A 71,881-nucleotide genomic window follows, 5' to 3' on the forward strand; every position below is an offset into this window, starting at 1 on the left:
TAGTCTAGCGATATTTCTAAGGTGAAAAAAACATGTTTTGATGATATGCTGCACATGTGGGTCGAATGTTAAGCCAGAATCGAATATCACTCCAAGGTTTTCCAATTTTGATTGAAGCTCGAGTACAGAGCCATCTACAGACAGGGTTACAGGACTGGCTTTACGAAGTTGATGGGGGGTGCCAATAAGCATGACTTCATGCTTCATTTACACTTTGTGTAAATATTTAGGTATTCAGGGACACTGATGTTCAACCTGATTCAGTGAGATTATGAATCGATCCTTTCAGGAGCTCAGCTACTGTTCAAGTCAGTCTTACAGGTCCTCATATCATATCACCATGATCCTCTGTAACAAATCTGGTTATTAATGAACAGATGAGAAGCTCTCTGGGTAAGATATGGTAACAAAAAGAGAACTGTCTTTCAGTAAAATTATTTCAGTACTAGAATGTCACAGAAAGCTCTCACTCAACAGACATTTAGGCACTGAACAGTTAATGAGTAACTGCAGATTTCTGCAACTATTGAGTTTTATTTTAACCTGAAATTGGTTTCATCTTTAAACTTTATTCTGACATTTGTTTTGCTGTTTGTGAAAAGTGATTCAGAGTTTGGCTGAGGAACTTCATGCTGTATTTTGAAGCTGTGGGTGTGTGTCCATATCCACAGGAAATCATGTTCTACATCAGGGGTTGAGTTCTGTAGGTACATTCTTATGTTTACTGTGCTGATAAATTCTTAAGCCCTCTGGTGTGTGATTAATGGAAATAGATTAAAATAGGAAAAAATGAGATACTGCAATAGAAACACAATACATTGAAATGGTAATTGAAAATTGGTGGCAACTGGTGATAAACCTTTCTTCTGTTCCTGTACTGACAAATGCGATAATTACTGCTTCTAACTAAAATATCTAATAAAGAAATCACAATCAAATGTGACAAACTGTATCTTTTTACAAGCATAAATAACATAGTGACATTTCACTTGTGTTGTTTTCTTCATTTGGAAATTGTTTGGTGTTTGACAAAATAATACATCACACCAGATTAATCTGCCAGTACAGCTCCCTCTTGTTTTACACTCAGCGATTCTGCAGTGTGAGAGAAGAAATTAAATACTTTCTTCACTTTCACTTAAACGACACTACAGGTCCAGACCAATGAAACCCACCACTGTATTCAGGATCCCAACTTAAAGACCTTAAAGTGTTCCAACAAAGCCTGAAATGAAATAAACAAACATGTACCACATAACGTTTGCACAATAACCATACCATACAACTTCAACACCTCAATGGTTCTGTTTTTATCAGCTGACACAGTAAAGAGCACAGAGCTTTAAACTAACTGCTCTACAGAGGACAGAAATACACACAATATTAAGTCTTGTTTTCAGCCTTTTATACCTGCTACCCCTTAGAGGCAGGGTAGTGCAGTGGTTAACATCACTGCCTGACTACAGTTCCTAGGGGACTGTATGTGTGGAGTTTGCATGTTTGTGTTCACTGGGGTTTCCTCCTATAGTCCCAGTCTCGTGCTGGTGAGTTCATTGGCTTATGGGAAAATTGGCCCTGGTGTGAGTGTGTGTGTGTGTTTGTGTGTGCCCTGCGGTAGACTGGCATCCCGTCCGGGTGTGTGAGTGTGTGTGTCTGTTTGTGTGTGCCCTGAGACAGTGTGGCGTCCCATCCAAGGTGTGTGTGTTTGTGTGTCGTCTTACACACATTGCTTGTCAGGACAGACTCTGGCTCCCCTGCAATCCTGGATTAGAAAAAGTAGTCAGAAAATGGACAATTTTATTGGTAAAACAGCCCCCCATACAAGAAATACCTACATTGTGCAGAGGAGTTTCTTGTTGTCTTGTACAGAGGGCATCTTGTTACTGACACACACACGGGTCAGGGAAATATCACCAGCGTGAGAATATGGAGACTGTGCCTCTTTCCCAGCTGCATCCCAAAAACCACAGACACCAGTGTCTGCAGGGGACTCGTGTCAAACTCAGAAACATAAACATAAAAAACATTTTACAATAATCACTTCCCATCATGTTTTCTGACACAGAGATCTGGAACATTAAATTCACTTGAAACTAATGATCAATAATAATTCTGTACAATAGGAACCTTCCCTGGTATATTAATATATATTCTAATTAAACTGTTACATTTCTTCTATCTGCTGCTCTACATCTGTTCTCACCCCCCCGTCTGGGCAGAGAGGGTGTGAGGTGCAGTAATCAGCCAGACCCCCTTTATGATTTAAAAGATTTATTCCATGCTGAAAAAAAGAAGAAAGAGAACACAACGTTTCGGCCGTGGAGCCTTCTTCAGGTGTGACACCTGAAGAAGGCTCCACGGCCGAAACGTGTTCTCTTTCTTCTTTTTTTCAGCATGGAATAAACCTATTACTTGTTCCTTTGCAGCCTACGCATGCTGACGCAGCTACCCACCTGATTTAAAAGATAATCATTATTAACAGAATAATAAAGTCAACCCACGCCGTACTGAAGCAGAGATATACAAACCAGCCCGTGAAGGAGTCGGCGTGTAATAATAATAATAATAATAATGTAATAATAATAACAATAACTCAAATGTGCAAACTTCAAATCGTCATTGATAGAAGCCGCCATCAGTTCCTGCTGAAATACTCTGTTGTGTACCGCTCTCGTTTTTGTACTGTTTAATAAAGAGACTCGGAGAAGGGACATGAATACTCTTGCGTCTTCACTTGATCGCCCTCACTTCCGGGTATTGTGGGTAATGTAGTACACAAGCATCTCGGCAGATACAGCAGGTATCCCGCCTGTCAGCTCCTCACAAGCAGAGAGCTCCGGTACATCAACACTCACGCCCAGCTAATCCCCAATAACAGCTCCTGGCATAGAAACACAATCTGGCGCTTTAATGTCAACTATTGTACACTTGTGTGCTTCTGCACCGAGAGCATTCTTCTGTTCTCTGGCAGAGAGAACTCGCCTCAGATCAAATCACAAACCGACACGAAATTTACATGTCAACTCTGCTATCTGGCTGTGGCGGGGTTTTATTGATGATAATAAACTGTGCGCGCTGCAGTTTTAAATGCTCAAGACGGAAAATCGCCGCGCCACACGAAATCCTGGTACTGGGAGGGGTTTCAAATCTACAATAGAGATCAATAATAATAATATATACAGGTACAATAGAGATCTAGGGAATATATCTACAGATACAGAGACAGTACAGATAGAGTACAGGAGACATATAGATACAGTACAGATCTTGAGACAGTACAGATACAGTCCTGCTACTGGGAGGGGTTTCAAATCTACAATAGAGATCAATAATAATAATAACAATAATAATAATAATATATACAGGTACAATAGAGATCTAGGGAATATATCTACAGATACAGAGACAGTACAGATAGAGTACAGGAGACATATAGATACAGTACAGATCTTGAGACAGTACAGATACAGTCCTGCTACTGGGAGGAGTTTCAAATCTACAACAGAGATCAATAATAATAATATATACAGGTACAAAAGAGATCTAGGGAATATATCTATAGATACAGATACAGTAGAGATATAGTACACTTTTTCACACAGGGCCATGTAGGTTTGGATTTTTTTTCCCTTAATAATAAAAACCTTCATTTAAAAACTGCATTTTGTGTTTACTTGTGTTATCTTTGTCTAATATTTCAATTTGTTTGATGATCTGAACCATTTCAGTGTGACAAACATGCAAAAAAAATAAGAAATCAGGAAGGGGGCAAACACTTTTTCACACCACTGTACACCCACTGATCCTCACCAGCTTCTACAGATGTACGGTGGAGAGCATACTGACCAGCTGCATCACAGTCTGGTACGGCAACTGCACCGCATCTGACCGCAAGGCACTACAGCGGGTGGTCAAAACTGCCCAACACATCATCGGCAGTGTCTTACCATCCATCCAGGAAATATACAACACCAGGAGTCTGAAAAAAGCCACCAAAATCATGTCTGACCCCACTCACCCCGGTCATAACTTGTTTATTCCCCTACCATCTGGCAGAAGGTTCCGGTCACTCCAGTCGCACACAACTAGACTCCAAAATAGCTTCTTCCCCAGAGCTGTCAAGTCGGTGACGCCCCCACTCCCTCCCATCATATTACCTCACAACTTCTAACTTCTTCACAAGGACTGTACTCCAACATCACTACACACACACATGTAAGCTGAAATTGTACTGTCCCCTCAATAGCTCAGTAAAACTGTACTGGTTGTAATATTTATTAATCACCATACTATTTTTGCACTGTTTTTGTCCTGTTATATTTTCTCTGTTTGTGGATTTTGCACAGTTTTGATTACATACTATGTTATTACTATTGTGTTACTGTCTATTGTCTTATCTTCTGTCCTATTTATATACTGCTCCTGAGTGACTCATGAGAAACACTGTTCATTATACTATGCACCTGTGTAAGTCTAATTATGATAAAGTTGAACTGAATTGAAAAATGACATTATAAAATGAATTTTTAACCTCACTTCCCACAATGACATTCAGTTATACAACAGGTTGATGGCCTCCTTAATTTACTCTTTTTGCCACTATAAAACAAGAATATCGATCCATTTTCGAAGTGCTTTTTCTAATCCACGGCCAGAGCCAGAACTGATCTCATTAAGCAACAGGTGCAAGGCAAGACAGAGCCTGGACAGGGTGCCAGTCACAAACACAGACATGTTCACTCCAGGGCCTGATTTCCCAAAAACCAATTAGCCTACCAGGTTGTTTATAGACTTCATGCAATCACAGGGAGCACATACAAACTCCACGCAAAAATGGCACCCAGGTCCAGAATTTAACACAGGGTCCCAGCACTGCAAGGCAACATTGCTGACCAATGAGCCACCTTGCAAAACAGTAGTAAAAGAGTATTTGTACACAACAACACTCCATATACTATCACACTATATACATTAGTTTTTTTCCATTAAAATTAATTCTATCTAATTAGCAATTATTAACAATTAAAATAGGTACATAAAATATAACTATAAATAGGTAGATACAGTATAAATGATATAAACACATTGGAAAGATGCAGGTTCTACATCACTGACACAGTTATTGAGTCTGAACAAAGTGTTTTCAGCCCTGTTGTTGTATTACAGATGTTTTCAGCACCATAACCAGTCAACAACAGTTCAGTTTCCAGTAAAAGAATCCCGTTGCCACATCCCACAACTCTTTCCCACTTCACTCGGCATCTCTCCACTATATTCTCACCAGTGAGGAAGTTAAAGACACTGTTTTTAAACACACAGATGCCGATTTCGTACAAGTCACCTGTAATGAAACACTAATGAGGTGGTATGGATCCTGTGCAGCCGCAGGAGTAGCCGGTAGTCACGGAAACAAACAATCCGAATCGAGAGGCGAGATCGTGGGCGAAGGGAGAAGGTAGGTAGACATCCAGGACGGACACAGGTGGCAAACAATCCGAATCGAGAGGCGAGGTACGACGTTGAAAGGCAAAAGGGGTTAATCCAAAATCCAGAGTGACACAAGGTTTAGGAATCACCAGGTGGAGCTCTCAGGGAGTTAACTCAATACCGAGCAGCGGGAAGCGGGTTAGGATGGTTTAAATAGCGCTGCTCCCCACACGGTGGAGCGTGTGCTGATGGATTAACACGTGCGGCGGCGCTTGTTATTATCAACCCGCTGCTGGTACTGGTGAGTTCTTTTACGAGATGATCTCCACTGGCTGGTGGTCGTGACAGTAATAATAGTGATAGAAACAGAGCACTCACAGGTCTCTGGACGTTGGTCTAGACTCTAGAAAGTGGTTCCATTCACAAGCGACTCTGGACCTCAACACCTGTTGATGGGTCACCTTTGTCAGACACAGCAGGGGAGCCCAAGCCCACCTACACACACATTCACACACACCGACAGATATACACTTACACACACTCCACATACACTCATAACTACAAATACACTATTACTAAGACAACAACAGCCAATAACACTACAACAGTAACACTAAGACTTACACTATCATCATCACCACTAAAACTGACACAAACTACTACTACACTACTAATACACCTTCACACACACTGACAGATATACACCAACATGCTCACACCCATTCACAAACACAGACACTACACATACTGACTGACACCACACACATTTATACACATACACTACACACACTCACAGACACCACACACATTTATACACACACTCACACACATTCACAGACTCACATAGACACTACAAATACTTACAGAAACACACCAACACACTCACAAACACCACACTCACAGACACACTCCACATATACTCATAACTACAAATACACTATAACTAACACTAACACAAATGCTACAAACATTACAAAAGTACCAATATCACTAAAACTTACACTATCATCATCACCACCACTAAACCTTACACAAACGACTACACTACGAATATTAATAATAACAGTAATGCTATCACTAAAACTGACATGACTACTAGTGTAAATACTCTGACAGGAACTCTATAATTATCACTAACATTAACATGAATACTAGTAAAATACTAATATTAGTATTAGTTCCTGTCCGTGACGTCAAACCGCTCTTTGTGACGAAGGCGAGACACCTAGCCGGACACGGTGACGTGGCGCCTGTCGCCGTGGTTACCACACTTATAATTTGTAAACAGTGGGAAAATGCATTTAAACTGTTACCTACACAAATTGATCAACTTGGAATATAGTTTTCTAGCTCTAGGATACAATTCCTAAATAACCATTTATATAATAATTATTTGATTTCGGATTGAACAGTGTAACCCTAAACGCACTATGGTAATAGATCGATACAGGCTGTATTGACTGTTTTCTAGATATTTAAAACAGGGTCAAGAACGGGAAAATAATCAGTACTCACCAATCGGTGCAGTAAATCGATTATTCTACACACAATTGGATTAATTGGTTGTCGATAGATAAGTGATCAATAACTCTCCTCCGTGCGCTCCGCGCGCCTCCCGCGGTCTCGCTCTCTGATCCCGGCGCTCTGGCTGGTGTCTGTGACGTCACAGCGCTCTTCCTGACAGAGCAGAGCTGGAGGAGACTCCTGTCCGGCGCTCTTACAGATATAGACATCTCCAATAATAAAACTTACTGGGCTGTGAGGAGAAGCGATTCGGAATAGTTGGAGAGGGAGAGCGACAAACCGAGAAATTAAACTCATTAAACGGGAAAAAAATAGTTTACTTCACAGACTAATATGTGTATAGCGTACTCCCGTAGAGCAGAGGAGAAATAGCACAAGTCCCTGTAATAATCCCTGTTTTACACGAATCTCCACAGAACAGAAGCCAGGAGGACCCGACTCCTGATCCTTGAGGTTAAAGTGCATCTCCTGGTTTTATTTCCACCGGAGCTCTCAGCTCCTCAGCCGGTTTGATGATTGAATTAACTGTATAGCTGTTATCAGACTCTGTTTAACTGTGTATTTATAAGACTCTCTGTGAGAGACGTGTGGGAGACGCTGTATCCCAGGGCTGGTGTGGAATCACACACAGACAGGTCTTCTGTGCGATCTGAGTCCCACTGCTCAGAGCTACAGACTGGTCAACTGGTCACTATTGTAGACACGACCATCGGTCTGCTGCTGCTGATAATCATAGTACACTGATAAGAATGGCAATACTGCTGTTCATTAAATCAGTAAAAATAATAATAAGAGATAATCACATATTGCTCAATTGTCAGTCAAACACTTCTGACAGAGGGATGGAGCCTGACTTACAGTAAAGACAATGAATCAGGACAGTAATACTGGAGGTCCTGGAAAGGGTTAATAGAACCTTCTTGCTTCTGCCCTGGAACAGAGCCCACAGCTGCCAGATCAGTGACCCCTGAGTCCAGTTCACAGAGAGGAGAACCAGGAGCTCTGCTCTGTCTCTAAGAGGCTGTGAGGAAGGAGAAAAGGGGGAGATGTGACCTGAGTCCAGACTGTTCTGTCTGATATTGTTCATGTAGCAGCACTGATTGTCTGAATGTCCTCTGGTTCTGGATTGTCAGGACAGAGAAGTATGAAGATGAGCTTCTGTCTGTTCAGGAGGTAGGAGTTTGGGTAAAGTACTGAGGGACCCAGAGCTCTGTGTGTGAGTCTGAGCTGTGAATCTGACTGATTTTTTTTTATTCTGCTTCTGAGAAGTCTTTTCCTTTGCCAAGTGATGTTCCATCCCCTTCAGATACTCTGCACAGACTGTCAGAGTGAGAGAAGAGGAGAGAGAGAGATGGACAGAGAAGAGCATGCACAGCGAGGGAGACAGTGCAGGTGTTCAACCACACTGTGAGCACAGGAGACAGGAGGCTTTTCTCAGCTGCTGGGGAGCTCAGGGCTCATGGCCACTCAGGCTCAGAGGCTCTGGCAGCAGTCAGGTCTGAGAGCGTCTCCTCATACTGACACTGGAGCTCTGAGAGTCAGCCTCCATTCTGACAGGAACAGCCCCTCCTTTTCAGCTCCGAGAGATACACTGACAGCACTGTTTGAGGAGAGGACCTGTCACTCTGTACAACACTGGAGCTCTGAACACTGGACTCCCTGTGTGTCTCCCTGTACAGCTCAGCTCTCAGCTGCCTCATCACACTGACACCCACAGCCTCACAGTACAGCCTGGTCTCCTGTGCTGGAGGAGCTCAGAGGAGCACAAACCACAGACTCACTGCAGAGCCTGACCTGCAGCTCCAGTGAAGCTCTGCTTTATATCACCACTTTTAGGCTGTATTAACAAGGTCTGATTTTTAAACGAAATCATCATATCATTGCTTTTTCAAACTGACTCCTGCTCTTCTGTTTCTGCTGTTGCAGTTATTATGGTGAGGCTGTAACACAGGAGCTCTGCTATATTGAACAGGAGAGTTTAAATACAGCACAACTACTAATACTACTGCTGCTACTACAACTACAGTACTTCTGCTACTGATACTACTGCTGCCTTTTATTACTATTAATACCTGCTGTTAATATTTTACTGCTCCTCCTACTGCTACTGCTACTTCTACTTATAAGAATAAGGAGGAGGAGGTGACCTGAGTCCTCACTCTGTTCAGCCTGGGGGTGTATCAGTGTATCAGTATCAGTTCAGCTCCACTGTGCTGTTAGAGAGTCTCAGTCTCACAGTCAGCTCCACACAGAGAGACACTGGGGCCACAGCTGGAGGGGCTGGAACATCTGTGTGGACTGAAGCTGCCCAGGGACAGACTCACAGTCTGAGGGACTCAGTACAAAGAGGACAGCCACTGCTGGGCTTTTCTTTCTTTTTCATTTAAATGCTTGATCTCTGATTACAGCTACAGGACAGCCAGTTCTTATTCAGTCCACCTTGCCTCTGTATTCCTGTGCTGACCTGAGTGACCTCACTGCCAGCTTGTGGACAGGCTTTTCTCACACTGTCCTTGACCAGGACCAGAAGACACTGGTCTGTGACTCACTGCAGGATACCAGTCACTGGACACTGCCTGACACAGAGAGCAAGGATCACAGGACCAAATATACATAATTGATTATCTTGATGCTGATTTACATTATTACTGATTTATATTACTTGTCTAGAACTGAAGAGATTTTTTTAGTGTTAATATCTGATCTCTCTTGCCCCTGCAGCACCTGCAGCCCTGCTGTCTGTATCTGTATCTGTAATTTTCCTCCAGTGAGACACAGAGCTGCTCCTGCCTCTCCTCTCTTCCGCACTGCTGGGAGTGTCTTCAGGGAGAGGAAACAGTGTAGTGACAGTTTTATGTTATTCACAACACGGATTTCCCTTCATGATTATTAAGATGTGTAATTTGTATGTTGGTTGTATGAGTACAGTTTCTTCAAAAGTCCTGTCAATTAACAGTGGATAGCTCGCCGACGTATGTCTTCATGATAACTCTTTAAGGTGATTACAAGTGTCTTGATCAAATCTGCGTCATATTTTTAAAATAGTTTATTTTATTTTTAGATGCAACGGGAGTATAAATGAATTCTCCCACCCTCCATTCCACGATAAAACTCCATGTGTGAATCTTATTTTACTTGAAGTTGATGCTGTTGGTCATTATTGGAAATTGCCCGGTGATATCGACTCAGGTACTTGGTTTTTACATGCTGTAATTCGATACATCCAAAGCATTTGTATTCAGTCCAATTATCAATAAGGTCAATTATGTATTAAACATTACATTCCACTTTTTCCCTAGATGATGTTCATGTTGGATCAGTGAGAAAGACATGCCTGGTTGTGCTTGACCAGCAAATTACTATCATTTTAGTTCCGACCTGACCACAATAAGCCATTGTACCACAGAGACTCCAACGGGTCGGTTTTCTCATTTACAGCTTTTCGGAAAAAATCATCAGCATTTTTAAGCAAGATTGTATTTTAAATTTCACAAATTGTAAGCATTTCTTTAAAAAAGCTGTTTCAGAAAGAAACTGAGCAGACGGGAATAGCCCAGTCAGTAGAACATCGAACTTTTCACCTCAGGGTCCCTATTCAGGCGGCTGATTTTCTTGCAACTACTTATTCCATGCTGAAACGAACAGGAAACAACGTTTCAGCAGTGGAGCCTTCTTTGGGTGTGATACAGAATAAACCTTTACTTGTTTCTTTCGAATTCATTTAAACCTCATCTCCAGCACCTAAACTCGTCACTTGCTTTCAGTAGTTAAAGACACAGACCACACTGCTCCAGGTGAGGTTCAGACTCACAACCTTGGCATGACTCCGCTGTGCACTGCTGTATGAGCACCGCACGCTGACTGATTGCGCCACTGGAGCTGTACGTCTCCTTCTCCTCATACAGACTTGAGCTGCAGAAACACAGGGTGAAAACGGTTTCGGTTGTGGATCCATCTCCACATGGGGGAAAGGGACAGTAAAATAGGAAAAGTAAATACAAGAGAAGAAACGGAAAGAATTGTGCTCACTGCAAAGTAGGAAGGAAAGAGGTGGCCGGATACATAAAACAGCTCGGCGAATAATTTGTAACGACATTCTTTGGTGACAATCAGCAGACAGATTTCTCTTCATGTTCCGCTGTGCAGTTTGAACATTCGTTCTCCCAGATCGGTTGGTTATATGAGATCAGCTGATAGAAATTAGGACTACTCAGAATCAATACAATTGATGTGTGGCGAAGGCAAATAACCTTTGAACATGATCCGGAATGTGACTGGTTAAATTTCAGCACAGTTGCAACCCCCTTTATAAAGGGTGTGCACACTTATACAACCAAGGCATTGAAAGTTTTTATTATTGTTCCAAAAATGTTCCATTTGTTTTCTTTCTTAAATGTTGTTGATTAAAAGATCCTATTACATGTGAAAAAAATCTGATTGTGAAAAGGTCAAAATGTTGATTAATTGTGGGAGCCCCTTGACTCCTCGTGTCGTTCTGTATTTCTCTCTCATTCTACTGGGAGTGGCGCCGTCGCTTCTGGATAAAGTCTGTCTGTGGTCATTCCAGACGGGTCAGGAATGACTGCGCTTCGGCACAAGAAGAGACATGTGACTTGTGAGGATCCCTACAGTGTTTTTCTGTTTCTCGAGCCCGGATAGCTCAATCGGTAGCGCATCAGACTTTTAATCTGAGGGTCCAGGGTTCAAGTCCCTGTGCAGGCGGTTGTACTGTCCTTAAGTCTATTGTGAATGTCACTAAATCGTCTTTTATCTTCACTCTTCTAGCTGTACTGTGGTTATTTTAAATGTCCATTACTTGTATTTTCTTTAGTGTTTCATTCCACAACCCGAAAATGTTCAAGTAGATCATGTTACTACGCTCCACATAGATAATCTAATTGAAATCACAGTAGAGTACAGGACAGGCAGTGAGGAGCTCACACAGTGAGGACTCTTGGATACAAGAGGAAAGGCACACTGCGCATCTGCAGAACATCACGTCCGAGTTTACAGTGACAGCAGAGGTTGGAAGCGAAGTCGTTTTTATTACTCGCTCGCTGAACGATCTCTCAAGAAACCTAAGTTGAGATTCAACGGGTGTCTAACAATCACGTTCAAAAGGGTGACGATAAGTTTTTTTTTAACTAGGTAGCCTTAATGGCAACACGGTGTGAGTAGATCTTAAAGCAGCTGCAGACAGAGAAGCCGTAATGGCAACACAGTGCTTTGAGTTCGGCTTTTCTTGTTTCTTCTGCAGAACCACCGCCATCGGAATATATTGATCCGCATAAGTAGCGCTTTCGGCTTTGATGGTTTTTATTGAGCGCTGCTCTAAACTTTACATTTGCTCAGGCTAGTTTTCCCCATGAAAAAAATACATTTCCCAAATTACATGATTTCACTTTTTTTCTTAACAACGAGGAGAAAGAAAGAAAATATACTGTATAATTCATTATTAGAACCACAGGCAAGATGGCTGGTGGTCTAAGGCGTTCAGGTCGCAGTTTCCTCTGGAGACGTTTGTTCAAATCTCACTTCTAATAAAGAGGTTTTTCTCGTTAGAGTAGAAACGATAGAAGCCTCAAGTGGGGAAAAAAATCCCGACATCTCGCATTTCACGTGTTCAACGTTAATTGTCTCAGTGGTTGATGGCTCTTCTCCCTTGCAGGGTGACGGCTACTTCTTGAGAGAGGGAGTCTCCCACGCACGGCTGCTCTTCATCAAGAGCGGAGACAACAGAAACAGACTTCCAACTGACATGAATTACTTCTTGAGCGTCTATGACCGTCTTTAAAAAGCTGAGAGAAAGCGAACACGTCTTTGGAAATGCGAGTGATCAGAGCTCACGCTCAGCTGCGGACAAGCGCTCCTGGTTAGTTTAGTGCTGAGTACCCCCGCTTGCTGCAGGGTACGTTTCTGTGACAGGGCGCTGGTTTTAATTTTTTTTATTGTTTGAATCCGATTCATATTGAAATCTGATTCATACTGAAATGTTTAACAACTGAGGTGCACTAAGTCTAACACCTCAACCCCTTGGCAGGATGGCCGAGTGGTTGAGCTGTTAGACTTCAAATCCACTGGGTAAATGTTCTCGTGGGCTCAAACCCCCCAGCTGGTAGACTCTTGTACGAATCGTGAAGTGACAGAACACTTTGAAGATTTACACTCTATTTAAATGTCAATTTACTCCATTTCAGTTCTCTTCACTCCCCGGGATAACTAAACTCTCACAATCACATACTGAAGGCTTTACATGCATTAGCTGTCCTTATAAAGACAGAATGAAACTGTTTGTTCTGTCTCTCATGGTGATCCTCTTCTCGATCCAAATGAAATGTTTAATATAAATGTTTAACATGATGCCTCGAGAAAGAAAAGGAGTGAATTTCCGCCTGGAATGATTGATGCCCCTTCAAACATTTTCTAATATCCCCGGAAGTGTATACAGTAGAATCCTCATTTGTGGCTTAAATTCAAGGTAACCATACTAAGAAAACGAGTTGGAAACTTGATGTCAAACTGGAATTTAATCACCAGGAGCATTACACTACACAGGTCAGTATGTGCCAGAGAGCAGCACCTGACGGGGGAATCCTTAGGTCGCTGGTTAGACTCCGGCTCGAAGGAAGGTGCTTTTGTGTACTTTAATCAAAGAGTTAAAATAGCGAATCTTTTTCACTCAGACGTTGATCAAAAACGATAAAGCAGAGGCTCTTGTTCCAAATTCGGCTCACGTCTGATTGTCTTGTTTTGGGCAAGATCTGATCTTTGAATGAAGGGACTGCTCTGTCTGCTTTGTAATTCAAAATTAGATACAAACGTCACTGTTTTCAAAGGATAGGTACTTAAATTGGCTTTATGATTTGGTTTTGATTTTGTATCGTTGTATTATTAAGTTTGTGCTTTCTGTATTTGTATCGTATTGTGAACTTATGTTTTAAACAAATGCATACACAGCACACATCTGTTTATACCATTTTTATTAAGTAGAAGCTACTGTGCACTTCTGGGAGTAAAACAGGTTCAATATAAAGTGGCAAAAATATAAAAGGGGAAAATACCCCAGACTGCGTGTAAAGCTCTTGTTGTGGCTGTTGTTTTATTGTTGAATACGGCATACTGGAGGAGGAGATCCAGACACGAGAGGAGAAGATCAGAGCGCTGGAGGAGCAGATAGCAGAGCTGGAGGAGAGGCTGAGGGAGGAGAGGGATGAGGGGAGGAGGAGAGAGCTGGAGGAGGAGCTGAGGAGAGAGAGGGGAGAGAGAGAGGCTGCAGAGAGAGATAGAGGAACTGAGAGAGGAGCAGGAGAGGGAGAGGAGAGAGAGAGAGGAGACACACAGAAGGGTGATGGAGGAGCTCAGGCAGCACTATGAGGAAAAGGCCAGAGATGAGGCAGAGAGACACAGAGAGACTCTCCAGCAGGTCAGTGTGTCAACAACACAGTTCACTCCAGCAGGACAGGAGCACAGGAGCTGCAGGAGGGAGATGGAGGGAGTGAGAGAGGATCAGGAGAGAGATACAGAGAGACAATAGAGAGACAAAACACAGTGATAGACAGACTCACTGTGTGGCATCAGAGACACACAGGAGATACAGGAGAGTGATTGAGTACCACAAGCAGCACATCGAGAAGAAGGTCACAGAAGATGACTGAGACAAGAGCACACACAGCCCGCAGACACACAAGAGCGCACACAGCCTGCAGACGCACAAGAGCGCACACAGCCCGCAGACACACAAGAGCACACACAGTAGTCACAACGTAGTCTCACACACAACCTGAAGGCACTCAAGAATACATAACCCTCAGACACAATGAGCAGACACACACAGCCCACAGACAGGAGATCGAGGAGCTGAGAGAGAGCTGAAGACACTGAGACAGGAGCAGGAGAGGGAGAGGAGGAGCTCAGGCAGTGTTATCGGAGTGACAGAGAGACACAGAGACACTGCCGCAGGTCAGTCACTGATCCACACAGTCTTTCCCAGCGGGAGAGGAAGACTGGATACTTCCTGGACACAGAGTGAGGACTCTCCACTGAAACGCTGATCTCTTCCTCGTAAGAGATCCGACTCACTGAAAACCAGCCCTTAGTGTCCCATGTGAAGAAAACTCATTTTAAATAATGTTCTATTTTGATCATGTTTGTATTTTGCTATTCTTTGTGTATATATATAAATGTCATGAATACTTTTGGATATAATTCTGATATTGTATATGTGTGTGTAACAGAATATATTGTAGCATTTACAGGTTCTTCTCAGGACAAAGGACCAGTGGAGCCCGATAAACGAACCAGGCTTTATTCTTTATCAACCACAGAATATACACACACATGACGGAACACGCACACATCTTTAGGGTGGTAATTACTTAACGACTTAACAACAAGCTATACAGTACACTTATAGGGGCGCTTCCTCCTCACAACCAGGCGTTACAGTGTGTATATGTGTATATATGTACTTTATTCTCCTGAGCCGATAATCAAAGAGCAGAACCGGCTCGTCCGGCAACTGGGACTTTATATCTCGCAACGGCGACTTACAATCTCAGAATCACGACTTTATTTCTGGTCATTGGGACTTTATATCTCGCAACTGCGACTTACAATCTCAGAATCGCGACTTTATTTCTGGTCATTGGGACTTTATATCTCGCAACGGCGACTTACAATCTCAGAATCACAACTTTATTTCTGGTCATTGGGACTTTATATCTCGCAACGGCGACTTACAATCTCAGAATCACGACTTTATTTCTGGTCATTGGGACTTTATATCTCGCAACTGCGACTTACAATCTCAGAATCACGACTTTATTTCTGGTCATTGGGACTTTATATCTCGCAACGGCGACTTACAATCTCAGAATCACGACTTTATTTCTGGTCATTGGGACTTTATATCTCGCAACGGCGACTTACAATCTCAGAATCACGACTTTATTTCTGGTCATTGGGACTTTATATCTCGTAATTTCGAGTCAGAAAAGTCATAATTTCGAGATCTAAAGTCGAAACGGCGAGAAACCGCGGCGCGTTTTTTTTTCTTTCCACTTCCTGGCGGACACGGCTTCCACAGAGGAGGGAGAGAAATGGACTTTTATGTTTTTCTATCGACTTTATTCTCCTGAGCCGATCATCAAAGAGCAGAACTGGCGCCAAAACCCGCTTCCGGCTCGTCCTCCGGATGCCGCTGCGGCGCCGGTTGCTAAGCGACGCTCCGAGCCCGAGCGCTCGAGCTCCTCTCGGGGCGGTTTTATTCCCAGCTGAGGAGCCGCTCCTGTCCTGGAAATCCCGGGAAGGACTGGGACTCCCCTCCTGTGGGCTGGGAGGCTCTTCCCGGGTGTCCTGGTGTCCTGGGAAAAGGCCCCCTGTGCTGCGGGCGTCTCCGAGAGAAACGGGCTGTTTGTGTGGGAAGATGCTCTTTCCTCAGGAGGGGAAGAGCCGAGCGGGAAGGAAAGTTCTGGAAGTGCGTCTCCTCTCCGGCTGCTCCAGTCCCAGTGACGGCGACACCGGGACAGGACAGGAGGGACGAGCGGGTCCTCTTTCCCACACGGGGTGTTAGTGGGGTTTGTTAGGACACAGGACAGAGAGAGAGAAAAGGACATCAGTGGGAGAGAGTCCTGAAGCTCTCAGGTCTGGTCTTGATCCGGGTTGGTCCCAGTCCCACTTTACACTGGTTTACAATGTGGGACTTCTGCCCTGACACGACCCCACAGGTGTGTCTCCACAGGAGACGGGAGTCCTGTAACGTGTAACCCTACAATATTTGATCTCCTGACTGTCTGTTATTCTCCCCAATATAATCCTCTCAGTCTGGTATGAAATACCAGCTCCTGTCAGTCAGCTCTGTTACAACAGACAGGATCCCTTTAGTCCTGCAGGGCTTGATTCCGATTTTTATTCAACCACTTCTCTCATAATCACCTTTGTTTTCCAGCAGCGTTTCTGTATCATTCTAAAGAAGCGAACAATAGGTTTCTACTGCTGTACTTCAACTGGAAGGAGGTAAAATCACACGTTCCCGTTTCTCTTCAATACCTGGTCCTCTAGGCTGGTCCTCTGTCACATCAGCTAAAAAGTCACTTTTTAGGTTGAGTCCTGAAACTGCTGGACAAATCTCTGTTCTCATCACATCGCAAACTGGAACCACAGCACCTCCAGCGAGCATGTCGAAACCAATACCGCCCTGCTCCTCAGAGAAAGAGTCTCTCTTTTCCCCAGTGACTCAGTCGGTGCTGCTCTTTCCCTGAATCTGTCCTCATTCGTCCCCTGAGGCGAGCGGTGAGGACAAGCGAGTGAAACTGTGTCACAAGAGTGAGTGTGGAGTCTGTGTGTTCCTGCTGTGGGTCGCTGGCGCTGGTGTCTGTGTGTGTGGCGTCTGCGTGTTCCTGCTGGGGGTCGTTGGCGCTGGTGTCTGTGTGTGTGGAGTCTGCGTGTTCCTGCTGGGGGGGTCGCTGGTGTCTGTGTGTGGAGTCTGCGTGTTCCTGCTGGGGGTCGCTGGTGTCTGTGTGTGTGGAGTCTGCATGTTCCTGCTGGGGGGGGGGGTCGCTGGTGTCTGTGTGTGGAGTCTGCGTGTTCCTGCTGGAGGTCGCTGGTGTCTGTGTGTTCCTGCTGTGGGTCACTGGTGCTGGTGTCTGTGTGTGTGGAGTCTGCGTGTTCCTGCTGGGGGGGGGTCGCTAGTGTCTGTGTGTGGAGTCTGCGTGTTCCTGCTGGAGGTCACTGGTGTCTGTGTGTTCCTGCTGTGGGTCACTGGTGCTGGTGTCTGTGTGTGTGGAGTCTGCGTGTTCCTGCTGGGGGTCGCTGGTGTCTGTGTGTTCCTGCTGGGGGTCTCTGGCGCTGGTGTCTGTGTGTGTGGAGTCTGTGTGTTACTGCTGGGGGTCGCTGGCGCTGGTGTCTGTGTGTGTGGAGTCTGCGTGTTCCTGCTGGGGGTCACTGGTGTCTGTGTGTGTGGAGTCTGCGTGTTCCTGCTGTAGGTCGCTGGTTCTGGTGTCTGTGTGTGTGGAGTCTGCGTGTTCCTGTTGGGGGTCAACAGCTCAGCCTGACGGTCCTGCTGTCTCAACCCGGTCCACTCTGTCGGTATCGAATCAGGGAGCCACGAGCTGTATCGGCCAGATTTAAACCGGGTCAGAACTGGGTCACTGTTTCTGAAAGCGCACACAGTAGGTGGCCAGAGACGGGGGGGTCAGGTGTCATTTTTCTGAGGGGGGATATGGGGTGCCGTCATCTGCAGCCCTTCAGCGCCCTCTGCTGGGCCATGCTGGGAATGACACCCCCAGGGTTCAACTCGCTCGTTAATTAGTCTGTCGTTAATTGATCCCGACTTCATCAGCAGTTTCCTGAGAGGAGCCAGGGTATCGGCTTGTTCCCCCCTCCCACCCCTCTCTGTGTACAGTAGAGCCTCCTGGGCAGCTTGTGAACCCTGGGTCAGTCACTCAGAGGGCTTATAACAACCCTGCCCGGGGAGGAGGGCTCTCGAGAGCGTCACTCGAGTGTCCCTTAAGCCCATTGGAGGAGAGGGCTGAGGCGGGACGTCACTCCACCGTGGTGGAAGCCCATTGGCTGAGAGGGGGACAGGGGGGCGGTCCCTGCGAGAACTCGGGGCAGGTGCGCGTCTCGTTTGAAGTTTGAATTCCTAACGGTCGCGCTTCCCGCCGTGAGGGCTCCTGCCCCGCCGCGGTTTCCCGAGTTTGACCTTATTTTATCATTAATAATTGGTTTTAGTCAGCTTTTTATTGGAATACACAAGCTTTCTGCTTTCCCGCCCTCATGGACGCTGTGTCTCTGCGTCGCCGAGCTGAAGCCACAGGTCAACCGCGGTTTGAACACGTTTCAATCACTCAATTCTTTTGTTTTTTTTAAAATATAATGTCGTCTAGAGCAGAAATTTGTTCTTCACGAACGTAGATATCGGTGGAAAAGTGTGCGTTTGCGTCAGTGTCATCAATATCATATGCTATCAGTGTTGTAACGCTAATATAATAAAATACTGCGTCAGTATAATCGGTCTGACAGAGTTTTCGCCAGGCTGGGGCTCTTCAGCACGTTTATACACCTGTTAAACTTGACTGAGTCCAAAGTCAACGCGTTTCTGGACGTTTCTGCGCACCGAGAGGACGTTTGCTGTTCGTGTTGGAGACGGAAGATGTTTCCCGGGCTGTGGCGGTGAGTGGCGACTTGTCCCTCCGTTTCTTCATTGAAATCGTTCAGTCCTCAGGCTGATGAGAAAACAGTCATAGGAGTGAGAAAATGTCTGTGGTGAAATTGTGTAAAAGTGTGTCTGTATCATTGAGCTCGAGGGGTTTGAGGTAAAATTGTGTCAAAAGTGTATTTTTATCATTGTGCTCGATGGGTTTGAGGTAAAATTGTGTCAAAAGTGTCTGTTTATCATTGAGCTCGTCGGGTTTGAGGTAAAATTGTGTAGAATGTCGGTTTATCATTGTAAAATTGTGTAAACGTGTCTTTATCGTTGAGCTCAGGGGGTTTGAGGTAAAACTGTGTAAAAGTTTTTTATCTTTGAGCTCAGTGGGTTTCAGGTAAAATTGTGTAAAAGTGTCTATCATTGAGGTGAAATTGTGTAAAAGTGTCTGTTTATCATTAAGCTCGACGGGTTTGAGGTGAAATTCTGTAAAAGTGTCTTTATCATGGTAAAACTGTGTAAAAGTTTTTTATCTTTGAGCTTGGTGGGTTTCAGGTCAGATTGTGTAAAAGTGTCTATTATTGAAGTAAAATTGTGTAAAAGTGTCTGTTTATCATTGAGTTCGGGGGGTTTGTGGTGAAATTGTGTAAAAGTCTTTTTATCATTGAGCTCGATGGGTTTAAGGTAAAACTGTGTAAAAGTGTCTTTATCATTGAGCTCAGAGGGTTTGTGGTGAAATTGTGTAAAAGTGTCTTTTTCGCTGTGCTCTGGGAGTTTGTGGTGAAATTGTGTAAAAGTGTCTGTTTATCATTGAGTTCAGGGGGTTTGTGGTAAAGTTGTGTAAAAGTGTCTTTTTCACTGTGCTCTGGGGGTTTGTGGTAAAATTGTGTAGAAGTCTTTATCTTTGAGCTTGCGGTGTTTGTGGTAAAATTGTGTAAAAATGTCTTTTTATCATTGTGCTCGTTGGTTTGTGGTGTAATTGTGTAAAAGTGTCTATCGTTGAGCTTAGGGTGTTTGAGGTAAAATTGTGTAAACGTGTCTTTTTATCACTGAGCTTGGGGGTTTGTTGTGAAAGTCTTTTTATCATTGAGCTTGACGGGTTTGAGGTAAAATTGTGTAAAAGTGTCTTTTTATCATTGTGCTTATGGGGTTGTGGAGATATTGTGGTTTTTGGGTGTAAACGTCTTATTGTTCACACGTTGCTGCTGTGATGTGGCCTTTCGCCTGTAGGTGGCGCTCTCTCCCGTCCCATCAAATACAGTAATACAGTATAAAAATAAGTGACAGGAAATACGCTGTGCTGAAGCTCTGTATGATGACGTATTCTTGAAGGTTTATTTGGGTTCAGGTAAAGAGAAATGAAAGTTTTATAAACACTTATTTTGGAGGCGTGTTTCACTCCAGGGGAAGTGAGCAGAAACTAACCCAAAGAAATGTGAGAACAGGGTGTACAGATGCGTTATGAAAGGGTGTTCTGGATGTGTGACTCAAAAACAACGATATAAAAACTGAAAACAGGAGATCCGCAGGTTGTCCGTTAAACCTTGAAGCTTATTAAATAGTCTTCCCTTTCCCCTGTGGACATTAAATCATCAGTCGCAGCAGGATGCCGATTGATTTGAAAGGCAGCTTTATCCCGACAGCATGAGAGAGAGGCCAACATCAGTCTGGCTGGAGGTCTGGTGAAAGGAAAGCTTTGACTTCAGAGAATTTAAAATGATTTTTGTAGATTTTAAAACTAAGGGATTGAGTAGAACTAAGTTATTATTTTATTTCAGTTGAACTATTAGGAACAGTTATTTTACAAAACCCGAACATTATTCTTTGTTTTGGTTTACTCGAGATTTAACGCAAGATGGAGTTTCCTGCAGGAGTTCTCGGGCGGTGTGGATCGTGTTCAGTGTCCTGCAGGAGTTCTCGGGCGGTGTGGAACGTGTTCAGTGTCCTGCAGGAGTTCTCGGGCGGTGGGGAACGTGTTCAGTGTCCTGCAGGAGTTCTCGGGCGGTGCGGAACGTGTTCAGTGTCCTGCAGGAGTTCTCGGGCGGTGCGGAACGTGTTCAGTGTCCTGCAGGAGTTCTCGGGCGGTGTGGAACGTGTTCACTGTCCTGCAGGAGTTCTCGGGCGGTGTGGAACATGTTCAGTGTCCTGCAGTCCAGGCTCTCACTACGGAGCTACGGAGCTCGCTAGTTTGACGTCTTGAGCGATTTTTCTCAGCCTCTGGTTTTTCTCCCTCATGATCCCTGCGCTCCTCCAGCAGCAGTTTCTCGTTGTTGGCGATCTTGGCGAGGATCTCGGCGTGCTGTTTTATCTTGCGCAGCTCGGCGATGCGGGCCTCCTCTTCCTCGTTGCGGATGAGCAGCTCGATGTAGGCGTCCGTGGACAGAGCGTTGGACTTCAGGGCGATCTCCTCCAGCCGCGCCAGGCAGTTGGAGGACAGCCTGATCAGCTGCATGATCCGGTCCTCGATCGTCTCGGAGTAAATTTCGATTTTCTTGAGCATCTCCTTCGTCGACATGAACTTGCCGGAAGCCTTCACAAAGTTGTCCTTGAGTTATTTGACTGTTTTGATGACCTTGACCACCAAGCTCGCCTCCACATTCAGAGCGGACGCCTTGTCCTCCGTGGAGTCGGACGCAATGATCTGGAAATCTGTGTTCGGCTGAGGACGCATGTCGATGTCTTTCTGCAGCGTCTCGGCGTCCCATAACGCGATTCCTGCGGGGAGACAAGAAATAGAAGAGGTGTTAATGGGGCTTTGCAAGCTTGTCGCACTACAGGGAGTGATCTTTCAGCTGCGCGGTCAAGTGTTGCTGTAGCGTCCCTGGTGGTCTAGTGGTCAGGATTCGGCGCTCTCACCGCCGCGGCCCGGGTTCGATTCCCGGTCAGGGAATGTCAGTACTGTTCTGGGGCGGGGCGGAGCGGTGGCTCTGAGGCTGAGGATCTGTTCCTGTGGCTGGAAGGTTGCCGGTTCAAATCCCGCAGCCAGCAGAGGAATCCTACTCCGTTGGGCCCCTGAGCAAGGCCCTTAACCCCAACTGCTACAGGGGCGCTGTACAATGCCTGACCCTGCACTCTGACCCCCAGCTTTACTCCCTGTCTGTGTGTCTTTCTCATGGAGAGCAAGCTAATGCAAGAAATTGTATAGGAACAATAAAGCAACATTATCAACATGATCACATTATTATAAATCGTAATCAATGCGACAGAGATATAAGCGCAAGGCGAGGCATCCTGACCACGAGGATGAGGCTGAAGCCCCACCACTGATGCAGCCCTCCAGTGAGAGACTTTGGTTCAACAGGCCTGTTGGGTTGTACACAAGCAATTAATCACTGATCACTGGTCGAGGGTGTGATGGGAGGGTCTGAGATTCACATTCCCTGAAGGGCAGACGGGAGATTTGGGCTGCCCGACGCCAGACATAGGAACAGATGACGAGTGACTGCTTGCTGATTCCAGTGGGTGAACAGAAGGATTTAATAGCGAGTGATAAGAATGAGGAACTCGGAGCACTTTCAGTGGGATCGGGCTTCAATGCAAGCGTCCAGTTCTTCTGGTCCTTTTGTCACGACTGAAACAACGAGGATGAAAAACAAACGCCGGCCAGAGCGATGGGAACCTGTCGGAGTTTCCACTGTGGGTTAACGCTAGGGGACGACACTGCACCAGACTGGAGCCAGATGGAGTTTCCACTGTGGGTTAACGCTAGGGGACGACACTGCACCAGACTGGAGCCAGATGGAGTGTCCACTGTGGGTTAACGCTAGGGGACGACACTGCACCAGACTGGAGCCAGATGGAGTGTCCACTGTGGGTTAACGCTAGGGGACGACACTGCACCAGACTGGAGCCAGATGGAGTGTCCACTGTGGGTTAACGCTAGGGGACGACACTGCACCAGACTGGAGCCAGATGGAGTGTCCACTGTGGGTTAACGCTAGGGGACGACATGACACCAGACTGGAGCCAGATGGAGTGTCCACTGTGGGTTAACGCTAGGGGACGACACTGCACCAGACTGGAGCCAGATGGAGTGTCCACTGTGGGTTAACGCTAGGGGACGACACTGCACCAGACTGGAGCCAGATGGAGTGTCCGCTGTGGGTTAACGCTAGGGGACGACACTGCACCAGACTGGAGCCAGATGGAGTGTCCGCTGTGGGTTAACGCTAGGGGACGACACTGCACCAGACTGGAGCCAGATGGAGTGTCCACTGTGGGTTAACGCTAGGGGACGACACGCCACCAGACTGGAGCCAGATGGAGTGTCCGCTGTGGGTTAACGCTAGGGGACGACACTGCACCAGACTGGAGCCAGATGGAGTGTCCACTGTGGGTTAACGCTAGGGGACGACACTGCACCAGACTGGAGCCAGATGGAGTGTCCACTGTGGGTTAACGCTAGGAGACGACACTGCACCAGACTGGAGCCAGATGGAGTGTCCACTGTGGGTTAACGCTAGGGGACGACACTGCACCAGACTGGAGCCAGATGGAGTGTCCACTGTGGGTTATCGCTAGGGGACGACACTGCACCAGACTGGAGCCAGATGGAGTGTCCACTGTGGGTTAACGCTAGGGGGCGACACTGCACCAGACTGGAGCCAGATGGAGGTTCCACTGTGGGTTAACGCTAGGGGACGACACGGGACCAGACTGGAGCCAGATGGAGTGTCCACGCTAGGGGGCGACACTGCACCAGACTGGAGCCAGATGGAGTGTCCGCTGTGGGTTAACGCTAGGGGACGACACGGCACCAGACTGGAGCCAGATGGAGTGTCCACTGTGGGTTAACGCTGGGGGACGACACGCCACCAGACTGGAGCCAGATGGAGTGTCCACTGTGGGTTAACGCTAGGGGACGACACTGCACCAGACTGGAGCCAGATGGAGTGTCCACTGTGGGTTAACGCTAGGGGACGACACTGCACCAGACTGGAGCCAGATGGAGTGTCCACTGTGGGTTAACGCTAGGGGACGACACTGCACCAGACTGGAGCCAGATGGAGTTTCCACTGTGGGTTACAGTTAGGGGACGACACTGCACCAGACTGGAGCCAGATGGGTATGACTGGAAGCTGGGGAGGAAGTGACCTCATCATTGACACTGTCTCTGGGAACACCAAGGACTGTGAACGTGGGGGTACAGTGCCTGATGACGCAAGAGGAGCTCAGTTGTGCCAGGCTTCCAGGGAGGGACAAAGTCCTAGGAAGGAGCCAGACTATCAGGCAGCATGGCAACCAATAGGATTCAGTAGCGTTCTGCAGAGTGTGGAGAGGGAGACATTGAAGGAGCTGCGTCTTTGATGTGTAGAGAAAACTTATCAGAATCTAAAGAGGGCTCATACAGCTCAGCTCAGTATAGCTCTCACCTGGAATCTGTCATAGAGCTGAAAGACAGGTCACCTCAGTGTGAATCTCTCACATGGAATCAGTGTGTCTGTCAGGGTCATACAGCTGGAGACAGGTCACCTCAGTGTGAGTCTCTCACCTGGAATCAGTGTGTCTGTCAGGGTCATACAGCTGGAGACAGGTCACCTCAGTGTGAGTCTCTCACCTGGAATCAGTGTGTCTGTCAGGGTCATACAGCTGGAGACAGGTCACCTCAGTGTGAATCTCTCACCTGGAATCAGTGTGTCTGTCAGGGTCATACAGAATCCCCAGCTGGATCAAATGAACGCATGACCCCAAACTGTCTGGATAGCTTCTTTAAAAACGTTTTCTAAACCTTGGAGTTGTACAGTTTTAGACGATTTGTGATTGTGCTCTCTCACAGAAGATAGAAAACAAGTCTCATAAATTCCCATAGGAATTAGAGCCATGATCGGATCAAGGATAGGATCGGAGCCATGCTCCTCGCCAGCTCTCCCTTCTCTGTACCCAGCCAGTGTTGAAGCTGATACCGGAGGCACTGCTGTACACAGAGAGGGGAGGGAGGGGGGAACAAGCTGCACAGCCCTGTTGTTGAAGCCGATACCGTTAACTGATGACTTCCAGTCAGCAGCAGGGGCAGTCGATCACTCGGGATGCAGAAAGCAGACCAGGACACCCAGTTATCTGAAAATGTTACTTTATTAAAACAAAAGATTCACGACAAGAACCAGATGAACCCGAGAGCCTTCGACACGCCAGCGCCGCCCAGAGGCAGCGCGAGGACCGCAGACGGGGAACGCACCAATGTCTCCATATATTAGTGTAACAATCTGTCCTGTACGCTATGTACAACATTAGTAGTCAGCGAAGAAGAAGAAAAACACAAAGACATCCAGTGTGTCACATCAGCAGTATCTACAGCGCCCACACCCTGGGGTAGTATTCAGCCCGCTGCCCCGTCCGTCCTCCCCCCTAAACCTCAACGCTGGCCGGCCGAGCCCCCCGTCCCCCAGAACACCCTGGACTGACTCCACCTGCTCCTGTCCTGCTCCGCACAGCGGCGCCCCCTGGACTAACAGGACTGGACAGTGTCCCTTCCCCACCCCCTGCTCGGCTCGGCTCCCCCCTCTCTCAAACTGATTGATCAGGAGTGATCGATCACATGGAGATACTGACCAGGGCCAGTCACAGCGAATGGATCAGGAGTGATCGATCACATGGAGATACTGACCAGGGCCAGTCACAGTGAATTGATCAGGAGTGATCAATCACATGGAGATACTGACCAGGGCCAGTCACAGTGAATGCATCGGGAGTGATAGATCACATGGAGATACTGACCAGGGCCAGTCACAGTGAATTGAACGCCACCAGGGGGCGCACAAGAGGCTCAGCCCTCAGAGCCTCCGCCCTCCGAGCCCACAGAGGACATCCTGCCCCGCGAGAGTCCGCAGGCCGGAGCCGCTCCTGCTACACCATGTTCATGGCGTCCTCCAGCAGGAAGCGGTGGATTGCTGGGAAGGATGGCCGCTCCCTGGACTCCTGGCTCCAGCAGCTCAGCATCAGCTTGTACAGGCCCTGCGGACACACCTCCGGCCGGGACAGGAGAGAGAGAGAGAGACGGGTGAGTCTGCAGGACAGGAGAGAGCAGAGAGACGGGTCAGTCTACAGGACGGGAGAGAGCAGAGAGACAGGTCAGTCTGTACGACAGGTACACCTGGAGAGAGACAGGTCAGCCTGCAGGACAGGAGAGAGAGAGACAGGTACAGGTACTGCTGGCCAGGTGTGGCTGTTACCTGCTTGCCCTGGTCTCTGAAGAACTCTCCAGCGTTCTCGATCACCAGCTCATCTGTCATGGAGGCGTAGGGCTGCTCCTTACACAGCATCAGCATCTCCCAGAGGGTCACCCCGAACGCCCACACATTGCTGGCCGTGGTGAACTTACTCTGGGGACACAGACACATGGGGTCACCCCCAACACCCCCACACAGAGACACACAGGGTTGCCCCCACACACAGACAAACAGACAGGGTCACCCCGAACGCCCCCACACACAGTCACACAGGGTCACCCCCAACGCCCCCACACACAGTCACACAGGGTCACCCCCAATGCCCCCACACACAGACAAACAGACAGGGTCACCCTGAACGCCCCCACACACAGTCACACAGGGTCACCCCCAACGCCCCCACACACACACAGACACACAGGGTCATCCCCAACACCCCCACACAGAGACACACAGGGTTGCCCCCACACACACACAGACACACAAGGTCACACTGAACGCACCCCCACACACAGACGCACAGGGTCACCCTGAACGCCCCCACATCGGAGGGTACCCCCAATGCTCAGGCGATGCTGTAGCAGGAGGTCACCCCAGCTGCAGTGACCCCAGTCCGGGGGCGTGGGGGACCTCGACAGGAGACATACCATGAGGATGCACTCCCAGGCCATCCAGCGGATGGGCAGCACCGCGCGGCCCTGGATGCGGTAGTAGTCGCCGGCGTACAGGTTGCGGCTCATGCCGAAGTCGGCGATCTTGATGGCGCCGCCCTCCCCCACCAGGCAGTTCCGGGTCGCCAGGTCCCGGTGCACAAAGTTCAGGGAGGCCAGGAACTTCATCCCGGAGGAGATCTGGCAGGCCATGGAGATCAGAGAGGTGTAGCTGGAGAGAGAGACACATCACATATTAACACTGCACTGAGAGAGAGAGGGGTTCATACAGACACACTGACTGGACACTCCAGTACATGAACACTGCACTGAGAGAGAGAGGGGTTCATACAGACACACTGACTGGACACTCCAGTACATGAACACTGCACTGAGAGAGAGAGAGGGGTTCATACAGACACACTGACTGGACACTCCAGTACATGAACACTGCACTGAGAGAGAGAGGGGTTAATACACACACTGACTGGACACTCCAGTACATGAACACTGCACTGAGAGAGAGAGAGTTCAATCAAACTTTATTGACAGGAAAAAAAACAAAAGTATTAATCAAGGGTCTTAAAACTCCATTTTAAGAATTGAGAGGGAAAAAAAATCATAATTGGAATAAAACTCTTTCATTATTTATGATCCTGCACAGGATATTTCTAAAACACCAAAACTTTTCAAATGTTCTGAGGTCATTATGCGATTTGTAAAACAAAAATTCTAACGATATCCTGCTCTTCACCAACCCTTCGAACATCCTCACCAAGTCTACAGACCCGGAACCAGAGATCTTATTTTTCCGAGTCCTGTAGATGGTGAGTTTGGCCTGGCCCAGCAGAAAATTAGCGAGGAGGGTCTGAGTTTTCCGTTTTTTTGTATGACCTACCCCAAACACGAAAATAACATTGTTGAAGGCCAGGCCAAGGTTGGTGAAGAGCCGGATCAGTATGGCAAACATGGGCGACAGGCGGGGGCAGGCGCTGTAGCAGTGGAACACCGTCTCCCTCTGAGCGCAGAAGGGACAGGCGTCAGACACCGCCGGGTCCAGAACCAACACAAACGAGTTGACCCCCAGGATGGTGTGCAGGACCCTCCATTGCAGATCACCAGCCCTCTTGTTGAGGGGAAATCTGTAGAGGCTACCCCAGGAAGGCCGGACGTCATCCGGCACTCCCAGACGAGACCTCCAGGGAGTGTCAGGGAGCGCGGACAGCTGGGCCTGGTGCCTAGATGTTACGACTAGTCTGTACAGACATTTCCCCCCAACACCAGCTAGAGACCTCTCCTCTGAGGCAAGGGGCTCAAGGAGAGATCCCGTCGGTCCGGGACTGACCGCAGGAGACACTAGCAGACCAGGGAAAGGAGGCTGTGTGGTTGGAAGGCGATGATCCTCAAACAGACCCTGGATCAGCAGCATCTCCTGGAGAGGCAGAGCAGAGCGAAGCTGACTGAGAAACCTGTCTACACACCGCCGTGAGTGTAGGCCTCCAGGAGACTGCGCTGGAAAGGCGGCAGTGGAGACAGGTCAACCCTGCTGGTGTCCATCAAGAAGAGCACACAGTCGAGCTCGAGGTGTCCTGCTCGACGCAGCAGGGTGAAGGTCAGCTCCCTCCAGGACAGCGAGGCCGGGCCGAACAGCAGCTTCTGCACTGCCTGCAGGCGAAAGGCGTCCACCCGGCTCCGGATGTCGATGAGTCCTTGCCCTCCGTCCTCTCTGGGCAGATAGAGGACGCCCCTCCGCAGCCAGTGCAGTCCGTCCCAGAAGAAGTCGAGGAGCGTGGCCTGCAGCTCCTCGACCAGTCCGGCTGGTGGCTCCAGACACACCAGGCGATGCCACAACATCGAAGCCACCAGGGTGTTGACAATCAGAACCCGGCCTCTGTAGGAGATCTGGGGGAGCAGCCAGCGCCAGCGGTCCAGACGACCTTTCACTTTTTCAAGGAGCCCCTCCCAGTTCTTTTTCACGCTGGCCTCATCCCCCAGGTGCACCCCCAGGTATTTGAGTCCCCCTCTGGTCCAGCTGAGCCTCTCTGGCAAGACTGGGGGACCCATCTCGCTCCACTCCCCCAGGAGTAGGGCGCTACTCTTGGCCCAGTTTACTTTGGCTGATGATAGCCGTTGGAAATTGCTCAAAGTTGTCTGTAGCGCCCTGACATCCTGTTCTCCACTGACCACAGCCATGATGTCATCAGCGTACGCCGAGATCTTGACAGTGGAATCGGGGCAGCCCGGGATGGACAGCCCCTTGATGACCCGGCGCAGCTGATGTAGCAGAGGCTCGATGGCAAGGGAGTAGAGCATTCCTGAGAGTGCACAGCCCTGCCTGACTCCCCTCCGCACTGGAAACGGAGCACTCAGCCCTCCGTTGACCTTTAGCACACTGAAGATGTCACTGTACAGCACCTGAATCATGGCAACAAAGACGGGGCTGAACCCGAAGGACCTCATGGTCCTCCAAAAATACTGATGTTCAACCCTATCGAAGGCCTTTTACTGGTCTAACGAAATGAGACCAGTGTCTAAACCCAATAGTCTGGAGGTGGCCAAAACATCTCGAATCAGAAAAATGTTATCAAAGATTGACCTTCCGGGCACGTAGTACGATTGGTCGGAGTGCACCACAGACCCCAGCACCACCTTCAGCCTGTTGGCCAGAGCCTTGGACAGGATTTTATAATCCACACACAGCAGGGCAACAGGTCTCCAGTTCTTAATGTCACACAGGTCCCCTTTCTTGGGCAGCAGGGTGACAACAGCTCTCCTGCAACTCAGTGGCAGGTCCCCCTGCTCCAGACTTTCCAAATATACATCGAGCAGGTCAGGACCCAGCACGGCCCAGAAGGCACGATAGAATTCGGCTGGCAGGCCATCGAGACCAGGGGTCTTGCCATTGCTCAAGCCACTGAGTGCGGTGGAGAGCTCCTCCAGGGAGAGAGGCCTCTCCAGCCCTGCCCTCTCCTCTTCGGGGACCTGTGGAAGGTCTTCAAGGAACCTGCGTGTGCGGACCGAGTCCTCACTAGCCTCCCTGGAGAAGAGCGCTTTATAGAACTGCACGGTCCTCTCCTGGATCTGCCCGGCCTCGTGCAGCTCCTGCCCTGTCTCCGAGCGCAGGCAGTGGATCTGCCGGCTCTGGCCCGGTTTCTTCTCTAGGCCGAAGAAAGAGCGAGTTGGGGCGTCTACCTGTGATGCACTCTGAACCCTAGAATTTATTAGAGCTCCTTGTACTTTTGTGTCCAGAAGGCCAATGAGTGATTCTTTTTGGGTGTGGAGGTCATCAATTAGCCTCCTGTCTGCACGACACTCCAGAGCCTTGTGGAGCTCCAGAATGTCTCTCTCCAGAGCCTTCATGAACTCACGGATACCTCTCGTGACACTTCCAGTGTACTGCTGGCAGAACTGGCGAATCTGCACCTTGCCAATATCCCACCACTGCCTCAGGGAGACAAAGTGGGCTTTCTGACTCCTTCACTGCTGCCAGAAGAACACGAGGCAGTCACAGAAGTGAGCATCGTCAAGCAGCTGGGTATTAAAGTGCCAGTAGGCACTGCGGGACCTCACTGATGGCACAACGACTGTGCAGACAGTGAGACAGTGGTCCGACAGGCCAGAGAGAGGGTATTCCCCCTGACCTGGGCCCAGGTGTACTGCCTCGTGTCCCCATGACATCTCCTCCAGATGTCAGTGAGGTCAGACTTGACGAGGATCCTGCGCAGCTCCCTGGCCGACGGGCCATGTGGCTCTGCGTGATTCCTGTCCAGTGTGCTGCTCTCTGTGCAGTTGAAATCCCCCCCCAGGAAGACCAGCTCTTCAGGCTGGCAGGTCGCCAGTGCAGTCTCAAGCTCCCTGAAGAGGGTGACCCTCTCCCCGCCGTCGGTGGGTGCGTAAACGTTAATAAAAACAAAGGTTTTCTCCCCGACAACTACTCGCACGAGTAGCAGGCGACCCTTCACCACCTCCTGAACGGCGATGGAGAGGGGCTTGAACCCCACAGAGAACAGCACTGCGACCCCCGCGCTCACAGGGGACCCGTGACTGTACACGATGTCCCCCTGCCACTCCCGCTGTCAGGCGACGATGTTGGAGCTGTCGGTGTGGGTCTCCTGCAGGAAAGTCACCTGCAGGTTCTTTTCTTTGATAATCTCCAACACCGCAGCTCGCTTCAAAGCCCTCCTGCACCCATTGGTGTTCAAACTCCCTATCCTAATGTCGCCCATGTTTGCGAAAAAGAAAAAAAGAAAAAACATAAAACACGAACAGACATGTAGCACGCAGACGGATAGTGATGTGACGTGAGGGACAGGACTCATTAGTGCTGATCTTTCCTAATAGGCTCTTCAGACGCCATCTCTCCTGATCGCTGAAGTCATTCGCACCCGAGCCCCTCTTCAGATGGCGCGTCGCGGAAAGGACAAAGAGCTCGGTGTCGGGAAAAAAGTCCTCGACCCCAGTTCCCCTCTTACCTTTAGTCTTCTCTAAGAACTCCCTAATGCTCTGGAAACTGTAGCCTCCTCTGCAGCTCTGCCGGGCCGAGGAGCCCGAGGCGAGGGAGGAGTCGGTGAAGCCGCCCTCGTCGTCGCTCCCGGACTCCGAGGAGCTCCGGGCGGCGGCGGCGGTGGCGGCGAGGACACTCCAGCGCGTCCTCACTCTCCCGGTGTCGGAGTCACACAGAGCTGCCCTCCACCGAGCTCTCTGTGCTGCGCTTCTTCTGCACCGCACTCTGCACAGATTTTTTCGTGCGCTTTCTCCGCGGCGTCTTAAAAACCATCATCTATTTTTTCAGCTGATAATTCATTTCCTCCCCACACCGTGTCTACAGTTTTCGCTTGCGCTTGAGACGCGTTTTCCCCTGTCGGTGTCACTACCTGCTCTCTCTCTCCCTGACTCTCCTGAGCAGCGCTCATCTCTCCGCCAGCGCTCGTCCCTTGCTCTCCGGTGTGGGGGGCTCCCTGCTCTTCTGAGGGCTGCGGTGGTCCACTCTTAACTATCTGCTCTCCTGCTTGGGATGCCACCGGCTCGGGCTCACCTGCTCCCTCCAGCGATCTCCTCTCCTGCACCCCGGCCGTGGGCTCTGACTCCCCGCTGCCTCCCTGCGCTGCTCCGCTCTCCGCTGCCTGACGCTGTCGGCTAGCCTCCTGTGTGCCCTGGGGCTGAGGCTCCCTGCCTGTCTCTTCCTCCACCTCTGGGCAGTTCTTCACCACATGCCCCTCGCTCCCGCACCTGAAGCACTTCATCGATTCCGAAGTCATGAATACAACATAGTCACAGCTGTCAATACGAAATTTAAGGGCCACATTGATCTCTTCTGTGGGGTTTTTTAGGATGACGTAGACCTGTCTCCGGAAAGAGACGACGTGCTTCAGCTGCGGTGCCCTGCAGCCCAGAGGGACCCTCCTGATCGGAGAGACCACCTGTCCGTACCGGGACAGCTCCCTCTCCAGCAGCTCGTTCCTCATGAACGGAGGCACGTTGGAGAGGGTGATCTTTCGAGCCGGGGCCGCGAGAGGCAGTACCGGGGTGAAGGTGCCGTCCAGGACGACTCCCTTCTCCACCAGGGTGTTTGCCAAATCGGTAGACTGCAGGAAAATGACTATACCTCCACTCATGCGGGAAGCGGACCTGATGTTCCTGCAGCCCACGACCTCCCTGACCGCAAGAACGCACCTCTCAAGCGGACAGAACTCCACAGGGGAGATTTTCACACCATGGCGTCGGGTTAGTTTCTCAAAGGAGAGGTCTGGAGGATCAGAGCCTCCAGAACCGGCCATGAAGAGAAAATAAACCCCGCTTTACCCCAAAAAAGACAGAAAAACACAAATCCAATGAAGAAAACACCGCCACACGATCAAACCCACCGAAGCTCCGCCCACTCACTCACTCAGTCTCGCGAGAAACACACAGAGAGAGAGGTTCATACAGACACACTGACTGGACACTCCAGTACATGAACACTGCACTGAGAGAGAGAGAGGGGTTCATACACACACACTGACTGGACACTCCAGTACATGAACACTGCACTGAGAGAGAGAGAGAGGTTCATACCGACACACTGACTGGACACTCCAGTACATGAACACTGCACTGAGAGAGAGGGGTTCATACAGACACACTGAATGGACACTCCAGTACATGAACACTGCACTGAGAGAGGGGTTCATACAGACACACTGACTGGACACTCCAGTACATTAAGACTGCACTGAGAGAGAGGGGTTCATACAGACACACTGACTTGACACTCCAGGACATTAACACTGCACTGAGAGAGACAGGGGTTCATACAGACACAGTGGGATTGAACTGTGTTCATTGAGTGATCACAGTGGGACAGTACTGTGTTTAGCGTGTTGTCACAGTGGGACAGTACTGTGATCAGAGTGGGGTGCTAGTGTTCAGTGTGTCATCAGAGGGGGACAGTACTGTGTTCATAGAGTGATCACAGTGGGACAGTAGTGTGTTTAGCATGTGATCACAGTAGGACAGTAGTGTGTTCAGTGTGTAACTACAGTAGGACAGTAACGTGTTCAGTGTGTGATCACAGTGGCACAGTATTGTGTTCAGTGTGTGATCACAGTGGGATAGTACAGTGTTCAGTGTGTCATCAGAGTGGCACAGTACTGTGTTCAGTGTGTCATCAGAGGGGGACAGTACTGTGTCCGGCGTGTGATCCCAGTGGCACAGTACTGTGTTCAGCGTGGGACGCTAGTGTTTAGTGTGTGACCAGAGTGGCACAGTAGTGTGTTCGGTGTGTGATCCCAGGGGGACAGTAGTGTGTTCGTGGCACAGTACTGTTTTCAGTGTGTGATCCCAGTGGCGCAGTACTGTGTTCAGTGTGTGATCAGTGGGGGACAGTGCTGTGTTCACTGTGTGACTAAAGTAGGACAGTGCTGTGTTCACTGTGTGACTAAAGTAGGACAGTGCTGTGTTCAGTGTGTCATCAAATAGGGCAGTACTGTGTTCAGTGTGTGATCACTGTGGGACAGTACTGTGTTCAGTGTGTGATCCCAGTGTCATCACAGGGGGACAGGACTGTGTTCAGTGTGTCATCAGAGGGGGACAGTACAGTGTTCGGTGTGTGATCCCAGTGGCACAGTAGTGTGTTCGGTGAGTAATCACAGTAGGATAGTAGTGTGTTCAGTGTGTAACTGCAGTTGGACAATACTGTGTTCAGCGTGTTGTTACAGTGGGATGCTAGTGTTCAGTGTGTCATCAGAGTGGCACAGTACTGTGTTCAGTGTGTGATCAGAGTGGTACAGTAGTGTGTTCAGTGAGTAACCACAGTTGTACATTATTGTGTTCAGTGTATGATCAGTGGGGGACAGTACTGTGTTCAGTGTGTCAACTAAAAGGGGACAGTACTGTGTTTGGTGTGTTATTCCAGTGGCACAGTAGTGTGTTCGGTGTGTGATCCCAATGGGACAATAACGTGTTCGGTGTGTGATCACAGTGGCACTGTATTGTGTTCAGTGTGTGATCCCGATGGTACAGTACTGTGATCAGCGTGTTGTCACAGTGGGACAGTACTGTGATCATAATGGGATGCTAGTGTTCAGTGTGTCATCAGAGTGGCACAGTACTGTGTTCAGTGTGTCATCAGAGGGGGACAGTACTGTGCTCAGTGAGTGATCAGAGTGGCACAGTACTGTGTTCGGTGTGTGATCCCAGTGGCGCAGTAATGTGTTCGGTGTGTGATCCCAGTGGCACAGTAGTGTGTTCGGTGTGTTATCCCAGTGGCGCAGTAGTGTGTTCGGTGTGTTAACCCAGTGGCACAGTAGTGTGTTCGGCGTGTGATCCCAGTGGTACAGTACTGTGTTCAGCGTGGGACGCTAGTGTTTAGTGTGTGACCAGAGTGGCACAGTACTGTGTTCGGTGTGTGATCCCAGTGGCGCAGTACTGTGTTCGGTGTGTTATCCCAGTGGCACAGTACTGTGTTCGGTGTGTGATCCCAGTGGCGCAGTACTGTGTTCGGTGTGTTATCCCAGTGGCACAGTACTGTGTTCGGTGTGTGATCCCAGTGGCGCAGTACTGTGTTCGGTGTGTTATCCCAGTGGCACAGTACTGTGTTCGGTGTGTGATCCCAGTGGCGCAGTACTGTGTTCGGTGTGTGATCCCAGTGGCGCAGTAGTGTGTTCGGTGTGTGATCCCAGTGGCGCAGTACTGTGCTCAGTGTGTCAACTAAAATGGGACAGTACTGTGTTCTGTGTGTTACCAGTAGGACAGTACTGTGTACACTGTGTGATCACAGTGGGACAGTGCTGTGTTCAGTGAGCAGAAGACAGAAGACACACATTCACACACGGGCTGAGAGTTTCAAAACACGCTGCACCTTCGACTAATTCCTCCCGGTCGATCTGTGCTCCCGCGGGAAGAGCATCAGGACACGAGACGGGTCTCAGAGGGGAGGAGGCGGAACTGCTTGGTACAGAGTCCGTTGGGGCTGGGACTCGCCATGTCAGCCTCGGGGGCCAGCAGGGTGGTGGCGATGGTCTTCCGTCTGGTGGGCTGTGTTCTCGAGGGCGGCCGGGCTGCGGCGGGTCATGGCCTGCTCGAGGTTGACGGCGGGGGGGGCGGGCCCGGCCTCGTCGCAGGCGTTGAGGATCTCCACGGCGGCGATGCCCATCACATAGTCCAGGGCGCCGGCGGGGGGACCCCAGCGCTTCAGCCACAGGCGGGGCCTGGGGGGGACCGGGCCCTGCAGCGCAAGGACACTTCCTCCCCTGCTGCCGGTGTGTCAAAATGGGCCAACCCCCTACTGAGGGCAGGCCTGTTCTTTTATACAAGGGTTTCCAGCTGATGCTCGTCTCTCTCGGCTGCAGTTTCAATCTCGAGAGCGAAACCAGTTTAAATGTCTCATTCCCCCCCCCCCCCCCAGTAGAAAAAAAGTCCACACCATTTGCTGTGAACTGTAAAGTTTTTGGGATTGTGTTCAAGATCTACTCCAAAAAATGGTCTGAGAACTGAACAGGGAAGAATTCTGAGTTCCCCTTTCCCTCAGACTATAGTACCTGCTCCTCACGTGGACAGAAGACTCCAGTTCACAGGGTCGTTACCCAGTCACCACATCAGCACACTCCACTGTTCATTCCACACTTGAGTACCCAGCACTTTCACCGACTGCGTCTTTTCTTTATAAAGGCCTGAAAAACGCAGCCCAAAACCTTCAGCTGCTTTCGAAGGGCAAACGATTGCAGAGAGCTTTGCTGGAGACAAACCAGTCAGATTTTTTTGCTTCGTTATCTAAGCTAGGTCGCTTAAAACCAAGGCCTTTCCTACAGTTGACTTGCTCAAGACTGAATATTTTCATTGTGTTTTCCAGTCATGTCGACGCATCAAACAGTGGAATGAGCATTTCCTTGGCCTCAAGGGTCTTCCTGGGTTCAGTATTACTATACGATCTGGGCACACCAGACCACAAACAGATGCTGAAGCACGAGTGGAACACCGTACAGCTCTCAGGCTGGTCTATTCCTACAACAACATGGCAAACACAGCACAGCAATTATTTACCAGGTTGTTAAAACAGAAGAGCAGGAACTATCACTACATGGCATAATAAAAATATGCAGCACTGTAATTACACTGTTTTCACAATGTTAAGAGGACAGAATTATTTCCCATTTTTAATAACATGTGCAAGTAAAACGCCTTAAGGGAAATACTGCAGAGGGGAGCTATGTACTGGAAAATGGCTACTGTACTGCCCATCTATAAAAAACTGAAATCAAGTAAATATAGACCAATAAGTCTGAGTTCTATTGCATTTCCATAGCTATAATCAATGATCAGATCTAGAGGATCACCTATATGGAAATATGAACCTAGGGGAGAGTCAACATGGATGAAGAAAATGTAGACTTTGCTTAATTAAGTTTGTAAGGGGTTTGTGAACTAGTATCAGATGCACACAGAGAGGATTTGATAGTGTATTTACTAGGCCTGAAAATATGAATGTGATCAGAGTGGCACAGTACTGTGTTCAGTGAGCAATCACAGTGGGACAGAACTGTGTTCAGTGTGTGATCTTTTGTGCACCGATATATTACTGAGCAGAAATGACGGGCAAATTCATGACACGGATTAAAATCAGCTATCAGAATGACTGATCAACAGGGTACCTTCTGTGGAAGTGGCAAACTACTAATGTTAGATACAACACAAGCTTTACATCCACAGTGTAAGAACTGCACCTGGCTGCATGTGCTGTCTTGTGGGATACTCTTCCATTCCTTCTGTAGGACCTGGACAGGTATATGCCTGTTCAATGGTCTCTAAGTCAGAAAGTCTCAGAACAAGTGTTCAACGGGTCTCAGCTCTGGAGAGTAAAAAGCACAGCAAGTGGCACAGTACCACTGAGGATGTGTTGTCCCAAAGGAAAGTTGGCAAATAAGGTGTAGCACAGTGGGAGGGCTGGGAACTGCACAGTGCAGTCAGGTCAACATCAGTCTCTATATGTTGAGTTCAGTAGGAGCTGGCCTCTCCTGCCAAGGCCCTTACACTCAGGTCTCATCATCGAGCTTGGCTGTTGCCCATCAGAGGGGGACCGTGTTTGCCAGTGCCAACAGGACCTTGTATTTTAGGATTTCAGAACTGTCTTTTGCTCTGCCAGGTCCACAATGCCGGAGGAGGAACTTGGAAGGTCTTGGAAAGTGGCAGCTGATGACAATAGCACTGGTCACCAGTGTCATTCACTCATTGAGTCCGTTTTCTCTCCAAGTTTCCTGAGTGTGATGAATTGGGAGAATATGAGGAATAGGGCCTAGACTATCATCTTGGGGGGGGGTGTTGGAGGGAGAAGATATAGATTTAGAGATGAAAAACACGGGATCCTTTTTCTCAGTATTGTGTTTATATTTTGCATTGTACATTTAATCCCATATTAATAAATCAAAACCTGCTAAAAATGACATTGCTGGGTGTGAAGACCCAAGATGACAAGCAACCACCTGCAGGCATCGTCCGGTCTCCAACATGCCGATGGAAGCAGGGCTTTGGTCACTTGACAAATGGAGAATATTTGTTTCCTTTTTTGATCTTCACCGGCCCTGACAACAAACATGCAAAACCACCTCATCACTCGAGCCAAAATAAATAAAGATATAATTATTTATAGGGGCATGCTAACTCTAATCAATCTCAACATTTAGATTTTTAAATGATGTCTTTCTTCTTTCAAACCCAAACTGTACAGTCTTCTTTCTTCCACTGGTCTTTCCTCCAGAAAATAATGATCCTCACACTTAATGTATAGAGTGCGTTTCTGGACACTCCACTCAAAGCGCTTGACAGGTCATGGGGATCCCCTCCACCCCCACCAGTGTGCAGCCCCACCTGGATGAGCTATCAGTGGGGAGGAGAACTGATTAATGAAGTTTTGGCCCAAACATCAGGAACAGCCTACTCTCTGGGCTTTTTAATGACCAGATAGAATCGGGACCTTGGTTTTACGTCTCGCCCGAAGGACACCGCCTTTTTACAGCATAGCGTCCCCATCACTATACTGGAGTGTTAATATGAGCACCTCCTATTGGTCCCACTAACACCTCTTCCAGCAGCAGCCTGTAGCTTTCTCAAGACGGCTTGTGTTCTCACACTCCGCAGCTGTGCCAAGCGATGCCCCTCTCCTGCAGGTGCCAATGCCCTGTTCCAGCTGGCCAAGCCTGTTCCCCATTCCCACCGATCCGAGCCAGTGACCTGCCATGCCGCTCTCCTGTCCTGCACCTGCGACAGCCCTCAGCACAGACCATACTGTACTTTCTCCAGCCTCCCTAGCTTACTGAGTCTCACTGGCCTGGGAATCAATCCCATCCCAGCTCGCGAAAACTCCTCCCTGGATCTCCCTCTCTTCCTCCCTGCAGACTCGAGCCCAACCCAGGGACCAAAAGCCTCTTAATTAGCCCGGAGGAGTGGCTAATTCCACTCGGAGCCTCTGTCCCAACTCCTTTCCCTCCCGTGGAGTTTCACTCCCTGTGACCACTCATTCCACAGCCAGACCAGCTGTGCCTCAGCCTTCTGCTGGCTTTTCAAATGACCAGGCGGCTTTCTCACAAAGCCCCTCTCACTAACCTCACAGGGTGATTTAGTGCCTCTGTCACAGTCTCAGTCCCTCCAGTGCTTAACAGTCATGAAGGATCAATTAATCAACATGACACCAAAAAAACTGTACATTTCTTTAAAAAAAATATACATCATGTTTCTTCTGGTGCTCAGTACATAATACTCCCTTTTGCCATAAGTCTCAAGGGCAAAATGCTACAAATTTTTAATGCAATAAAAAAAATAAGATTTAGTTTTCAGACGTGAAAACGAAACTGCACATAGAAATGGTTGACTTGTATGTTAAGACGTGTACATTTTTCTATTTGTACACAAGGTTTAAATGCAGCACTTGAAAATTTATGGAATTAGTCAGTAACAGCTGAAAATAAAACAAAAACACAACGCAGTCATCCACGGTCTCTGTGGACACTAATAATATCTGTTCTGCTGTGATTCTCTTCTGTAACAGCAGACTGACTGTGTGTTGGATTCCAAAGTCAAATCAAAACTCTCAAAACGTTTATCAAGAAAACCACACAAAGGGCCAACCCATGTATGTTATGTTTGAGAGTTAAGGCTGAGATTTGGACAAATGTGTGTTTATATATATATAAGCTTGATATTGCTAAGCATGATTCTAGTGATGAGGATCGATGTGTGAGCATTCAACATTATTTATTGGCACCTGATGTTAATACTGTACAGTGGAAGAGGATAGAGGGGAAAAAAAGAGAAACTCTGTGGAGATGTGAACAGCGTCTAAATGGAAACTGCAACCTCCAGTGACAGGCAGTGCTCCCAGGTGGTGATTCACCAGCCCCAGAATCCTTGACCACCAAGAAACACTTCAGTGGCTGCAGGGAAGCAGAACAGCAAGGAGCTCCGGCAGAAAACATCTCTCTCGCAGCATCTTATCAGCATCACGGGGGGACTTTCAGCTTAATGCATTTACAATTGCATTTGCACTACAATTGCAGTAATATTTATTAATTAACCATACTATTTTTAACTGTACTGTTTTTGCACTGTTCCAAGAATTACCCTGCACAGTTTTTGTCCAGTTATATTTTCTCTGTTTGCGGAATTTTGTAAAGTTTTGATCACTTGATTACGTTATTTATGTTATGTTATTACACGTTACTGTTATTGCTATTGTGTTACTGTCTGTTGTCTTATCTTCTGTCCTATTTATATACTGCACCTGAGTGACTCATGAGAAACACTTTTCATTATACTATGCACCTGTGTAAGTTTAATGACAATAAAGTTGAATTGAATTGGATTTGTAAACTTGCTCAGGTATAACCAATCACCTTACAGATCACACAACAAACAAATTGGCTCCCAGCTGTGATCAGCTGTGGTGATTTTGATTAGTTCAGAATAGAAGCAGCTGTTTCTAGAGGATTCCACTGCTTGGAAGTGCATTTCAAAGCAAAGACTCCACTATGGGCAGAAAGGTGCTTCCAAAAGAGCTTCGCGATGAAGTTGTGGAAAGACACAAGTCAGGAGACGGGTATAAAAAGAGATCAAGGTGACCCATGGAGCACAGTCAAGAGCATCATTAAGAAGTAGAAGGCGTGTGGCACCACCCAGAACTTCCCTAGATCAGGCCGACCCCCCAAACTGGAGGACCGAGCAAGAAGGAGACGGACCAGAGAGGCTACCAAGAGGCTGGAGGCAACCTTGAACGAGCTGTAGGCCTTTATGGCCAAGACTAGTCATTGTGATAGACAAGCAATAGGTTAATTCCCTGCTGAAAAGAGAAGAAAGACACACCTGAAGAAGGCTCCACAGCCGAAACGTTGCGTTTCTTTCTTCTCTCTTCAGCAGGGAATAAACCTACTACTTGTTCCTTTGCAGCCTACGCGTGCTGACGCAGCTCCCCACCTGAACTACTGGTGTGCATGTGACAACAATATCACAAGCGCTCCACGAATCCGGCCCGTACAGGAGGGTGGCAAGAAGCCATTGAGCCTCATTTGTTTTCCTAAAATGCGCCTTAAAGATTCTGTGGCCAAGTGGCAAAAGGTGCTGTGGTCAGATGAGACCAAAATCAAATTTTGGGCGGAATGCGAATCTGTACGTCTGGCAAAAACCCAATACACCTTACCTTCCAAAGAACACCATTCCTACAGTAAAGCACGGGGGTGACGGCATCCTGTTGTGTAATTACAACAATTCTGTAAGGAGGAACGGGCAAATATTCCTCCCTCTAGGTGTGCAAAGCTGGCAGAGATGTATCCAAACAGACTCAAAGCTGTAATTCAAGCAAAAGGTGTTTCCTGCAAGTATTAACTCAGGGGGGTGTTCTCTTATCCAACCCAGTTCTTCCACTTTTTAATTTTTTTTCCAGAAATTTTGCTTTCTTTTTTCACTTGGATGTTGCAAGGTACAATTTGTAAATAAAACTGGAAAAAGTCTGGTTTTATTGGTCGTCTTTCTGAATTTTAGGGCAATAAAAGGTGAACATTTTGAAGGGAGTGGTGACTTTCTGGACCCACTGCATATGATAATTAGAGTACAAATGCAATGACTCTACAGTATGTTAAAGAAGTGGAACTTATAGTAATTGGCTAAAACAAACATGCATCCCTCCTTAATCTTAAAAATGTGCTGTTCTGATATTAACAAAGCTGCAGCACAGTGCTTGTAACTGTCCCACGAAAAAATATTGTAGTGTTCTGAACCTGTTCTGCTGTGTTTTCACTGTTGCTGCACAGCATTTCCATTAATAAGGTGGCACTCATGAAGATTAATCAGATAGAGGTAAGGGGGCTTAGTGGGATGAGCTATTACAGAAACACATAGTGAAGGTTGCCAAGCTTGTGTTTTTGCTACGAGAAAAGAAAAAAAACATACTCACGTAAACACTCCGACCAAATTTATTCACCAAAAACTGCAAGATCGGACATTTAAAAAAGCTCAACTGTCTCCTCTATGAACAGTTTGGTAGAAACACTCATAGATGTGGGATCTTATCCTTCGCTTCTGGTGTTTCTGATAGATGGCGATTTAGAACCCTTGACAAACACATTCAAGCAAGCCTCAAGATGTGGACCGTATAGAAGCCGTGTTCAGAGAGTGCCTGACAACCTATGAATCCCTTCTGTTAGAGATCCTGGCGATGGGAAACCCTGCTGAAATCCCTAAATTCCACACTTATAGGCAAGATGTCGATAATCCATTGAACAACAGCTGTGAACAGCACGCCTTTCTGATACGAGACTAGGCACCGTCAACAGACGACAATTTCACTAACATCAGACTCGCCCATTTGTCTCTGGGGCTGGACTGACAGGAACTGTACTCACTCGCACGTGACCCATCAGAGCAATTGATGCTCTTGTATTCGGCAATCGATAAAGACCAGACGCTGTCCACCCCACAGATTTAACTTTCAGCCTTTGATCTGGACAGAGACATGAGCCGTCTTTCCCAGGAAGATAAAGTTCGGGAAATACATTGGGCATGCTTCCTCGATGCGGTTACAACAGCACTAACCCGTTCGCTTCAGCAGCAGATGGAAACCACAGAGCAGACTGGTCGCTATGTCTGGCCTTGGGAGGTCAGGGGACACTGCGAGCTGTGTGGAGGATTACTGGACATCTCTGGTTCTACAAGGCTGCACTTGGTGAGAGTCTTGCCTTTCTGGGATCGTCTCTATGGGGTTCAGACATATTAGCAGGCAGTTCTCCACTGGAGTTCCCTCGGGCTCTATACCTGGCCATATTCTTGAACTGAGGTACATTTTTCATCTCTGGGTTGAAAATATTTTGCAATATTTCTTGCAATCTAAATCTGACTTTGAAGTGGCTACCACCAAGTACACAACTCGTACTGCCAATGTTAGGCATCGGATAAAAACCACCCCCCCCCACCCCCCAAAAATCCAACCATTGCCACTGAGGGAGTTCAGAATGAGAGCTGTGACAAAATAAAACACCAGGGAGTCCTTTCCGATCTCACTTTGACATCAGCGACGCATGCCCACATCATCAGCACAAGAGGAAGTGAGGGCAATTTCACAGCTGTGTCCTGTACTGTGAATGCCTGCTGGGAAGAAATCAGTGTTTGCTTTTGCCATGCCCAGAATGGACTACTGTCCTGTCCTCCCCGCTGGAGCTAAACTTCAGTACGTCCACAATTCTGCAGCTCATGTTTTTTAACCTAGACTTGTATGGTTTTATGCATTTGGTTTAAGTCCTGACATTACTGTTTCACCATACGTTCATCTTCTAAGTGGTTTTTCCCAGTAGAGGGTCATGGGGGAGCTGGAGCCTGTCCTGGCAAGCAACAGGCGCACGGCAGGACACACCCTGGATGGGACACCAGTCCATCACAGGTTATACACAGACAGAAACACACACACACACTGACACCAGGACCAATTGTCCCAGAAGCTAGTTAACCTTGCAGTATGTCTTTGGACTATGGGGAACAAACAGAGCAGCTGGAGGAAACCTGGGGAGAACATGCAAACTCCACCCCGATAGTACCTGTTATCTAGAACTGAACCCAGGGCCCCAGCGCTGCCAGCTTTTGTTTTTACCAACATTTTTTGTAATCTAAAAGTTGTTTTATAAAATAAAGACTAACAGACTGCCCCTCTGCTCCCAAGTGAAACACTGCAACCCAGCTGTCTAGAACACAGGCAACAATGCTGCCTCAAGTTACACAAAAGAAGGGCATTTTTCCTTTTCTGTCTGAAAGTAAACCAAAAGCTTTTTCAGTTTAAATCGACACATGAAATACTTTAGACTGGCTGTCTTCTGAAACAAGATAAAAGAACTCAACAACAACACATAGAGATATTTTGCAGTCTGTTTTAATAAAATACTTTTTTTTTCAAATTCCACCAGCTGGTGGCATTATTGTTGCTCTATTGATAATCCATTATCTCACTGGCCTTTTATCTTACTTCAATGGAATAAGCATACAAACAACACAAATACTCCTTCATTACATTGTAGTGTGTGCTCTCTGAAGGCACCAGTTCTGTAGGGTTTGGGCATTTACTGGGGCAATTATTAATTGTAGCAGTAAATCACAAAATGATTATTTTGATGGCCTTAGAATCCAACCATGCGATATAACTCAAACAACGCACACGCACAGGTACTTATACACGAGGATACATTTATTAATACATAGAATATGCATATAAATCTAACAGATCTTATTGAGAGGGTTATCAGAATACAAAAAGTATATACTCAGTCAGTTACAAAGAGTTACATATATCAAGAGGACATACGTTCAGTATATCATTCATTTAGACCGTTTCGTAAATGAACTTGGTTATAACTTCTACATTAGATACTCAAAACAAGTACATAACTCTTAGGAATTAAATTGATATCAACTGGTTGGGATAACAATTGAATTCTCGAGCAGTAATGCAGTGAAGTTGAATACTCATCCAATCTCTGGGGATTCAGATCTCCTGCGGGCTCTCTGGCTCCGTGCCAGGCTGTGCTGTGCAGCTTGCGACAGTGCGCTGCTGATGCTCACTGACCGGCTAGTTAGTGTTGGCTTTAACTAGCAAAGTTTGTGCACAGGAGAAAAGATGACTGTGGGTCCCAGCAGGTCAGGAAGAAGACCGGTTCGTTCCTGATGAAGCGCTAGTTCTGAATAGTGATGCAGCTGTCCACAGTTCGGACCTGTTCATGAGGCTTGCTAACCTCGGGTGGATCCTCTGGTTACTCTCTGGCAACCTCCATTCTAGACTCTTAGAACAAAGGAAAGTTCTGGCACTCGGACACACTGGCCGTTCCGTGGTTGTCCGGGCTGAGTCTCAGGGTGGTCAGGAGGCGCGCTGCGAGAATGTCCTGCCATTGGGAGCCTTCTGCTCCTGGGCCGTCCTGCCCTGGAATTCTCCTTTGAATTCCCTTTAGAAAAGTCCACAATAGTCTCTCAGGCCCTCTGTGTTGCATGTTTTTACCTGGAGGAACTTCAGCTCGTTCATTGACTGAAAGTTTCGTGGGCATCAGAGTCCCACGTGGATTACTCGGCCCTACCAGTCCCTGATTGGGTGATCAAGGTGAGATATGAGTCACTTACTCCTGACACTTAGGAATGCAGTCCAGATGTCCATCTGGCACTCCCTAGACTGATAGGCGCCAATGGATGACCATTGATCATGATAGCCAGGCTTAGCTAAGTGCATCCCCCTTTGGGAGCTGTCCTAGGAAACCATATCAAAGGAAACCTTAAATCAGCCTGCATGAATAGTTTCTCTGTGACTGCACCACAGAGATGAACAGAGAGATGAGGCCTCATTTGGGAAAGCACAGCAACACTTAATACTGTCTTATTAACAAGCATTGCCGCTACAACATTCACTTACAAAAATACACTATCTGCACTACAAAGTTACGTAACCCACCTATCGATTTGCCTCTTACCACACAGTCAGGCTACTGTTTTCACACCATTGAACTGATACAACTTGCATGGAATTTTGATCACCTCAGAATAAAAGCATCTTTTTGCTCCTTGGTAGTTTAGTAAGTAAACAGTTTTAAAATGACCATTTAAAAGGAATTACAGACTGATAATAAGAACTATATATGGTGAGAAACAGAACTCGCTGCCTTTCTGCTCTATTACAGCTCTGAAGTGCTTTGATTTTGTCTTGAGAAAGGGAGAGCATAATTCATTGAAATACAACATCAAAAGGAAACCAGTGCTTTTGTAGAGTGACAGTACGCTTGACCATCTGGGAGAAAAACATATGGGCTAATTCAAATCTACAAATCAGTTATGCATTGCTCATTAAAGAAAGTGTAATCTTCCTCTAAAAAGGGCTTCATGACGGTTCCAAAATTCTACTTTTTACTGGATAAAGTGATTCCATGTTGTTTCTGTTGTTGTTAATGAAACCATGTTGTCATTACTTTCAAAACAACAAGCAAAATTAATAAAGCAGAACTGTTAATTGAATCACAAAACCTGTTTTGTTTGCACCACGCAATTGGTAGAATACAGACACCGACGTCGTTCATGACAAGATTTAACAGTTAATTTCTATTCATGTATTTTGGCTCTCAATATTGTCTGCAGTGAACTCACTTTTTGTTGTTGTTGTTGTTGTTGTTTCTTCTCAGAGCTTGTCCTGTGGCAGTATCAAAGGTAAAAAGCAGATCTACCCTGCAAGTAGTGCACCATCTTCCATCCAGAATTAAAATACTTCCTGAAGCCTGGTCTTCCTCATTTTCTCCTTTGTGTCTGCCCATGCTTAAGTCCTGTAAACTTCGACTACTGCAGTGTCCCCATCGAAGAGGAAGCTGGAAACAGCCATGCTGTTCACTTGCTTTTGCATCTGAAACTGCAGTGTAACAATCTGTTTTCAGTGTTTACTTATCTATTTCTATTCCAAACAGCCTCTTGACTTCACTCTTCTGTTCTTTTACCTGTCCTATACCTGCGCACAAAGCTGCATGACAGTAGGATTGTTGTCCCCACCCAGAGCCCACACTGGGGTATTCAGCAGTCCTGCAGAAGTACAGGATCTGATCTCCTTTCATAAATAAAAGAGTTTCGCTCCTAATAAAAAGCTGTTTTACTGCCGCCATATTTGACTTCAAAGATGAGCCAATAAAAGTAAATAAAAAAGAATCACAAGTACAATATAATAAAACCTCATCTGAGTTCTGATTAGGCCAAGGCTTGAGCAGCTGACCAGCAACATAATTGTGCATTTACTAAAATAATACATTTAACAGGCACAGCAAATGTTACTAAATCTCTTGTCGTACTGCTGTTGTTCGGACGGACAAAATACAGCCTGCACCCGCTATCCAAAATCAGTTGGTCATATAATCTACAGAGCGTAATCAGCTACACATTATATCACTTAAAATACACCAAATTAGAAGTAAAAACAGAGCAATAACACAGTTAAAAAATACTAAAGTGTGAGAAAGTTAGGCGAGCCAGAATGCCCCCTCTCAGTTTAACATATGCTTGCACAAACTCGGGGCTGTAGAACTAAGCACAGAGGTGTTTTCAGGGTCATGAGAAAAACCTAAACATATGTACCTTACCTTGGTGCCTCAAGTTGTTTCACAGAAGTCTGACGAAGCTTCTGAAACATTTTCTTCAACTTTTCGCAAATTGTAAAAGTCATCCTGAATGCAGTTTAGATTTTCCCCCAAACACCCAGAACCAAGAAATAAGGCTTAGAAGGCACACAGGACGTCTGCTTTTGACCGCTCGTCCACACTACACAACTACCAAACTCGGGCACCAATCTATCCACAGGCTCTTAGCATAATCAATACGTCAGCAGGCCCAGAGCGACACTGGAAGATAGAACCCTCTGAAAGTGAAAAGGGGGACGTGAAGAATTGATCCGAAATTCACAATATCAGTTAGGAATCGGTCACAAAACGTGTTCAGACAGGTTTGCACAGTTTTTCTGAACGCAAATGTCATTACATGCAGTGCTTGGTGCCGTCTCACTGAACGTGAGGACAAGATGATCTCGGCATTATCAGGCAAACAAGAATAAAAAGAAATGACCTAAACAGCCATCTAAAGGAACAAGTAAACGTTTCTTCCAGCTGAAAAGAGAAGAAAACAAACAACGTTTCGGCTGTGGAGCCTTCTTCGGGTGTTGCTTCTCTTTTCAGACCTTTACTTGGTCCTTTGCAGCCTACGCACCCTCACACAGCTCCCTACTGGAACTACTTCAGCCACCTCAAGTAGTTGTATACACCCTAGAAACCAAAACAAAAACACTCTCCTGCCGCGTCCAAACTGCCTTATTCCAAATTCAGACTCTCAAGTTAAGACACCGAAAGCAAAGGCAGATGCAGATACAGTATGAGTTCAGGTGGGTTGCAAAGGAACAAGTAACAGGTTTATTCCATGCTGAAAAAAAAGAAAACAACGTTTCGGCCGTGGAGCCTTCTTCAGGTGTGAGAGAGAGAGGGTAGGAGGCAAAGGTAAAGTAGAGAGAGGCGGGAGCAGGGGTCAGAAAGAGAGGCCAATCAAGAGGTGTGAAGTCAGAACAGGTGTCATCCAGGTGGGGCTGGACACTGGTGGGGGTAGTGGGATCCCCATGACCAGTAAAGAGCTGCACACTGGTGGCGGTAGTGGGATCCCCATGACCTGTAAGAGCTATAGTAGTGTAAGGAGTTATTATTAATATCATGCAGCCCGAACCCCAGCGAGTGACCCCCTGACCCTGACCTCTCTCCTCTCCCCCAGGTGCAGAAGCGCCCCTCGGTGGCCGAGCCCCGCGGCTCCGCTCAGCGGCTGCTCCTGCTGCTGGTGGCCGCGCTGTCTCCAGATCTACGCTTCCGAGGAGTCTGGGTGCAAACCGGAGAAGTGTCTTCCTGTCTGCTGAGAGTGTGTTCTGTCTGTCAGACACACAGGGTCAGAACTTAGAGAGAGACAGGAACTGTTTTACTTTCACTTTCTCTTGTCAGCGATCAGAGATCTATCAAATGGTTTGGAATTGAATAAACATTTTCCTGGTTTTACTGTTTTTATATAGAAATGTTTGACGAGGTATTAGGTTCTTTTTCACCAATAGTATTTTCATGAGTGTTAATGACAGCAGCAGACTTGATCAGACATGGTTTTTACCTGTGTGTTTCTCAGAGGCAGTTTTCACTGTTCTGTCTATAACAACACAGAGCTGTTTTCCACACAATAACAACAGAAGACAGGACACAGAAAAGAGTATTTAGTAGTTAAAATGATCAGAAGATCAAATCTGGCTGTTTCTTCAAGGAAGCCAGAGTATCTCATCTCTGTACTCAAGCTGCACCTCCAGTTGTGCCCAGAAAATCATCTCCGACCCCTCTCCCCCAGCTCATAATCTCTTTCAGCTTCTTGCTTCTGGAACATGTTTCAGATCCTCCCAGTCAAGGACGGTCTGATTCAACCTCAGACTCCTCCCCTCTGCCATGCGAGCTCTGAAGTCACCTTGAACTCTGACTTCTGTTGTATAATTTATTGTTTAACATGGAAAGTTGTTTACATATGTGCTGTATGTGACAATGTTTGTCTTCTGTTGTATGTAAATTTGTCCTGTATATGTTGTACTGTATGTGTGACTCATCCGTGTTGTTTGCTGTACTATTAGCAAATTCCACCAACTATTGGCAATAAAGAATAATCTAATCAACTTAAAAAACATTTTCACTTTCACAGACTTTCACAGGTCAGTACTATCGAGGTCACGTCATGCTGTTCTAAAAGAACTTTACAAAAATCATTCAATTGGTGCAAAACCTAACAGATTATAGCCGTATTTCATTTTTGTAAATTAATTGATTACTAATGGCAAGAGTGATAAATATATCAACAGATTCTATATAGCTGCATATGTCCAACAATAAAATCGACTCCTGATTTTCAGCAGATCTCATTTGAAGTAATAATAATAAAAAAACTATTTTATATAGTACCTTCAAAGGTGTCTTTTCAAAGCGATTTACAGACCCCAGTGTCCCGACTGCTGGTCAGTACAGATCCCGGGACACTGTGTGTGAGAGTAGGGGTGTGACCCCAGTGTCCCGACTGCTGGTCAGTACAGATCAGGACACTGTGTTTGAGAGTAGGGGTGTGACCCCAGTGTCCCGACTGCTGGTCAGTACAGATCAGGACAGTGTGTGTGAGAGTAGGGGTGTGGACCCCAGTGTCCCGACTGCTGGTCAGTACAGATCAGGACACTGTGTGTGAGAGTAGGGGTGTGGACCCCAGTGTCCAAGAGTTGATCTGGGTATTCTGGTGTTTTATTTTGCTCTTACTGATGAACCTGTTCAGTTGGTGATTAACTTTATGAATCCACTAGGTGGCGCCAGAGCAGCGTCACAGCGAGGACAGGAAACCCCCCACCTCACATCAGCAGGAAGAGATTGAGAGAGAGAGAGATGGCAGCGTGTAGGAGCTCAGCGCTCAGCCCTGGTGAGTTTTCTCTTGTTCTGCCTGTCAGAGTGTCGGTAAGGGAGTCACTGAGGGTCTCTTCTCTGTCACAGAGCACAGCAGCAGCTGGAGAAGTGTCTTCCTGACTGCTGAGAGTGTGTTCTGTCTGTCAGACACACTGGGTCTGAACTAGGAGAGAGAGATGTACTTTCACTTTCTCTTGTCAGAGATCAGGGATCGGTACTGTAAACTCAAGCTGTTTGGAATTCACTAAATATTTTAATAAGGTGTTTATTTAAGGTAGAATGATTGATGTAAAACCTGACTGTGTGCTGATGGTATTGGATTCACACTGTTAGTATTCATGATGCTCAGACACGCTCAGATATGATCGTTTCCTGTTTGTTGCTCAGAGGCCGTGTTTATTGTACAGCTGATAATACCAGAGAGGAATCAGTACAGATGAACAACAGAGGAATTTATTTGGCCCATAATTAGTAGTGATTCCAGGTTCTCATGCAGCTGTTTCTCCTGTCCTGACTGGGCAGCTTGTTCCCCTCTCCCACCCCCCTCTGTGTACAGTAGAGCCTCCCACTCCTGATTTTAAGTCTTAGTGTTGCTTTGAGTTCCAGTGTTAATTCTGAGGAACTCTGAGGTTTCAATATCTAACTGGTCTTTAATGATGACTGTCACTGAGGATGTTGAATATTTTGTATGAATTGTGTTCCCTATCTTCACCCTGTCAGTGTGGGACACTCCCTTCAGACTAAAGAGACTCAGTTCCTCCAGCCTGTCAGTTTCACTGTTTTTAAACTAACATCATGCTAGTTCTCTTCAGTGTGGATCACAGTAGATAGTTTCTACGTGGTTTGAAACTATACAACACACAGATTTCCCAGCCAGGTGTCTGAGTCCCAAACATTTCTTTATGAAATGTGAAATTTTAGACTCACTACTGAAGAATCAGGATGGACTGAATGATTTTACAGTTTTTTACATGTATTTTTAAAATAAAGTGGTATAAAGGTACACAGGAGTCCCATATGTGTCTGAACTGCCACTGGACACTCAGAGTGTTAGTGGGACTCTACAGGGCCCTCCAGAATTATTGGCGCCCTTGGTAAAGATGAGCAAGGAAGACATTGGAAAAAAAGTCTGTTTATCAGATGAGAGAAATCTGACCTTTCAGTGAGGTTAAATTATTCTAAGAAACAAAATCCTGATGGAAAATTAACATGTACTATTGAGAGAACAGTTAAAAATAAAAAATATATATTTTATGTAAATTGTAAGAATACAGAATAAGAATGTTGTAAGAATACAGTTTGACTAACATTAACAGAATATGGTTGTATACCACAGAATACACAGAAAAATAATCTCAATAATCTGTGATTTTCCTCTCTCACAGGGCAGGGACAATAGGAAAGATACAGATGCAGCCATTCAAAGTGCGCGTTACAGACACGTACCGCGGGTGGCGTCGCGCAGTGTGACGCAAGATGACGCGTGGCACCGCAGTACGTGATTGGTTGACCAACAGGGGCACTCGTGGTCTGTTGGTCTGTCGTAGAAAGACTTACTGTAAACGTCTTTGCTGTGCCCGTTGTAGATATTGAATTTTACCACTGAAGGGAAATCTTAGTAGCTGAGCATAAAAAGAATAGGAGCATACTGTAACGCGTGTGAAGGCCATAAACGATATTAATTTTGGAACTTAAACATACAGTATATAGCTGGTCTTGGTACTTTAAAGAAAAAAATACACACCAGTATTCCATTTCTCCCTAAACATTTTAAGTCTTTAACTAACGTGATACCGGAGTCAACAAGCATACTTTTAGAATTTGATTAAAAGGGAATATAATATGGAATCGCGTATCTAAAGAATTTAATAACGGTATGATTATATCCGTGTGTTGCGACAGGGCTGTGTAGGGCTGTTTCGCCTGCCTGTTCATGTGAGCTGTCTTGTAGCCTACTGGTCTAGGTGCGTGACTATCAACTGGCAGGTTGTGTGTTCGAATCCAGCTGGTGCTGGACTTTTCTTTTAACAAACATTTCTTCGAAAAAATAGAATAGCGATATTATGGACAATCAATTGACTTTTATATTTCAAAATATCGCAACATGATCGATATTTGCGATATTTTGAACATATCTTCCCTTCTGACAGCGGTTCCTGCTTCTATTGTGTGTGTGTGCAACAGAGTAAATTTTTATAGAGAAATGGAGGCTGGACAGTATGCGTTACAATATAAACATTTATATTGATTTAAATCGTGTTCTGATTTAAATCGCAAACGCGTGTTTAATTATGTGTTTTTTAATCATAATCAGGCTAATGCATTTCTACATTTTCTGTATGAACCAGCTTAGAGGTTCATACAGAAAGACAGCTTGTGTTTAAATTGAGTGTAAGGCAATTTATGCTTCTAAAGTCATGGTCAGCATTTATTATTGTACTGTGCTGTAAACTTTTTCTGTGCCAAGTCACATTATTCTATAGCGTTTTTATTGCGTTATTAAATCCGGTGGCGCTGTGTGTTAGTTTCCTGACTCCCATGTCACATGGTCTGTGATTGAATCCCATAGAACTATGACTTTATTTTTTAACAAACATTTCTTTGAAAAAATGAAACGTTTCCCTTGGTCAGAGATTAAATAAAACCTCACTCGCACCAAACAAATTTATATTTCTAAATATCACAAAATACGTTCATTGTCTTCCAATCGAGTCGAGTTGACATTGGAAGCCTGCCACACCTGGACTGTTAAACCAACGCATTAGCACGTCAAAGCCCATCGAGGGTATTGAGCCAGTATTGGCTTTAGTATTCCCCCCCTCTCCCCTCAATTCAATTCAATTCAAGGTGTTTTATTTGCATGACAGATGGGTACAAGCAGTGTTGGGTATGTATATTGTAACGCTTACGGCAGACAGGCACTGTGTAAGAGCCGGCGCACCAGAGCAGCGCACCGAGGGAGCGTCTGCATTTCTAACTTAGTTTTTAAAATTAGTCAAGCAATATGAAGCATCTCCTTTTACTTAGTGCCTGAGCATAAAAAGAATAGGAGCATACTGCAACGCGTGTGAAGTCCATAAACGATATTAATTTTGGAACTTAAACATACAGTATATGGCTGGTCTCGGTACTTTAAAGAAAACATACACACCAGTATTCCATTTCTCCCAAAACATTTTAAGCATCGAAGTCTTTAACTAACGCGATACCGGAGTCAACAAGCATACTTTTAGAATTTGATTAAAAGGGAATATAATATGGAATCGCGTATCTCAAGAAATTAATAACGATATAATTATATTCATGTTGCAAAAGAACTGCAACGGACATAAAAACTCCCTTGCTTTTAACAGAGCATTCCATAATTTCTAACTACGAAAATGCCAGGTGAAAGGATTTGTAAACATATTTTGTTAAAGCAAGTCAGTTTTTTCCACAACACATAAAAGACATTTTTCCAAGAAAGTTTAGCCTTTGTCACTAATGAAACCACTAAATAAAGACATAAATATAGAAATCTTAAGATTTGTTTTATTTAATGTTGGTAGCAGGATGAACTGTCAGAGTGTATATTTTGTCGCAGAGTTGCTGCAAGATGTTAACAGTGAAAAAGGTATTTAGAAATGAGTTATTTCAAGATGAAAATTTTCAGAATAATTGCAAATCTAGCAGGATAGAGAAAGCACAGAAAACTGGCAGTTAGATTGATCAGATTAGTATGAAAAGTCATTTAGCAAAGGGAATTAGAAGAGTGACAAACTAGTATACTTTAGATCTTTTTTTTCTGAACCAGGGACAATCTGATCATGTTTCCCTATAACAATAATAAAAAACTTTATTTGATATATCACCATTAAAGGTGGCATCTCAAAGCAATACAGTAGATGTAAAAACAGATAAAAGGACCACAGATTACAAAGTAAATGCATATAAGAAAGACAAGCAGGTAGAGGTGCTACCAAAATTAGAAAATGAAGCAGATAGAGACACTAAGTCTTCTGAAAAGAAAGGTTCTGAGGTTAGATTTAAAGTGGCCCTGGTGTGTGTGTGTTTGTGTCTGTCCTGTGATGGACTGGCGCTATGTCCAGGGTGTATTCTGCCTTGTGTCCGTCGCTTCATTCATGTGCATCCAGCACACAGTTCAACGCTAGCAACTACACAAAATCTAAAATATGAGCTCTACTTGCCACTTACAGTACCAACAGTACCAGCTAACTTTAGTAGTGACATTTTCATGGATCTTTTTAACAATAAAATTTACAACATCAGACTTCAGACACAATTAAACAGGCCTCAAAAAAGTCTGGTACAAACATTTTCAGCATGGAATAAACTGTTACTTTAATGGTATAAACCTTAAATGGATTCATATTCTCAATAAGATTTGGTGCTCAGTAACATGACTTAGAAAATGACAGAAGACATGCGTATCATGCTTATCCTTCTATTTTTCATAATCGTAAACTCCTTAAGGCAGTTACATTTTCTCTGTTCTGACCTGGAGTTACAGAGAAATTTAAATTCTAATAAGAGATTTGTAATGAGGAAAGTCATACCAATCACTCATACAGTACCAGGATTTGCAATTACAATACAAATACTTTCTTTCTGTATGTGTTTATTTTGCAGTTTGAGTCTATGGCATTCCTTTGGGGGTCTATACTCCAAGGCATGACTTTTTTATGTATAAACATCAGTATTTACTGCTATTAATTACTGTACGATTTATAGTTGAAATCTGAGCCTAGATATAAAGTTAGATATAAAGTTAAAATCTTGACAAAGCAATGTAGGAAATACAGAGAAAATAAATTCTTTCTGACATCTAAAATCAGTTTCGATCAAGGTCTCTAAAACGAACAAGAAAAAGAAGATTTTCGGAGGGCAATTACGCTGTGTTTATATAGAATAAGTGATTTATGAGCAATCTAATTTCTTGTTCGTTTAAAACAGTGAAATGTCAGCTGTAAAAGATCGCACCAGAAACAGCACTCTCTCTGCCTGTCATAGACGTTCAGGAAAGGCTGAATGAAGTCATGTCAAGTACAATAATTCGGAGATCAATAATACCAGTTGTAGGACAGTATATAAGGAGGATAAGGATTTTGAAGTTGACTCGAAATCTGATAGGTAACCAGTGCAAGGACTTGAAAACAGGTGTAATGCATCCCTGATAGGATTCTTGCTGTCATATTCTGAACATATTGAAGATTGCTCAGTGTGGATTTAATTTCCCCAGTGAACAGGATGTGCATTTATTAATTCTAGAAAAAAAGCCTTTCTTGATTTCTCTAGTTCTTAGTTTCTCTAGTTCCCTTTAAAATAAACTATTATTCCACAATGCAGAGTATTACATGGCCAGTATTTACACATGATATTTGTGATTTAAAGAAATTAACACAAGCAGCTTTTGGAGATTTAAGTGTTGGCTGAGTTATTGCAGGATAAAAGACTAGAGATGTTGGCAAGAAGAAGATAGTTTGGGGAAAGCTGAGGAATACACTTATAACAAGAACACTTCCTAATGGGGTTAGGCATACTTTTGATGAAGATGATGAAGTTAACAGACTATATGTTTACATAGATACTGAAATAAGGATTGTATTTTAGATTATGTGTAGTTGCTGGCATTGAACTGTGTGTTGGATGCACATGAATTGAAGGAATGGGCAAACATAGCTGATGCGGATCCACAGAGCCAGCATATTAAGATGTTTATAATTAGAGGCAATTTGTTTAAATAACTAGGTATGGATACTGATGTGCAAGAGAGGTGGAAAGGCTGTTTCCTTAAGCCAGCACTATAAAATGTTTTATTCTCAGTGAGATGCTGCCATTTCATAGTGGGTTTCTAACACTGTGTATAGTTCCATCCACACAGTGCCTTTACTTCCATTTCTAATCTCTTTATCCAGTACAGAGGATTTGGAGCCTATCCCAGTAAGCAACGGACACAAGGCAGAATACACCCTGGACATAGCGCCAGTCCATCACAGGACAGACAGACACAAACACACACAGACCAGGGCCAGGTTTCCCATAAACTAATTAACTTACCAGTATGTTTTGGAGTGCGAGAGGGAGTCATATCACACATATGGAGAAAAACCATGTAACCCAGAGAGAACATGTAAACCCCACACACACAGGATGGCAGGAATTGAACCTAGGACCCCAGTGCTGCAAGATAGCAATGCTAACCACTTTGCCACCATTATAAATGGATGGATATCTTAGTTATCTTTCTAGTTCACAGGTTTGCATGCATAATTTAATTTTGAAAGCCACTGAGACATCAGGTACTACTGTTGTATTTATGAAAAAGAAACAAAACAAAAAACATACTAACAACTGTGCCATCCTACTCCTTAGCTAATACATTTTATTATTCATAAACAGTTAACATTGTTAGCAAAATATTTTGAATTATATTTAACCCTATTTTTTCTTTAGTTTTGTATTTAACTTATTATATGATAGTCAGACTTAATGTATATTTGAACAATGAAAATATATTTTTACAAGATTTTACATTAAGCACTTAAAATTAATATGGTTAATAATAGTAAACTGTAACATGCTGTAACAAGATCGGTTAAACAGCGAAGAAAATGCTTTCAGAGAAAATGTTTCAGGTGTGAAGAACATAGATCTCCAATGCAATTTCAACCAAACCTGTTCCCACACACCCTGCCCCCACTACCATTAGAATATACACAAAGCACTCAAATCTTTCGAGCTAATGATCAGGTGACCCGAGAGAGAGCGAGAGAAACACCAAGGGGTGCGGAACCAGGGAACTATTTACATGGAAAACGGGCGATCTCCCCAGACTGTCCGGCCGTTTCACTGTTACCTGGATACCTCTTTATTTAGAACTCACTAACACTGATTTTTAGTTTAGAAGGATTCAAGTAGGGTTTTAGATGAAAGGCAGCGACCTTAATCAAGCCCAAATCACAATTGAACCCATTCAGAGCCTACATTACATTTTAGCGTTTCATTCTGAGCAGAAGACCCTCACACCTGAAGAAGGGGGAGGTGTTTTTCGCTGGAAATCTCGCCTGCTTCTACTTTACAACCGGAGTGCTGGCTGTGACGAATTAAACCGGTATTACAGGTTTCAATCACAGACCATGTGACATGGGAGTCAGGAAACTAACACACAGCGCCACATGGATTTGATAACGCTATAAAAACGCTATAAAATAATGTGACTTGGCACAGAACAAGTTTACAGCACAGTACAATAATAAATGCTGACCATGACTTTAGAAGCATAAATTGCCTTACACTCAATTTAAACACAAGCTGTCTTTAGCCCTCTAAGCTGGTTCATACAGAAATGTAGAGATCCAGGCTCAGAACACACAGCTTCATTAGCGAATACATATGCAGGACAACTAGAGAAGACGTTTTACAGAGGATGGATTTTTAGAAACATCCCATCAGTGACATCACTGAAGTCAACTCCTAGGTACTGTAACTGTCGTGTGGATAGTTTCACAAGAATCAGACAAAGGTTTAAGCATCGCTTGTTCTAGATAAAACTGCAAAAAAAAAAACAACCACCCATAATGTACTTCTTTGCGGCTCTGTTTGCCCAAATCATATATTCACAACGTGAAATTAGAAAATAATGTTACGTAACCAAAATCCGCAATATGGAAACAGAACCTGTGTAATTGTTGATAGATGATGTACTCGTAACATTTTTTCAAGACGAACTACAACATTTAAAAAATGACTTGTATGTACTTGATATCTCTAATCAATCCACGGGTCCCAGCACGAAACGAAACTAAAACGCCCTGGGCATACCGTTTCGCGCTTCTTATTAGTTGCTCAAAAGTAATTTGACCGTATGAAATGCATAATATAAACCTAGAAACATATACGTGAGCAGTACTTAAGCACTGTAGTATCGGTGTTAAGACATACCTCTCAAATACTGTAAATCAAGTTAAAAATATCTCAAGACCGATTCTGGTCATAATGAAACCATGTTTCGTGTATGTTTTCTTTAAAGTACCGAGACCAGCCATATACTGTATGTCTATGTTCCAAAATTAATATCGTTTATGGCCTTCACACGCGTTGCAGTATGCTCCTATTCTTTTTATGCTCAGCTACTAAGATTTCCCTTCAGTGGTAAAATTAGATATGAATATTCAATACTTAAACGGGCACAGTTAAGACATTAAATATACATATACATACTGTATACAGTACAGTTTGCATACGGTAATATGTTTATGTTCCTAAATCAATCTCTTTTATGAGCATGTGAAAGGCATGGTGAATCACTGTACTTTGCATGATTGGAAACAAATGCGTGATTGCGAAATGCTGTGGTGTTACTTTTACAAAGATGGTCAATGAAAAAAAGAATGTTGACCAGGGCAATACTTTGAGTTTACAGCTTGTCCAAGGTCATTCATTATTAATACTATTAGTAATATCTTCGTTAAAGACTTTGATGGCCACAGCTCAAACATGAGAGGTTGAGCTTTATTAGCTCCACCTTGCGGAAATTCCGGATACTATTATTTTGCTTGTCGTATTATAGGAGAATTTACGGTAACTAGAGGTAATTACCGGTAGCTTGCGGTAGACTGCGTACAGCGCACCGCAAAATAATGCGGTATCGCCCGCGCATTTTGAATGGCTGCATCTGTATAGAGGAGTTTTTATCGTAAATTTTAAATGAGATGAAGAGTGAAGATATCTGTGATGAGAACTTTATCATGTAAATAATCTGTGATCTTTCTCTCTGACAGGGGAGGAACAGGCTGATGCCCATGAGGCACCACAGCGTCTCTCAGAGATCAGGATCGTGCTGCTGGGGGAGAGAGGGTCTGGGAAGAGCTCAGCAGGAAACACCATCCTGGGCAGAGAGGAGTTTGACACTGAGAGAGTAACTAAGGAGTGTGTGAAGAGACAGGGAGAAGTAGCTGGGAGGCAGATCACTGTGGTCGACACTCCAGGGTGGAAAGTATGGAATTCCTCTTCTCTATGGAGAAGAACTGATCCACAGCATGTCAGAGAGGAGGTTGTGCGCAGTGTGTCTCTGTTTCCCCCAGGACCCCACGCTCTCCTCCTGGTGATCCCTCTCATCACACTGAGAGAGAAACAGAGGAGATCAGTGAAGGAGCATCTGAAGCTTCTCAGTGAGAGAGTGTGGAGACACACAATAGTGCTGTTCACCTGGGGGGATGCGCTGACAGACACACTGACACACACAAGCATTGAGCAGCTCATTGAGAGAGGAGGGAAGGAGCTCCAGTGGCTGTTGGAGAAGTGTGGGAACAGGTATCATGTTCTCAACAACAGGTACAGGGGTGACCGCACTCAGGTCACAGAGCTGCTGGAGAAGATAGAGGACATGGTGGCAGGAAACTATGGGCAGTACTTGACCACTGGCATCAAAGAAATAAACACTGAACAAGAGATAGAGGAGCCGAGACAGAGGGAGGAGGAGAGACAGAGAGAGACAGAGGAGCTGAGACAGAGAGAGACGGGGGAGCTGGGACAGAGAGAGACGAAGGAGCTGAGACAGAGGGAGGAGGAGAGACAGAGAGAGACAGAGGAGCTGAGACAGAGGGAGGAGGAGAGACAGAGAGAGACAGAGGAGCTGAGACAGAGGGAGGAGGAGAGACAGAGAGAGACGGAGGAGCTGAGACAGAGGGAGGAGGAGCTGAGACAGAGGAAGGAGGACAGACAGAGAGACACAGAGGAGCTGAGACAGAGGGAGGAGGAGAGACAGAGAGAGACAGAGGAGCTGAGACAGAGGGAGGAGGAGAGACAGAGAGAGACAGAGGAGCTGAGACAGAGGTTGGAGGAGAGACAGAGAGAGACAGAGGAGCTGAGACAGAGGGAGGAGGAGAGACAGAGAGAGACAGAGGAGCTGAGACAGAGGTTGGAGGAGAGACAGAGAGAGACAGAGGAGCTGAGACAGAGGTTGGAGGAGAGACAGAGAGAGACAGAGGAGCTGAGACAGAGGGAGGAGGAGAGACAGAGAGAGACAGAGGAGCTGAGACAGAGGTTGGAGGAGAGACAGAGAGAGACAGAGGAGCTGAGACAGAGGGAGGAGGAGAGACAGAGAGAGACAGAGGAGCTGAGACAGAGAGAGACGGGGGAGCTGGGACAGAGAGAGACGAAGGAGCTGGGACAGAGGGAGGAGGAGAGACAGAGAGAGACAGAGGAGCTGAGACAGAGGGAGGAGGAGAGACAGAGAGAGACAGAGGAGCTGAGACAGAGGGAGGAGGAGAGACAGAGAGAGACGGAGGAGCTGAGACAGAGGGAGGAGGAGCTGAGACAGAGGGAGGAGGACAGACAGAGAGAGACAGAGGAGCTGAGACAGAGGGAGGAGGAGAGACAGAGAGAGACAGAGGAGCTGAGACAGAGGGAGGAGGAGAGACAGAGAGAGACAGAGGAGCTGAGACAGAGGTTGGAGGAGAGACAGAGAGAGACAGAGGAGCTGAGACAGAGGGAGGAGGAGAGACAGAGAGAGACAGAGGAGCTGAGACAGAGGGAGGAGGAGAGACAGAGAGAGACAGAGGAGCTGAGACAGAGGGAGGAGGAGAGACCGAGAGAGACGGAGGAGCTGAGACAGAGGGAGGAGGAGAGACAGAGAGAGACAGAGGAGCTGAGACAGAGGGAGGAGGAGAGACCGAGAGAGACGGAGGAGCTGAGACAGAGGGAGGAGGAGAGACAGAGAGAGACAGAGGAACTGAGACAGAGGGAGGAGGACAGACAGAGAGAGACGGAGGAGCTGAGACAGAGGGAGGAGAGACAGAGAGAGACGGAGGAGCTGAGACAGAGGTTGGAGGAGAGACAGAGAGAGACAGAGGAGCTGAGACAGAGGGAGGAGGACAGACAGAGAGAGACAGAGGAGCTGAGACAGAGGGAGGAGGAGAGACAGAGAGACACAGAGGAGCTGAGACAGAGGGAGGAGGAGAGACAGAGAGAGACAGAGGAGGAGAGACAGAGAGAGACAGAGGAGCTGAGACAGAGGGAGGAGGAGAGACAGAGAGACACAGAGGAGCTGAGACAGAGGGAGGAGGAGAGACAGAGAGAGACAGAGGAGGACAGACAGAGAGAGATGGAGGAGCTGAGACAGAGGTTGGAGGAGAGACAGAGAGAGACAGAGGAGCTGAGACAGAGGGAGGAGGACAGACAGAGAGAGACAGAGGAGCTGAGACAGAGGGAGGAGGAGAGACAGAGAGACACAGAGGAGCTGAGACAGAGGGAGGAGGAGAGACAGAGAGAGACAGAGGAGGAGAGACAGAGAGAGACAGAGGAGCTGAGACAGAGGGAGGAGGAGAGACAGAGAGACACAGAGGAGCTGAGACAGAGGGAGGAGGAGAGACAGAGAGAGACAGAGGAGGACAGACAGAGAGAGATGGAGGAGCTGAGACAGAAGTATGAAAGAAGGGAGCGAGAGAGAGAAGAGGAGCTCAGACAGAGGTTGGAGGAGGAGTGGAGCAGGAGAGAAGAGGAGCTGAAGGAGAAGATGAGAAAGACACTGAAGGAAGAGGAGCTGGAGAAAGAGACAGAGGAGCCCAGACTGCCTGTCAAGAGGAGGAACAGTAAAGATCTTGAACCTCCCAACAGTGAGTGTGATTGATGCTGTATTACTGAGTCACTGATCTTACTGGTCATCAGACTGAGAGATTCATCCATCTTGTGTCCTGTTAGGAATTAAAATCATACTGTGCTCCGCTCTGTACTGCGTTACTAACACAGTGGCACACAGATCTGTGTCTGTTTTAATCCTCTGTGCTGTAATTGAACTGTTTTCTCTCAGGGAGATTAGATTTAATCCATCACACAGCAGCTCAGTCTCTGTAATCTGTTACTGTCGGACCAACACTCAATCAATCAAGGTTTATTGATCGATGCACGAACAGTACAGCACACAGCGGTGTTGTCAGCATTGAAATCTGCGAGCTCGTTAAAGGCTCGTTAAGAGGGATAGAAGAGTTGAAGGACAGGAATTTATAGTGGTTAACATTGGGATACAACAGATTACACAACTGCAATTCACAGATTGTGTGGAACAAACACAAGGATAGGAGGTATTGAGGTGTCCTGACAGTAGTAGGGTACAGGGTAGGAGGTATTGAGGTGTCCTGACAGTAGTAGGGTACAGGGTAGGAGGTATTTAGGTGTCCTGACAGTAGCAGGGTACAGGGTAGGAGGTATTGAGATGTCCTGACAGTAGTAGGGTACAGGGTAGGAGGTATTGAGGTGTCCTGACAGTAGTAGGGTACAGGGTAGGAGGTATTGAGGTGTCCTGACAGTAGTAGGGTACAGGGTAGGAGGTATTTAGGTGTCCTGACAGTAGTAGGGTACAGGGTAGGAGGTATTGAGGTGTCCTGACAGTAGTAGGGTACAGGGTAGGAGGTATTTAGGTGTCCTGACAGTAGCAGGGTACAGGGTAGGAGGTATTGAGATGTCCTGACAGTAGTAGGGTACAGGGTAGGAGGTATTGAGGTGTCCTGACAGTAGTAGGGTACAGGGTAGGAGGTATTGAGGTGTCCTGACAGTAGTAGGGTACAGGGTAGGAGGTATTTAGGTGTCCTGACAGTAGTAGGGTACAGGGTAGGAGGTATTGAGGTGTCCTGACAGTGGTAGGGTACAGGGTAGGAGGTATTGAGGTGTCCTGACAGTGGTAGGGTACAGGGTAGGAGGTATTGAGGTGTCCTGACAGTGGTAGGGTACAGGGTAGGAGGTATTGAGGTGTCCTGACAGTGGTAGGGTACAGGGTAGGAGGTATTTAGGTGTCCTGACAGTAGTAGGTTACAGGGTAGGAGGTATTGAGGTGTCCTGACAGTAGTAGGGTACAGGGTAGGAGGTATTGAGGTGTCCTGACAGTCGTAGGGTACAGGGTAGGAGGTATTGAGGTGTCCTGACAGTCGTAGGGTACAGGGTAGGAGGTATTGAGGTGTCCTGACAGTGGTAGGGTACAGGGTAGGAGGTATTGAGGTGTCCTGACAGTGGTAGGGTACAGGGTAGGAGGTATTGAGGTGTCCTGACAGTGGTAGGGTACAGGGTAGGAGGTATTGAGGTGTCCTGACAGTGGTAGGGTACAGGGTAGGAGGTATTTAGGTGTCCTGACAGTAGTAGGTTACAGGGTAGGAGGTATTGAGGTGTCCTGACAGTAGTAGGGTACAGGGTAGGAGGTATTGAGGTGTCCTGACAGTCGTAGGGTACAGGGTAGGAGGTATTGAGGTGTCCTGACAGTCGTAGGGTACAGGGTAGGAGGTATTTAGGTGTCCTGACAGTAGTAGGGTACAGGGTAGGAGGTATTGAGGTGTCCTGACAGTAGTAGGGTACAGGGAAGGAGGTATTGAGGTGTCCTGACAGTAGTAGGGTACAGGGTAGGAGGTATTGAGGTGTCCTGACAGTAGTAGGGTACAGGGTAGGAGGTATTGAGGTGTCCTGACAGTAGTAGGGTAGTAGGTGTCCTGACAGTCGTAGGGTACAGGGTAGGAGGTATTGAGGTGTCCTGACAGTGGTAGGGTACAGGGTAGGAGGTATTTAGGTGTCCTGACAGTAGTAGGGTACAGGGTAGGAGGTATTGAGGTGTCCTGACAGTAGTAGGGTACAGGGTAGGAGGTATTGAGGTGTCCTGACAGTAGTAGGGTACAGGGTAGGGAGGTATTTAGGTGTCCTGACAGTAGTAGGGTACAGGGTAGGAGGTATTGAGGTGTCCTGACAGTAGTAGGGTACAGGGTAGGAGGTATTGAGGTGTCCTGACAGTAGTAGGGTACAGGGTAGGAGGTATTGAGGTGTCCTGACAGTGGTAGGGTACAGGGTAGGAGGTATTGAGGTGTCCTGACAGTAGTAGGGTACAGGGTAGGAGGTATTGAGGTTTCCTGACAGTAGTAGGGTACAGGGTAGGAGGTATTGAGGTGTCCTGACAGTAGTAGGGTACAGGGTAGGAGGTATTGAGGTGTCCTGACAGTCGTAGGGTACAGGGTAGGAGGTATTGAGGTGTCCTGACAGTCGTAGGGTACAGGGTAGGAGGTATTGAGGTGTCCTGACAGTAGTAGGGTACAGGGTAGGAGGTATTGAGGTGTCCTGACAGTAGTAGGGTACAGGTTAGGAGGTATTTAGGTTTCCTGACAGTAGTAGGGTACAGGGTAGGAGGTATTGAGGTGTCCTGACAGTAGTAGGGTACAGGGTAGGAGGTATTGAGGTGTCCTGACAGTCGTAGGGTACAGGGTAGGAGGTATTGAGGTGTCCTGACAGTCGTAGGGTACAGGGTAGGAGGTATTTAGGTGTCCTGACAGTCGTAGGGTACAGGGTAGGAGGTATTTAGGTGTCCTGACAGTAGTAGGGTACAGGGTAGGAGGTATTGAGGTGTCCTGACAGTAGTAGGGTACAGGTTAGGAGGTATTTAGGTTTCCTGACAGTAGTAGGGTACAGGGTAGGAGGTATTGAGGTGTCCTGACAGTAGTAGGGTACAGGGTAGGAGGTATTGAGGTGTCCTGACAGTCGTAGGGTACAGGGTAGGAGGTATTGAGGTGTCCTGACAGTAGTAGGGTACAGGGTAGGAGGTATTGAGGTGTCCTGACAGTAGTAGGGTACAGGGTAGGAGGTATTGAGGTTTCCTGACAGTAGTAGGGTACAGGGTAGGAGGTATTAAGGTGTCCTGACAGTAGTAGGGTACAGGGTAGGAGGTATTGAGGTGTCCTGACAGTAGTAGGGTACAGGGTAGGAGGTATTGAGGTGTCCTGACAGTAGTAGGGTACAGGGTAGGAGGTATTGAGGTGTCCTGACAGTAGTAGGGTACAGGGTAGGAGGTATTGAGGTGTCCTGACAGTAGTAGGGTACAGGGTAGGAGGTATTGAGGTGTCCTGACAGTAGTAGGGTACAGGGTAGGAGGTATTAAGGTGTCCTGACAGTAGTAGGGTACAGGGTAGGAGGTATTGAGGTGTCCTGACAGTAGTAGGGTACAGGGTAGGAGGTATTGAGGTGTCCTGACAGTAGTAGGGTACAGGGTAGGAGGTATTGAGGTGTCCTGACAGTGGTAGGGTACAGGGTAGGAGGTATTGAGGTGTCCTGACAGTGGTAGGGTACAGGGTAGGAGGTATTTAGGTGTCCTGACAGTAGTAGGGTACAGGGTAGGAGGTATTGAGGTGTCCTGACAGTAGTAGGGTACAGGGTAGGAGGTATTGAGGTGTCCTGACAGTAGTAGGGTACAGGGTAGGGAGGTATTTAGGTGTCCTGACAGTAGTAGGGTACAGGGTAGGAGGTATTGAGGTGTCCTGACAGTAGTAGGGTACAGGGTAGGAGGTATTGAGGTGTCCTGACAGTGGTAGGGTACAGGGTAGGAGGTATTGAGGTGTCCTGACAGTGGTAGGGTACAGGGTAGGAGGTATTGAGGTGTCCTGACAGTAGTAGGGTACAGGGTAGGAGGTATTGAGGTGTCCTGACAGTAGTAGGGTACAGGGTAGGAGGTATTGAGGTGTCCTGACAGTAGTAGGGTACAGGGAAGGAGGTATTGAGGTGTCCTGACAGTAGTAGGGTACAGGGTAGGAGGTATTGAGGTGTCCTGACAGTAGTAGGGTACAGGGTAGGAGGTATTGAGGTGTCCTGACAGTCGTAGGGTACAGGGTAGGAGGTATTGAGGTGTCCTGACAGTAGTAGGGTACAGGGTAGGAGGTATTTAGGTGTCCTGACAGTAGTAGGGTACAGGGTAGGAGGTATTGAGGTGTCCTGACAGTAGTAGGGTACAGGGTAGGAGGTATTGAGGTGTCCTGACAGTAGTAGGGTACAGGGTAGGAGGTATTGAGGTGTCCTGACAGTAGTAGGGTACAGGGTAGGAGGTATTGAGGTGTCCTGACAGTAGTAGGGTACAGGGAAGGAGGTATTGAGGTGTCCTGACAGTAGTAGGGTACAGGGAAGGAGGTATAGAGGTGTCCTGACAGTAGTAGGGTACAGGGTAAGAGGTATTGAGGTGTCCTGACAGTAGTAGGGTACAGGGAAGGAGGTATTGAGGTGTCCTGACAGTAGTAGGGTACAGGGTAGGAGGTATTTAGGTGTCCTGACAGTAGTAGGGTACAGGGTAGGAGGTATTGAGGTGTCCTGACAGTAGTAGGGTACAGGGTAGGAGGTATTGAGGTGTCCTGGCAGTCGTAGGGTACAGGGTAGGAGGTATTGAGGTGTCCTGACAGTAGTAGGGTACAGGGTAGGAGGTATTGAGGTGTCCTGACAGTGGTAGGGTACAGGGTAGGAGGTATTGAGGTGTCCTGACAGTAGTAGGGTACAGGGTAGGAGGTATTGAGGTGTCCTGACAGTCGTAGGGTACAGGGTAGGAGGTATTGAGGTGTCCTGACAGTCGTAGGGTACAGGGTAGGAGGTATTGAGGTGTCCTGACAGTAGTAGGGTACAGGGAAGGAGGTATTTAGGTGTCCTGACAGTAGTAGGGTACAGGGTAGGAGGTATTGAGGTGTCCTGACAGTAGTAGGGTACAGGGTAGGGAGGTATTTAGGTGTCCTGACAGTAGTAGGGTACAGGGTAGAAGGTATTGAGGTGTCCTGACAGTAGTAGGGTACAGGGTAGGAGGTATTTAGGTGTCCTGACAGTGGTAGGGTACAGGGTAGGAGGTATCGAGGTGTCCTGACAGTCGTAGGGTACAGGGTAGGAGGTATCGAGGTGTCCTGACAGTGGTAGGGTACAGGGTAGGAGGTATCGAGGTGTCCTGACAGTAGTAGGGTACAGGGTAGGAGGTATTGAGGTGTCCTGACAGTAGTAGGGTACAGGGAAGGAGGTATTGAGGTGTCCTGACAGTGGTAGGGTACAGGGTAGGAGGTATTGAGGTGTGCTGACAGTAGTAGGGTACAGGGTAGGAGGTATTTAGTGCTCTTCGTAGGTGTCCTGAGAGTGCCAGTGCCCCCTGTCAGTTCAAGGAGGTAACTGCAGGTGTCTGCTGTGGTTGGCTGTTCAGCAGTCTTACTGCCTGGGGGAAGAAGCTGTTCTGACACCTGGTGGTCTTGGTCTGATACTTCAGTACCGTTTTCCAGATGGTAGTAGAGAGAGCAAGTTGTGTTTAGGGTGACTGGGGTCCCTGAGGATGGACCTGGCCTTCTTGAGGCATTAACACAGTAGATATCCTCTGTGTTCAGTAGCGCAGCTGGTAGTGTTCTGAGCCAGTGTCACCACCCTCTGGAGGACCCTGAGCTCGTGGGCGGAGCAGTTACCACACCAGGCAGTGGTGCAGCTGGTTAGGATGCTCTCAGTGGTGCAGCTGTAGAAGCTGGTCAGGATGTGTGAAGGCAGGCTGAACTTCTTCAGTCTGGGGAGAATGAACAGGCGCTGTCTTGTCTACAGGGTTGGTGTGGTGGGTCCAGGTCTGATCGTCCCGGAGCTTGGTGATGAGTCTTGAGGGTACGATGGTGTTGAATGCTGAGCTGTAATCAACAACAACATTCTCACATACGTTTCTCTCTCGTCCAGGTGTGAGAGGGCAGTGTATATGCTTGAGGCCGGTATATAAACACAGACTTTTCAGATGAAACTTGAGTCACTTTGAAAAAATAGATCTGACACAAGGAAAAAACATGAACATCAGGTAAAACTGTAGTTAGTTGATACTCAAGGTTAATTCCCAGATGTTCATTCTGTAAGATTCCTTCATAATGACTTTTAAGTTTTGACCCTTGAGCAAACTGAACCCTTCTTATCTGTGGAGAGGCTCGTCTCCTCTCATGTGTCACCTCCCTGATGCTCCTGTCTCTCCTCCTGTTGCAGTGAGTGAAGTCGAACCCAGACTCCAGTCCCGCCCCTCTGAGCTGAGACTGGTGCTGCTGGGCAGGACTGGTGCTGGGAAGAGCGCAGCAGGAAACACCATCCTGGGCTCAGAGGAGTTTCCCTCTGAAGCCAGCAGCTCCGCAGTCACTCAGGAGAGCCGGAAGAGGACAGGACAAGTGTCCGGGAGACGGGTGACTGTGGTGGACACTCCAGACTGGCTCCACGCCGGACTGTCTGAGGGGGACAGGAAACGGGATGTGGGACTCTGTGTTAACCTGTCTGCCCCGGGACCCCACATCTTCCTCCTGGTGACCCCGCTGGGCCGATCCACAGGGGAGGAGAGGAGGACACTGGAGACAGTCCTGGAGATATTCGGGGAGAGTGCCCTAGGACACACCATGGTCCTGCTCACCCATGCTGATGAGCTGGCCAGCAGGACGCTGGAGGAGTCTGTGCACACAGGCAGCAGGGAGCTCCAGTGGCTGCTGGAGAAGTGTGGGAACAGGTATCACGCCCTCAACAACAAGGACAGGGGCGGCACTCAGGTTACAGAGCTGCTGGAGAAGATAGAGGAGCTGGTAGCAGGAAACAAGGGCAGCTACTACAGCACTGAGACGTACCAGGAGGCCCAGAGACAACTGCAGATCCAGAGGGAGAGAGAGGAGGAGAGACTGAGGGAGAAGCACCAGAAGGAGCTGCAGAACTACCTCCGCAGGATGGAGGAGGAGATCCAGAAACGAGTGGAGAAGATCAGAGCGCTGGAGGAACAGATAGCAGAGCTGGAGGAGAGGCTGAGGGAGGAGAGGGATGAGGGGAGGAGGAGAGAGCTGGAGGAGGAGCTGAGGAGAGAGAGAGGGGAGAGAGAGAGGCTGCAGAGAGAGATAGAGGAACTGAGAGAGGAGCAGGAGAGGGAGAGGAGAGAGAGGGAGGAGACACACAGAAGGGAGATGGAGGGGCTCAGGCAGCACCATGAGGAAAAGGCCAGAGAGGAGGCAGAGAGACACAGAGAGACTCTCCAGCAGGTCAGTGTGTCAACAACACAGTTCACTCCAGCAGGACAGGAGCACAGGAGCTGCAGGAGGGAGATCGAGGAGCTGAGAGAGACAGTAGAGAGATACAGAGAGACAATAGAGAGACAAAACACAGTGATAGACAGACTCACTGTGTGGCATCAGAGACACACAGGAGATACAGGAGAGTGATTGAGGACCACAAGCAGCACATCGAGAAAATGGTCACAGAAGATGACTGAGAGAAGAGCACACAGCCCGCAGACACACGAGAGCACACACAGCCCGCAGACACACGAGAGCACACATAGCCCGCAGACACACAAGAGCGCACACAGCCTGCAGACACAGGACTTTTCTCCAGACAGCACCCCTGTAATTTTGGGGTGTGCTTTCTTTCCTGTTCTCTCTGTATTGGGGCTGCCTTAAACAGCACCCCAGTTCTTTATTAAAGTCTAAATTATTAGTCTAATCAAAAAACTTGGAGTTATATTAGATTCTGGCTTAACATTCGACCCACATGTGCAGCATATCGTCAAAACGTTTTTTTTCACCTTAGAAATATCGCTAGACTACCCCCTATGATATCATGAACTGTGGCTGAAAAGCTGATCAACACATCTGTATTCTCTCAAATTGACTACTGTAATGCTATACTCGCTGGGGTATCTAAATCTACTCTGAACAAACTGCAGTCTGTCCAAACCTCAGCAGCCAGAATCCTGACCAGGTCTGGTGCAAGTGACCACATCACTCCTATCCTGGAGTCCCTGCACTGACATCCAGTTAAATTCTGTGTGGACTTTAAAATACTCATGCTCACCTGTAAGGCTCTGCATGGCTTGGCACCTCAGTACCTGTCTGAACTATTATCGACCTACTCTCGACCTCACAACCTTCGCTCTGCTAATTCTGCTCTCCTTACTGTCCCCCAAGCCCCTCTACACTCTTGGGGTGACAGGGTCTTCTCCTGCTCTGCCCCCAAGCTCTGGAACTCTCTGCCCAAGGATATCAGAGAGTCACCTTCTCTAAACTCCTTCAGATCCAGACTCAAAACCCTCTTCTTCAGAAAAGCCTTTACTGAACTGGTTCCATTCTTCACCCCTCTGCTCTTCTTAGTACCACGATCCACACTCTGCTCTGTGTATTCTAATTGTGTTTTATCTTGTGTATAATTTTGTTTTATTGTTGTTGTCATTCTGTAAAGCGCTTTGGGAAGCCACCTTAAAAGGCACTCTATACAATAAAGTTTTTTATTATTTTTATTACTTGTGATTTTGTGTGTTTGACTGATGGGCAAAGATCCCAGACAGAGACTGGATCCCTGGATCTCTTGAGATCCACCAGCAGGATCAGGGAGAGGGTCACTGTGTCTGAACCTCTTTCCAAGGCTAAAGAATTAACTGGGATACTGTTGTAGGGTTACACGTTACAGGACTGAACGATTTCAATGAAGAAACCCGTCGAGCTCAATGATAAAAAGACACTTTTGACACAATTTTACCTCAAACCCGTCGAGCTCAATGATAAACCGACACTTTTGACACAATTTTACCCCAAACCCGTCGAGCTCAATGATAAACCGACACTTTTGACACAATTTTACCTCAAACCCGTCGAGCTCAATGATAAACAGACACTTTTACACAATTTTACCTCAAACCCGTCGAGCTCAATGATAAACCGACACTTTTGACACACTTTTACCTCAAACCCGTCGAGCTCAATGATACAGACACACTTTTACACAATTTCACCACAGACATTTTCTCACTCCTATGACTGTTTTCTCATCAGCCTGAGGACTGAACGATTTCAATGAAGAAACGGAGGGACAAGTCGCCACTCACCGCCACAGCCCGGGAAACATCTTCCGTCTCCAACACGAACAGCAAACGTCCTCTCGGTGCGCAGAAACGTCCAGAAACGCGTTGACTTTGGACTCAGTCAAGTTTAACAGGTGTATAAACGTGCTGAAGAGCCCCAGCCTGGCGAAAACTCTGTCAGACCGATTATACTGACGCAGTATTATATTATATTAGCGTTACAACACTGATAGCATACGATATTGATGACTCTGACGCAAACGCACACTTTTCCACTCCTTTGACGCCGATATCTACGTTCGTGAAGAACAAACTGCTGCTCTAGACGACATTATATTTAAAACACACGAATTGAGTGATTGAAACGTGTTCAAACCGCGGTTGACCTGTGGCTTCAGCTCGGCGACGCAGAGACACGGCGTCCATGAGGGCGGGAAAGAAGCAAGCTTGTATATTCTAATAAAAAGCTGACTAAAACCAATTATTAATGATAAAATAAGGTCAAACTCGGGAAACCGCGGCGGGGCAGGAGCCCTCACGGCGGGAAAGGCGGGAAGCGCGACCGTTAGGAATTCAAACTTCAAACGAGACGCGCACCTGCCCCGAGTTCTCGCAGGGACCGCCCCCCTGTCCCCTCTCAGCCAATGGGCTTCCACCACGGTGGAGTGACGTCCCGCCTCAGCCCTCTCCTCCAACTTTTTGGACCAAGTACCACCCCTAATCCAACCAAAGCATCCAAGTACCACCTACAAGTCATCATCTCACAGGAACCCCAGAAATTCTCAATGACCAACATGAGCGTGCGTGTGCACACACAATCACACATACAATAAATATTATAATAATAAACTTTATTTGATATAGCGCCTTTAAAGGTGGCTTCCCAAAGTGTTTTACAGGAAAAAAAACATTAACAACAACTAATATAAAAGCACCATTTCAGTGAGAGGGGTGAGCCTGTTTAGTTGAGCAAAGCAGAGGTGAATTAATTTTTCGAGCCTTGATACAATTTTTCGAGTCTAACAGATATTAAATCGTCAGGCATTTTCTTGACGGCTAAGGTCTCGCGGTGGATGTTGTAATGCGTCCATTAATTTCTGGAGCAGCCTCTCTAATTCGTGCAACTACACCGTTATGTCGGCTTGTCATTGCTCTAGCGCCGTCTGTACAAACTCAGACGCATTTTATCCAGTCGAGGCCATTCTCTTCGATACATTTATTCAGAAGCTGAAATATGTGCTCTCCTGTAGTTCCTGTTGGTAGCGGTTTACAGAACAGAAAGTCTTCATGGGACATATCCTCAAACTCGTATCTAACGTAAACGAGCAAATTGACCAAATCGACTACAGACTCATCTAATTGCAGTGAAAAACATCTGCTCATCTTAACGCGCTCTATCAGTGTACGTTTGATAT

The 71,881-nt window shown here is 46.8% G+C and overlaps 2 protein-coding genes and 1 non-coding gene across 3 annotated transcripts; 2 read left to right on the plus strand and 1 right to left on the minus strand.

The window, feature by feature from the left end:
- The first annotated feature begins 21,914 nt into the window (after positions 1-21,914).
- On the plus strand, positions 21,915-21,986 carry trnae-cuc (transfer RNA glutamic acid (anticodon CUC)). The gene has a single exon. It is a non-coding gene; the product is annotated as a tRNA-Glu (tRNA).
- A 3,953-nt stretch (positions 21,987-25,939) lies between these two features.
- On the minus strand, positions 25,940-26,361 carry LOC148812603 (epithelial discoidin domain-containing receptor 1-like). The gene is made up of 2 exons (XM_088908598.1): positions 26,264-26,361; positions 25,940-26,078 (listed from the first exon to the last, which is right to left on the minus strand). The coding sequence occupies exons 1-2, from the start codon at positions 26,359-26,361 to the stop codon at positions 25,940-25,942; spliced, it is 237 nt and encodes a 78-aa protein (XP_088764724.1).
- A 23,473-nt stretch (positions 26,362-49,834) lies between these two features.
- On the plus strand, positions 49,835-69,852 carry LOC148812604 (uncharacterized). The gene is made up of 3 exons (XM_088908550.1): positions 49,835-49,883; positions 58,648-61,482; positions 67,631-69,852. Exons 1-3 carry the CDS (start codon positions 49,850-49,852, stop codon positions 68,830-68,832), a joined length of 4,071 nt encoding a protein of 1,356 aa, XP_088764676.1. The 5' UTR covers positions 49,835-49,849; the 3' UTR covers positions 68,833-69,852.
- Positions 69,853-71,881: the final 2,029 nt, after the last annotated feature.

Source organism: Atractosteus spatula, assembly GCF_055471065.1.
Source record: "Atractosteus spatula isolate fAtrSpa1 chromosome 10 unlocalized genomic scaffold, fAtrSpa1.hap1 SUPER_10_unloc_2, whole genome shotgun sequence".
Classification (NCBI taxonomy): Eukaryota; Metazoa; Chordata; class Actinopteri; order Semionotiformes; family Lepisosteidae; genus Atractosteus; species Atractosteus spatula.

What these genes read in the sequence shown, in the direction of transcription:
- LOC148812603 (XM_088908598.1), bottom strand. Translation starts at nt 26,361, where the DNA reads ATGCTGATGCTGTGTAAGGAGCAGCCCTACGCCTCCATGACAGATGAG. An exon ending in AGAGACCAGGGCAAGCAGGT is followed by an intron (nt 26,079 to 26,263) that starts AACAGCCACACC and finishes TCTCTCTCTCTC; the next exon opens with TCTCCTGTCCCGGCCGGAGG.
- LOC148812604 (XM_088908550.1), top strand. Translation starts at nt 49,850, where the DNA reads ATGGCAGCGTGTAGGAGCTCAGCGCTCAGCCCTG. An exon ending in GAGCTCAGCGCTCAGCCCTG is followed by an intron (nt 49,884 to 58,647) that starts GTGAGTTTTCTC and finishes TCTCTCTGACAG; the next exon opens with GGGAGGAACAGGCTGATGCC. An exon ending in AGATCTTGAACCTCCCAACA is followed by an intron (nt 61,483 to 67,630) that starts GTGAGTGTGATT and finishes CTCCTGTTGCAG; the next exon opens with TGAGTGAAGTCGAACCCAGA.